At 36.3% G+C, this 72089-nt stretch overlaps 2 long non-coding RNA genes across 2 annotated transcripts; both read right to left on the bottom strand.

Moving 5' to 3' along the window:
- Nucleotides 1-34506: 34506 nt before the first annotated feature.
- Nucleotides 34507-36627, bottom strand: LOC145805984 (uncharacterized). Its single transcript, XR_014348365.1, has 2 exons — nucleotides 35092-36627; nucleotides 34507-34932 (listed from the first exon to the last, which is right to left on the bottom strand). It is a non-coding gene; the product is annotated as an uncharacterized LOC145805984 (long non-coding RNA).
- Nucleotides 36628-43311: 6684 nt separating this feature from the next.
- Nucleotides 43312-49406, bottom strand: LOC114284335 (uncharacterized). Its single transcript, XR_014349473.1, has 3 exons — nucleotides 49219-49406; nucleotides 43603-44424; nucleotides 43312-43508 (listed from the first exon to the last, which is right to left on the bottom strand). It is a non-coding gene; the product is annotated as an uncharacterized LOC114284335 (long non-coding RNA).
- Between the last annotated feature and the right edge of the window lie 22683 nt (nucleotides 49407-72089).

Genomic DNA, 72089 nt, shown 5'->3' with positions numbered 1-72089 from the left:
CTATAAGGTTTATGAATGTACAAGACATAGAGAGGAAGACTTGTAATCGTTCATTTAGATTTACCAAACTCACATGACTTGAAGAAACTTCATGAGCGTGATCTAACCCAGTCAACTTTCTTGATCTTTTATACACTATGAAGCGGTAACATGCCAGAGTTTTTGTAAAAGTAACTCAAGAAAATTCTCTAACAATGATTGAAGATATCGCTTCTAGAATTTAGAGATATTGGCTCTGTAAAACTATATTTGGGTTATTGAATAAAATATGAAGTAGTATTATTCTAACTCAAAAGTTAGATTCAGTTTTTAAAGCTAATGATATGACAATCTTTTAGAATATTCAAGACAATTTTTTATTTCATATATATTTTTTAATTATCAGCTAGTCATCTATATTACATATCATTTTCTTACAATATAATTATGTTTCACTTACTGAGAGGGTAATTTATATAAAAATTGGGCCGAGCTAGGCCGTTATGGGCCTCAATGCGAAGGGCTAAGTAAAAAGGGCATAAAGTTACTCCGTCCCAAGGAGGTTAGCTCGGTTACCATACTAAAACTTATACCGGTTATGGCGCAGTATGGTTAGCTCGGTTTAAACCTTGCTAAAAGTTAGCTCGGTTTAGACTTACCATGGTTTGTACAGGAGAAACTGAGGTAAGGGCAGTAAAAGGACGAACCGAACTAAGGATAATTCGGTCTGTTCTACGGCTAAGCATAGCCATGCGTACCTCGGCCACATTGGAGTCCGACCATGGTAAAACCATCTCACTGGTTTAAACAGTGAAGGGGGTGTTGAAGGATAAGCATTATCTTTCAGGAGTATGAATCCTAGGAAGACTCTACGTGGAGGAGTAAGAGTCCTACTTGGATTGTGCCATACGGAACCTGTAAAAGCTCACAAATATCACCTATGGAGAGGTAACACAACTTTGATTCCTGGATATACAGAGCTTTTGTCTTCTTGTCTATTTTATTGACTTAGGCATCGGAGAGGTTTCCGGCACACACCCGCCGGCTAGCTCACGTTTGTGTTTTCAGGGAGTAAAGCGACAACGTTTGGAGGAGCACAGACTTGATTAACAGGATTATACGAGAAAGTTTATTTCTTTCCCGTACAATTGGCGCCGTCTGTGGGAATATCAGACTAGAACAAAACCTCTTGATCAAGCTTTTCCTCTTTAGAAACAATGGCGCATAACGAAGATTTGTCGCAGTCCGTCATCGACGGACAAACACCAGAGGGGGGTGCAAGGTGCGAAGGCCTACCTTCTATCCCTCCCATGGCGGACTTGAAGCCTCAGCGACAAAATCCCAGGAGGGATGCAAGGGGAAGGAGGCGGACTAACAGCCCCCGTCACTCTCGTTCTCGAAGTCCTGACAGACAAAGGCGAAGGATTGATCCTCAAGTTCTGGAGGACCGCGTGAAGGAGCAAGATGAATTAATAAGGAAGATGGCGGCGAACATGGAGGCCATGAAGCACCAGATTAAGGGAAAAGGGGTGGCGACAGGAGAGGGGCGCAAAGGCAATGCGCCTCCTCGCCACTCAGAAGATCGTAGTAGACATTCCACACCATCACGAACAGAGAGTAGAAGCCTCAGGACAGGCGATACTCAATCCAGAACCTCCAGAACTCGTTACTCCAGGTCTGAGAGAACGAGATCATTGAGGTCTTACATTGAGGGAAGTACCTATCGACCCTCGCGCTCGCATCAGACATCATCCAGGTAGACGGAGTTGCCAAGATCATCCGATTTGCGGATCATGCTGGAAGAAAAGGCACGATGGAAGGAGGATACTAGGGCGCGCAACCCTCGCAGGGTATCTGCCCTTCAGCGGTTGGCTCCTTGGACGCATGGAAGCGTCGAGGTCGGAATGTCGTTACCACACCCTGCCTACGAACCAACCGACAAAGCATTAGCAAGGCTGCAGACCTCACCGTTCGTTCCGGCAATTGAAAACGCGCCCCTACCTTCAGCCCAAATTCACCACGTACGAGGGGAAGACGGACCCCTACATACACCTAAGCCACTTCCGCCAGGTTATGGCGGTATATCGGCGAAATGAGGCTTTGATGTGCATCCTCTTCCCATCAAGCCTTGGTGACCTAGGCTTGACTTGGTTCGAAAAACTTCCAGAAGGCAGCATAGCCTCCTGGGCGCAATTGGCGGAGGCGTTTGTCACAAGGTTCAGAACGAACACCAAAACCCTGGTGGAGATTGACCAGTTACTCTTCATCGATATGGGTGAAAAGGAGACACTAAGATCCTACAATAGTCGCTACTGGGAGACATTCAACCAGATTGGGGACTGCCCCACCAATCTCGCCATTGCACAATACAAAAGAGGCCTTCCAGTCGGGAACAGACTAAGGGACTCAATCACCACGACACCGCCCCTTACCATGGAGGCCTTAATGGAAAGAGTGCATCAGCACATCAGGGTGGAAGAGGATGGCGCCCGTGCCAAAACAAAATCTGGCACGACCGCAGTACCAGATAAAAAGACCGCAGCAAAGATCAACACGGTAGAACGTCCGAACAAAAACGGACGAGGCAGGCGAGACAACGGTGAGGACCAGGATAAAAGATGGCTGAGAGTCTGCACTGCCATAACCACGGTATTCAAGAAACCGATCTACCGGATTCTAAGTGAAATACGCGATGAACCTTTCGTCAGATGGCCAGCCAAGCTAGGAGAAGCACAGAAAGACTACGACGAAAGATCACGATGCACCTTCCACAAAGAAAAGGGGCATCATACTGCAAATTTCATGCCATTAAGACAGCACCTGGAGGAGTTGGTGGCAGCTGGTCACCTGGATAAATACATTGAAGGAGGGACGCAACCAGCCCCCAGGACCACAATAACCCCAATGGAATGCCAATTGACGCCCCACCTCAAGGAGTAATCAATGTGATACATGGAGTATTCGAACCTGAGCGTGTATGCGAGCTCAGAGGGTCGATCAAAAAGGCTGAGCACTTAAGGGAGGTATTAAGTACCCAACCTACCATCAAAAATGGGAGAACAGAGGCCAAGAACGTCATGTCTTTTTCAGATAAAGACTTGGAAAGAATATATTGCCCTCACAACGATGCACTGGTCGTCACCCTCCGCATCAAGGACTACGACGTCAAACGAATTCTGATAGACCAAGGTAGCTCGTGTGAGATAATGTACTACGACACCTTCAAACAACTGAAATTAGAGAACAAAGACCTGGCACCAGCTGTATCCCCCCTGATCGGATTCAACTCAATGCCAGAATGGCCAGTCGGCAAAATTATCTTGCCAGTCAGGGCAGAGAGTGTGACAAAACAAGTGGAATTTTGGGTGTTGAAGGTCCCTTCCACTTACAACATAATCTTGGGAAGAACATGGCTCCATGCCATAAAATCAGTAGCATCATCCTACCATCAAGTAATGCGGTTCCCCAACGATGCCGGGGTAATTGAAGAGGTCTTTGGAGACCAGATTATGTCCAAGCAATGCTTTGTCACGGTTAATGGTAGCCGCGCTGCCAAGGGATATGTACATTCGGTGGAAGAACCTGAGAGCAATGAACTGTTCGCAGATGTCGGCAAAGTGGCTGATCAAAAAGCGGTGGAAGACTTGGTAGAGGTAAGAATAGATGAAAAGAACCCGGATAAGTTCTTTTTGCTCGGATCGTCGTTGTCCAGCACTGAGAGATTAGAGGTCTTGGAATTCTTGACCTCTAACATCGAAGTGTTCACCTAGACACCCTACGACATGCCAGGCATTAATCCAAACTTCATCTGTCACCAACTCAATGTCCACCCATCCGCCAGACCAATCATTCAGCGCACTGGCAGATCGGCACTCCACCACGCCGAGATAGTGGCGGAAGAAGTGGGAAATCTGCTAGAGGCAAGAGCTATCAAAGAGGTGCACTACCCCAGATGGATTTCCAACACAGTCGTGGTGCCAAAAAAGAATGGAAAATAGCATATCTGCGTCGACTATAAGACAGTCAACAAAGCATGCCCAAAGGACAGCTTCCCCCTACCACGGATAGATCAATTGGTAGACCTAACGGCGGGGCACAACCGACTTAGCTTTCTGGATGCGTGCAGAGGCTACCATCAGATTTCCATGTACGAACCAGACCAGGAGGTCACGTCATTTACCACTCCAAGAGGACTGTATTGCTATAAGGTCATGCCCTTTGGCCTAAAGAACACAGGGGCAACATTCTAGAGAATGGTCACCAAGATGTTTGAGCCGTTGTTAGGCAGAACAATGGAAGCTTACATCGACGATATGGTGGTCAAAAGCAAGGATGAGAACGACCATCTAAGGGACCTAGGTGAGATGTTCCAGATTCTGAAGAGGCACAAGTTGCGCCTTAATGCATCCAAGTGCGCGTTCGGTGTAGGATCTGGCAAATTCTTGGGCTTCCTAGGGACCAACCGGGGTATTGAGGCAGACCCCTCCCAGATCAAAGCGATTCAGGATCTGGAGAGGCCTAACTCCGTAAAAGAAGTGCAGCATCTCACCGGCACGGCAGCTGCACTCAACCGATTCATTAGCCAGTCGTCAGACAGACTACGACCATTTTTCAAGCATTGAAAGCTAAGTTCGAGTGGGACGAAGAATGCAACCGCGCTCTGGAAAGCTTGAAAGAATATATGTCTTCTCCACCACTACTGGTAACCCCAATACCTGGAGAAGAACTCTTCTTGTACCTGGCAATCTCTCAGCACGCAATTAGCGCAGTGTTGGTCCGTGCGAAAGGAATCCAACATCTGCCCATCTATTATGTCAGCAAGACATTGCTGGGTGCCGAAACAAGGTACTTGCCACTGGAAAAACTGGCCTTGGCCTTGATGAGGGCCTCAAGAAAGTTATCGCACTACTTTCATGCCCACACCATAGTCGTCCTCATAGTTTTCCCATTAAAAGCTTTGTTTGAGAGGGCGAACTTTTCTGGGCGAATCTTGAAGTGGGCAGTAGAGTTGGGACAATTCGACATCAAGTTCCAACCCAGAACCACGATAAAAGGCCCAAGCTTTGGCAGACTTTGTTGCAGAATTTACCCCAGGAAGTCATCATATCTGCCTAGTTGACCTGACTAACACAACCGAACTAGGGATAGAAGTTGACGCCGGAATAGTGCAACCTCTGGTGCAGGATACTCAGTCAGACCCTATGGCAGACCAGAGTAAAGACACCAAGGAAGAAGCGAACCAAGCTACGCCGAGCCAAGACTCGCCAACAAATAAAGACTTGGTACAATCAGATAGCGAGGGGCAGACAGCAAGCATGGACTTGAAGAAAACACGAGCAAAATTCTTGACCCCACAACATCATCTGACCCATCCACTTGCTGGAAGTTGTTCGTTGGAGAGATGTGGAAGCTCTTTGTGGATGGAGCATCTAACCGGCATGGTGCAGGACTTGGCATAGTCCTCATCTCACTAGACGACCTGGTTATGAACCAAGCAATCAACCTTGGCTTCCCAGCATCAAACAATGAAGCGGAGTATGAAGCACTTCTTGCAGGACTCAAATCAGCATTCTACATGAAGGCCATCGAACTAATGGTCTACAGCGACTCACAGCTGGTGGTAAACCAAATTTCTGGCGACTATAAAGCAAAGGATAACAGGATGGCCAAGTACCAAGAACTGGTTAGAACAGAGATCAAGAAATTTGAAGTAGTAAGGATATAACAGATTGGCAGGTAGAAAAACAGCAGAACAGACGAACTAGCAGGCTTTGCGTCAATGGCAGATACATACATCCCTCACTCACTACTAATTGACTACCTACCGAGACCAAGCATTGAAGACCCCGAAGTAGAAGAGGTATGTTGCGCCGAATTAGGCCCCTCATGGATGGATCCCGTCATACTATTTTTAAAAGACGGCGTCCTACCGGAAGACAAGAAAGAAGCCAACAAAATTAGAGCAAAGTCGCAGCGATTTTGGCTCTCTCCATAGCATTGTACAAAAAGTCATTCTCTGGACCTTATTTAAAGTGTGTCCATCCCAGCAAAGTGGAAGCCTTCTTGTTCGAAATACACGAAGGAGTGTGCGGAAGCCACCAAGGTGGAAGATCATTAGCCTGCAGAGCCATTTCACAAGGATACTGGTGGCCATACATGCAAGCAGACTCAGAGAAATATGTGAAGAAGTGCAAGAAATGCCAGAAGTTCGCACACCAAATACATCAGCCGGCCAGAGAACTCCTACCATTGACTAGCCCATGGCCCTTCGCAATGTGGGGCTTGGACATAGTAGGACCACTTCCAACGGCACCCGGTAACAGGAAGTTCTTTCTCGCAACAACAGACTACTTCACAAAGTGGGTGGAAGCAGAAGCATTAGCATCAATCAAGGAAAAAGATGTAAAGAAGTTCATCTGGCAGAATATCGTCACTCGGTTCGGCATACCTAAAGGTCTAATATCAGACAATGGCACTCAGTTCGACGGTAGAATCTTTAGAAGCTTTTGTGAAGAATACAAGATAGAGTTCTACAATTCTACACCGGCATATCCTCAAGCAAATGGCCAAGCAGAAGCATCAAACAAGGTTGTCTTGGATGGACTGAAGAAAAGGTTAGAGAAGGCAAAAGACAAGTGGGCAGAGGAACTTCCTCATGTTTTATGGGCTCACCGCACCACACCTTGACGATCAACAGGAGAAACACCATTCTCCTTAGCCTACGACATGGAAGCAGTAATCCCACTGGAAGTTGGCCTCCTCACAATTAGAAACAAAAATTTTGATCCAGACTTGAATGGAGAAGCCATAGCATTGGAGCTCGTCCTCGCCGAAGAAAGAAGAGAAAGAGCACTGGTTCACATTGCCTCATACCAACAAGAGTTATCTAGGAAATACAACAAAACAGTGCATCCAAGGCAATTCAAGATCGAAGATTGGGTGCTGCGCAAAGTGATGGGAAACACCTTAGTACCAGGAGATGGCAAGTTAGGGCCTAATTGGGAAGGACCTTACAAAATGGTCGGATTAGCTGGCAAAGGGGCATACCACCTGGAAGATGAGGACGACAAAGCCATTCCTAGGCCATGGAATACTGTCAATCTCAAACTATTTTATTTTTAGTTTTTTTTTTTTTTACGAGTATGTGTAATTTTCCTTTTTCTCAAATAAAACAAAGTCGATTCTTTTCAGCATAGTTGTTTTTTAAGAGATTGTATTAGTGAGTTAGGGACATCAAAAGCAAGGTTGGCCGAAATAACCAACACCCCTCCTAAGCCTAGGATAAGGATCCAAGCTGTAGGACGTTTGGTCGGAACAACCAAACACTTTACTCTAGGATTGGCAGGAAAAACCAATCTAGAGGTTGGTTGGAAAAACCAACACCCCTCCTAAGCCCAGGATAAGGATCCAGGCTGCAGGACGTTTGGTTAGAACAACCAAACACTTTACTCTAGGTTGGCTGGAAAAACCAATCTAGAGGTTGCCTGGAAAAACCAACACCCCTCCTAAGCCCAGGATAAGGATCCAGGCTGCAGGACGTTTGGTCGGAATAACCAAACATTTTATTCTAACTTGGCAGGAATAACCAATTTAGAGGTTGGCTGGATTAAACCAACCCTTATTACTCTTTAGCCGAAGTGAGGACATCGGCTAAAGAAAGGTTGGCTGGACTAAACCAACTCTTGTACTCTTTAGCCGAAGTAAGGACATCGGCTAAAAAGTGGTTGGCTGGACTAAACCAACTCTTGATACTCTTCAGCCGAAGTAAGGACATCGACTAAAGAGCGGTTGGCTGGACTAAACCAACTCTTGATACTCTTCAGCCGAAGTAAATACATCGGTTAAAGAGTGGTTGGCTGGATTAAACCAACTCTTAGTACTCTTTAGCCGAAGTAAGGACATCGGCTAAAGAGTGGTTGGCTGGACTAAACCAACTCTTGATACTCTTCAGTCGAAGTAAGGACATCGGCTAAAGAGTGGTTGGTTGGATTAAACCAACTCTTGGTACTCTTCAGCCAAAGTAAGGACATCGGCTAAAGAGTGATTGATAGGTGTAGTTGCAAATGTTTACAAATGTTAAAGACCAATATAAAGTATCTCGGTAAGAAAATATTAGTCTGAATACAAAATAAATACAAGCATGGCAGCAGACCAAACTGAAAGTTAAAAGGCTCTTCATTCAAAATTCAAAAGTACAGAGAAAAGAGTTCATTCAAAACCAGTTCAGAAGAATGTTACTTCAGCCGGGTTATAATTGTCCAAAAAAAAATAAAAATATATCTATATATGTATATACAAAATCAGTTAAAATGATTATCTATTTCGGCGTCAAGATTAGCATCAACATCAACCCGAAGACCGGTTTCAGACGGGATCTCAGCTTCGATCGGAAGTATGGTCTCTGTTGAGAGCACGGTATCAATTGGTTGCTCAGTAGTCAGGTCTTCCACTGTAGGCTCCGCCCAAGCTAACTGATCGGTAGGATCATTGACGACCGGGGTGTCGTTAGGCTCGGTTTCATCATCATCTGAACCCTCAAGGAATTGTTGCTGAAGGGTAGCAGCGTACTCTGCTAGTGAGCTCGGTATAAAGTATGAAGGAGGATTGAATACCTCGGCTTCAGGTCCATGACCGAGCTGCACCATGGCCCCCTCCAACCGCATTTGAAGAACAAATCCTTAGCTGCCTCACATTGTTGCATGTAAAGGGCCTTCCCCTCCTTGAAACCTTCAGCATTCGCATCATCCGCCTTCTTTTTTAGCTCGGCGATCTCTGCATTTTTCTTTCCTTCGAGCTTGGCTAGCTCACGCAGGTACTTGTCCTTCATCACAGTCAGGGCCTTTTGTTTGTTAGCATTAGCTGAGGTAACTAGTCCAGTTAGACGGGTTACCTCAGCCTCTAGCTCGGCTGTCCTCTGTTGGAAGTCTTTTAGCTCGGTGGTTTTTGCTTCAACTTCGGCCATGGCTTGCCTTGCTGCTTTACGAAGCTCCAACACACGCGTGTGCGCAATTTGACTCTTTTGCATGGTTTGAAAAAGAATACAAAGAAACTAATGACAAAATCGAACAGAAAGTTGGAAAAATTAAAGAGACGAGGAGCTACTGACCAGGATCATTGATTTTGTTGCCGACCGGATGGCCTTGAGCTTGGTCAACTGCTTGTGATGCTCCATGTCAGGGGGCAGACATACGCTCTTAGCCAGGTTGAAGGCCAGCATATGGTCTTTGTCAGCCACCACAGAGTCAGTATCACAAATAGCACGGTTTTGGAAAGTCATTCTTGGAGACCATTTAGAGGAGCTAGCTCGGTCGGCACACTCCGGTTGCGGACTTGGTGGAGGGCTTGGTGGAAGACTGACTTCATCTTCATCAGCAAGGCGTTGCTCGGTTTGGGTAGTCCAGGCGCGCTTGCTTGGGCGTGATGAAGAGGGTTGTTGAGATGGGAGGGCCACTACGGTTTCCTGAATTTGGTTCGGTGGTGGTACCTCGGCTTGGTTTGTTTCGGTGAGAAGGGCCCTTATTCTGTTCCTTTTGGCCATCTCTTGTTCGGCAGTCAAAGGGACAAGATTGATCTGGGGCAAAGTGGGGTCCAGTTCAGGGACGTCCTCTAGCAAAAAGTCTGTTACTCTGGCTTTGCGTCGGCTGCTATATCGGTATGTCGGCTCAAAATCCAGAAGCTTGGCCCAACTTCTTTCAGGGTATCGTAGTGCAGCGCGAAGTGTGTCTAGGTTGGGGTAACTGTATAATGACTTAAGGTGGGCTGAATCTGCATAAAGAAGACAACTGTTAGTTCGGTTCAGAAATAGAAACCGAAATAAAAGAGAAGCAGTCAAAGAAACTGAAGTAATTATACCGGGAGTTCCTTTCTTCTAATTTATACTACGGCCAGGGATCTGGGCTTGGTGATCTTCAAAATTCCCAGATACCCAGAAGAAGTCATCGTCGTTCAAGTCTTTATCCGGTGTGTCCTTTATTATTTTCTCTCGGCGACGACGTATTCTAAGATAATAAACACAGCCATCTTCTTTCAAACCTATGGAGTATTGATGGAAGATCTCGACTAGACCGAGGTTAATGCCAGCACGGCGGTTTAGTTCGGCTATACCATTTATTATACGGTATGAGTTTGTGGAAAGCTGGGTTGGGCAAATTCTGGTTTGCCTAAGGAATTCACAAAGCAAGGGTTGAACAGGAAATCTTAGTCCGGTTTCTACTATGGACTGAAGGGTGAAGGGTACAAAACCTTGGTTCCCCCATGGAGTAATATCTTGCTTGGCTAAGGTGAGGTGGACATCGTCAGGGATGTTGTACTCCCTTCGGAATTCGGCCAAACCACCAGGTGTCTCTACTAAGAATCTATACTTCCCCATTTATGTCTTAAGTTATAAATAAATTAAAGCCGAGTGTTAGATCGGTCGAAGATTTGTGCTGAGTAGCTCGGTTGAGCGCTCAAAGGAGTGCCTGGGCAACCTAAGTCTGCAAAAGTGAAAAAAAGAGAACAAATGTGTTAAGCACAGACTGTTGGACCGTGCTAAAGAGAAATAAAGGCAAGATACATCAAGTCCTAGCCCGGCTATGTGAAATTCTACGTGTCTTAGCTCGGTTTATGCAAAGTGCTTTGTTATCCCGGTTTAGGCAAGGTACTCAATAGTTCGGTATGTTCAAAGGCATTTGCTATCTTGATTTGCGCAAGGGATTTATTATCTTGGTTTGCGCAAGGATTTGTTAGCCCGGTTGAGCCTCTAGGGATAGTGTCCTCAGTTCGGTTTGAACTAAGAATACTGGTTTAGCCCCAAGTTATAGCTCGGTCATGGACAAGGCTTTCAAGCACACTACTGTATAGACCTAGCGGCTCGATATCTCGGTTAAAAAGAAGGTTTTGTTAGACCGGTTGAGCTTTTAGGGGCAGCTTTCTTAGTTCGGTCTAAAAATTAAGAATGCTGGTTTAGCCCCGAGACATAGCTCGGTCGGAATTAAGGTTTCCCAGTACACTATTGTACAGCCCTAGTTCGGTTCATTAGCTCGGTTAAGGAGAGTATTGTACTTTGGCTTGTTGAGACTAATGGGGTAGCATGAAGTATTAGTTCGGTTTGATAGTCTGCCTAATTCAGCTTTAACTACAAACAACTTTCTAGTTCGGTTGCATCATGATTTTGGATCGAAAACCAGTGTTCTACAGGATATTACATGTATTCGAGTGTTCTATTGCTAAGTTTTTCCAGAAATATACAAATCAAGTAGAAAGAAAGTGTTTCGCAAAAACACAAACCTAAAGCTGTGGATTAAACAGATGCGAAAAATAAGGAAAGCAAGGCAGGTTTGAGTAGCTTACCATGACAAGAGAAGATGAAAGAAACAGCAGCAAAACCACGAAGCTTCTTCGAATACAGATCAAAGAACTCAGCAAGCTCAGAAGCTCAGGAACGAGAGGGAGAGAAGAGGAAATGAATAGTGCAGTGTTTGATCCAAATAAAGAGTTTTTGTTTTGATGCAAGGGACAAAGGCGGGAACTGTTCAAATTACGCGAGGTACGAAGGCGGCGTAACAGCTGCCTTTAGCCAATCAGAGCGTGCCACGTGTCATTGAAATGAGAATCGATTCAGTCGCTGTGATTGAAGGGACGTTTTGACCGGACAAGCTGAGCCCGGTCTGGAATTTAGTTTGGCTGGAAAGGCTTAAGAGTTTTAGCTCGGCTGGAAAGACTAAAGGGGTTTAGCTTGGCTGAAAAGGCTGAAACTTTTTTAGCTCGGCTGGGGACAGGTAATCCCTATCATGCTTTGCAGATGGAATTAAGGGGCAATTGAGAGGGTAATTTATATGAAAATTGGGCCGAGCTGGGCCGTTATGGGCCTCAGTGCGAAGGGCTAAGTAAAAAGGGCATAAAGTTACTCTGGTCCCAAGGAGGTTAGCTCGGTTACCATACTAAAACTTATACTGGTTATGGCACAGTATGGTTAGCCCGGTCTAAACCTTGCTAAAAGTTAGCTCGGTTTAGACTTACCACGGTTTGTACAGGAGGAACTGAGGTAAGGGCAGTAAAAGGACGAACCGAACTAAGGATACTTCGGTCTATTCTACGGCTAAGCATAGCCATGCGTACCTCGGCCACATTGGAGTCCGACCATGGTAAAACCATCTCACTTGGTTTAAACAGTGAGGGGGGTATTGAAGAATAAGCATTATCTTTCAGGAGTATGAATCGTAGGAGGACTCTACATGAAGGAGTAAGAGTCCTACTTGGATTGTGCCACACGGAACCTATAAAAGCTCACAAATATCACCTATGGAGAGGTAACACAACTTTGATTCCTGGATATACAGAGCTTTTGTCTTCTTGTCTATTTTACTGACTTAGGCATCGGAGAGGTTTCCGGCACACACCCGCCGGCTAGCTCACGTTTGTGTTTTCAGGGAGTAAAGCGACAATGTTTGGAGGAGCGCAGACTTGATCAACATGATTATACGAGAATGTTTATTTCTTTCCCGTACCAATTCACCATATTTTTTTTTTCTTTTTTAAATTTCTACCTAAATTCATAATACAAACATAACCTAAGGCCATGTTTGGTTTGGGTGGACATGAGCTTGGGATTAGACTAATAGTCTAATAAAATTATTAATCCGATGTTTGGTTAAACAATTGAAGTACAGATTAACAATCCACCAGAATATGGTACCCCACATATGATGGACTATTCAATCCCACAGAGGGGGATGAGATATAAATTGGAGAACTAAGCCAAAGTCTAGACTATTAGTTTCTCCTTATAATTCTAACTCGATCCAAACATAAGATAGGATACACAATTCAAAGATATTCATAATCCTAGGACTATTAGTCATGTGAATGTTAATCCAACTCAATCCAAACTGCCCAAACAAATATGACTTAAGTGTAATTATTGATAATCCGGAGCGCTAGATGACTTTACTTATGTAGTGGTTTAAATTAAATTAAGAGTTACAGTGAATGCCAAAAAAAAAAAAAAAAATTTATTAATAATTTTAAAAATTTAATTATAAATATATATAAAATTTCTTATTATTTTATAATTATTTTTTCAAAACCTCACTGATATGATATTTTTCCTTAAATTAATAACGTTTTACCAGGAAATTATTATTAAGACTATAAAGTTAAAAAGCAGCTAAAAATTTAAAAAATCATACAAAAAAATTTAAATTTTTTTCTCATTCTCTTTATTTTTTGCACAATTTTTTTATTGGTAATAAATTAAAAAAAATATTTTTAAACACTTTAATCTTTTTTTATCTTATATTTGAATACAAAAATAAAAAATTATTAAAATATACACTAACCAAACCATCTTTAATTTGGGAAAAACAAATTATGCAGCTTATTTACTTTTTCGAAATAAGCAAAGAGCTGCTTATTTGGTACAATTTTTTCTTTTGGGAAGACCAAACCAAAAAAGCCATGACACAAATTTACCAAACTATGCCCAGGGAAAACAACAAAATTTGCCACTAAATAAGGGATCTGAGGATTCTGCTGTCCCGGCACAGTAGGCTACTGTGCTTCTTTGTGGAGTATTATCCCAAACCGAAAAACTATACAAAATTTGTAAATGATATTATTATATTGAGACTTATCATTTTAAAATAGGGTGTGTATTAAAATGAAATTTAATTATAAAAATAATATCGTCACATTATTTTTTTTAAAAAAATCTATATAAAAATTTATATAAGAATAGTACATTCAATAAATAAAATTGTAATTTTTTTAATTTTTCAGAAAAAGCTACCATCCATATATGTTTTAACAAATAATTTATAATAAGCAAATTGAAAAAGTCCCTATAAATGTTACCTTCCTTGCATTGTATATTAAATATTAATACTGGATGGAGTATTATATTAGGAGGGAAGGCTACTGTTGCCGTGAAAGTTCTCTCCACATGTGAACTTACTATCAATTTATAACAAGAAATTGAACATAGTTAATCATTAACTGCAAGTGGGAAATTATTTATTTATTTTTTGATTTTAACCTTAATATTTAAAATGTTGTGTGAAAGAGATAAATGGGAATGCAAATTATGTACCAACAACCATGAATTTGGTGGAGAACAATCTGTTATATGTACCAACAACCATGATCTCGGAGAATGATGCCAATGACAAGAAGAACATAATTGACGTGGATAAGCCCATAAAAGTCATAGTCCACTATGAACAACCCAAGCCCATCACTTGGAGCCCAATACATAACCCAGCTGGTGAAGTCCAGAACAGCTGGAATCCAACGTGGCATAAAGAGCCAATGACATTCGGACATACGGCAGGTAAAGGATAAGCCACATCAGCAGACAAAGATCTGCAAAGTTATTGCTGCTGCACATCACCATTAATGCAGCCCATCACAACATTTATTACGACAACACCTCTCCGTCGAAACAGCACCCCCTTACCCTGAACAAGGTAAGTTACAGCATAGACTTTCGGCCAAGATGGCAGGTCGGAAGGGACAGCGAAATGATGACCAAAGGATATAAGCAAACGTTGAAGACAAGAAGAAAGTTAAGTTTTCTATCTCCAATTCATATCTCTACATTACACTTCTCTCTCTCTAATTTGCTCGTCGGACTGTTCGCTGGGGGACTCCCCGTTCCCCTGTTGAACTTGTGTGCAGATTCTCTGGTGGGCTTGAACACTCAGTTACCGGTCGAAGAAGTGTGGATTAGTCCGACCCATTCCACCTGGGACCCATTGTGTAGTAACTGTATCATCAATAATAATTTGAGTTGTTAAATCTACTATTTGTTTAGGGTGAATCTAATCCTTATAAAACTAAAAAAGAAAAATATATAATTTGACATTTCTGTGGGATCAAGTCCAGCCTATGACATGACTTCGTTTATATTTTTGTGGCAAATTATATATTTTTATGGCTGTAGATTTTACTAAACACAAATAGACTAATGATTTAGATTGAAGACAAACAAAAAGTTTAGTGTTTAAATTGAAAAAAAATACAAATTTAATGTTTATTTTGTTAAAAAGATTAAATTCTGGAATTTTTTTTTTGGTAATTTCTCTATTTTTTTTATTCATTTAATCTCAAATCTCTTGATTTAGAATTTCTATCCATCCAAACTGAGGCTAACAAAAAACTGATTTTTGGCCGATAAAAAAAAATTTTAAAAATTGAGACTTAAAAAATTGTAAATTGATGATGTCACGTAATGTCGGTCCGCTTTATTTTTGGATCGAAAGTTTGTCCTGAAAACTAGGGCTGAGCAAGGAATCCGTAAAATTCGTAATCCGATTCAGTCCAGTCCAATCCAGTAGGTTTTGATTGATTTTTTGAATCCGTGGTTCGGCTCCGGATTGAAAAATTAAAAAATCTGTAGTTCACGGATTGGTTCCGGATTGAACCCCACGGTTTCGGATTGGAACCAATCCGGACCGTATACAAATAGTCTATATTTTTATTATACACTCTCCTGCATAGTATCTTCTCTTATTTCATATAAAACTTAAATCAAAACCTAAACTTCCATAGTTTCTTCTTTTATTACTTTTGTTAGCTAGTTTTTAGTGTTAATTTGTAATGGTCTAAATACTTATGGTGGAACTAGTTTTCTTATGGTTGTTTAAATTCTAGAACAGTTTATCGTTATTACGAAAAAAACATGTTGCTATTATGAAACTAATATGATGTTATATTTATATTTTTATGAAATTAAAGTGTTATATATATATTGTTATTTAATTATATAAATCCGTGGTCCTAAATTGATCCAATCCGTGTTTAAATGGATTGATTCGGATTGATTCTATGATTTAAACAGATTAAATTAATTCTAATTTTTCAAGATTCGTAAATAACGAATTAATCCTGATTCAATCCGATCCATGCTCACCCCTACTGGAAACCAACCTTTGAAACAATTCGCATGAAGCGGTCAAAAAGCTTCTTGATATTGGGCCTTTGTATATTAATTAATTATTAATTTGTATAAAGTTTTTTGTTTGGTAATTATATTTAATAATCTATGTTTTACTGAAATCCTTGAGAGACATGCATAACATTTTTATAAATAAAAATAAATTATAAACATTATTAAACTGAATCTTACCATACTAAAATTGTCAATGCCCTCGTTTGAGAAGTTAGGTATTTTTATTTTAGTAAGATAAAATATTTGTATTTGAAAAAAGGATTGAATTTTTTTGTAACTAGATGGGATGTTTGTGAAAGAAAAATTGAAAAGAATATGAATTTAATGTAACATTTTATTTTAATTATTTTAACCTATTTTATTAAAAAAAAATCCAATTTTTAACTTCCCAAATGTGGGGCACGATGGAAAAGAAAAGAAACTGAGGGCATAAAATCAGTTGTAGAAATTTGAAAGGAAATAGCCAACGTTAGTGGACGATTCCATACTCCACCAAATCATGTTAATATATAGATTTTAGGCCTTTGACTATTAATTCTTTTTTATTATTATATTTTTTCCTTAATTTTTTTATTTATATTTTTCAAGTTATCATCTTAGTTTGAGAAAGCATGTTGGTTTGGTGGACTTATTTTGAGTGCAACAAAGATTGATCATACCTAAACGAACCATTTTGGACCCAACCGTGAGAATAGAATAGTGAAATTTTGAACAGTTTTTGAAGATAGACATGCATAACAGTTTTATAAATAAAAATAAATTACAAACATTATCAAACTGAACCTTACCATACTAAAATCTTCAATGGCCTCGTTGGAAAGTTGGTTATTTTATTAAATTATTTTAGTTTTTGGTTATTTTAATAGGTTAAAATATTTATGGATGGGAAGATGGTTGAATTTTTTTGTGATTAGATAGAATATTTGTGAGAGAATAAGTAAAATAATTATGAATTAAATATGATATTTTATCTTAATTATTTTAACTTATTTTATTTAGTAAAAAAAAACTAATTTTTGACTTCCAAATGTGGGCCACGATGAAAATAAAAAGAAAGTGAGGGCAAAAAGTCGTTTAATTTTTGACTTCCAAATGTGGGCCACGAGGGCAAAAAGTCGTTTGTAGAAATTTGGAAGGAAATAGCCATGTTAGTGGACGACTCCATGCTCCCAAATCACGTTAATATAAAGATTTTAGGTCTTTGTATACTAATTCTTTTTTTATTGGATTGAAAGTTTGTCCTGGAAACCAATCTTTGAAACAATTCGCATGAAGCGGTCAAAAAGCTTCTTGATATTGGGTCTTTGTATATTAATTAATTAATTAATTATTAATTTGTGTAAAGCTTTTTTTTTTTTTTGGTAATTATATTTAATAATCTACGTTTTACCGAAATTCTTGATAGAGATGCATAACATTTTTATAAATAAAAATAAATTATAAACATTATGAAACTGAACCTTACCATACTAAAATCGTCAATGGTCTCGTTTGAGAAATTAGTTATTTTTATTTTAGTAGGATAAAATATTTGTGTTTGGAAAGAGGGTTAAATTTTTTTGTAACTAGATGAGATGTTTGTGAGAGAAAAATTAAGAAGATTATGAATTTAATGTAACATTTTATTTTAATTATTTTAACCTATTTTATTTAAAAAAAAATCAATTTTTAACTTCCCAAACAGGGGGTACGATGAAAGAGAAAAGAAATTGAGGGCATAAAATCGGTTGTAGAAATTTGGAAAGAAATAGCCAACATTAGTGGACGAACTCCATACTCTACTAAATCATGTTAATATATAGATTTTAGGTCTTTGTATATTAATTCTTTTTTATTATTATTTTTTAACTTATTTTTTATTATTATTTAGATTTAGTTTCTTTTAAGTTGTCATCTTAGTTTGAGAAAGCGTTTTGATTTGGCAGACTTATTTTGAGTGCAATGAAGATTGATCATACCTAAACAGACAGTTCTGGACGTAACCGCAAGAATAAAATAGTGAAATTTTGAATAGTTTTCGAAGATAGACATGCATAACATTTTTGCTAGACTTATTTATTTTGATGATTTATTTAATTATGTTTTAATCTATTTGGAAGAGAAAAATAGAATCAAAATTTATTTTGATGATTTATTTGAAAGAGAAAAATAGAATCAACATTTATTTTGATGATTTATTTAATTATGTTTTAATTTATTTGAAAGAGAAAAATAGAATCAAAATTTATTTTGTCCCATTATTTCTCACCTAAACCTTTATCCTAAATGTTATTAGAATGTATTTAATATTTGATTAAATTAAGAGTTCAAATAGCCCAAAAGCTGAAATTCAAACAGCCCAACACAGCAGCAGTTCAAAAGGTTCTTCAAGTGGAAGATATTCAAATTTGTAATGATAGAGTGGAAGATATTCAAATTAGTAATGATGGAGTACAATGGCTATAAATTCAAATGAATACAACGGTAATAAACGCTATAAGTTTCATTATATATACCAAAACCTTTAATGTCAACAAGTTAGAAAAAAAAAATCAGAAAATATTCTTTGATCTATAATCATTCACATTTATTCTCCGAAAAATTTTCTGAGAAGTATTCTTCAATTTTTGTTTACATCCTCTTTCAGAAATTATACACTGAAACGTATGGCTTTAAGCACAAATTGGTCTTATTACAGTTCGGACTCCTGTCACGATTTTGAATCTAATCTCACAAATTGCAATGCGAGACTAATAAACACCAAAGAATCCAAATCTGACAATTGATTTTGGAAAATCAATTTTGAATAAAAAACGCTAAATATGGATTGCTTTGCCAAATTACCAAGTCACCACCTAAATATTTTATTTTTGAGAAATTTAGGAAACCCTAACTCGTGCCAAAGGCCACGTGTCCGTCATCACCAAAGTTGCCTCGGCTTGGGTACGAGAGGAGAAGGTCCTGAAATGAGCACCCCCGCTCGCCCGATCAAAGATCGGCCTCTACTAAACATGATATGTTGTTTTATAAACACATGTGTTCTTTTTCTAGTTATTAGCTAACTTACTATGTGATGCGCACATCATACAAGTATCGACTCAATCACGAGAATTGGAACAAAACAACTCATAGTTGTTTTCGATAATGGTTTGAAAGTGCTACTCGCAAGTAGGCTAAAGCGCGGATTTGCCACCTTCAGTGGTCTTTAAAACATGATTTGCCACTCCGCAAAGTAGGCTTAAAACTCATAATCATCGAATTATTCCAATTCAGGCAATCAAGCCTTCACCCACAGGCATTTATGCAATTAAACAATTAAGCAAATAGCCTCATGGCAAGCATGTTGTCATGGCAACACTCACACACATGCAAGTATGCTAAAGCGTAACACTTACAGTGTACTCCGAGCCAAAACATAAGAGTAGTTAGAAATAATGCATGATCTTAACTATACAAGATGCCTAATGCAACACATACAATAATACAACTAAATAGGCTCGGCTATCTAAGATGGCATATGAATGCAACAATTTGATACACGTATTCAAATAGGTATTGAAATACAATGTAGTTTGAATGATGCGCCGAGCCCAGTGCCTGCAAGACAAATGAATGGATGCAAACATGTAAAGCATAAGGTATGCTAATTGAAAATGACCCTAAACTAACCATCGAAAGCAGTTAAGTAAAAAGGAGAAAGAAGTGGGTTGGAAGACATACATACACACACGCACCCTTATTACAACATTGTGCCCTCGCGAAAGAGGGTCCGAATAAGTTAAGCTAAGCTAACTAATCTAATTAATCTAATTAGACTAATTATTATACAACAAATTGAATAACTAGCAAACTACTTACTAATTATTACAACAATTAACTAATTAACAAATTAATTAATTAAATCACAAATTCAAGCTAATTAATAAATAAAGCTTTAAACTAAGTTGCCCCAGTTCTGTTTGAATATGTTGAACATGCATGCACGCATTCAGTTTCTCGCCCCGAAAAGCCTTCCGGTTTGCTCTTTAGAGGCTCTGTTTGCAGGGGTCTTCAAGAACTTTCTGCTGAACCTTACCAAAATAGTGCTGGGGAGTGCACCTGTGGCCTGCCGGCCATGAGGAGTTGCTGCCGGCCATCTACTGGCCAAGAGTGGGCCTCTGTCGGCCAACAATGCAAGGGTGCCAGCCATCAGTGTAGCACTGCCGGCCACTGGTGTGCTGTGACACCAAACTGCAACAGAGCACAAGACAGAGAAAATGGAGGGTCTCCCTAGGGCATGTATGTATTGTGCCACTCCTTATCATTTCAAAACATCAAGGGAGAGGCACTATTGGATCCAAAACCATCAATCAAGCATGCAATGCATGATGGCCAAAGATCCAACTTGTACACATTTCAATAAATACAAGGCAAACAAGACTCTAAGACCACTACCTTATCATGGAAGATCAAAGGTAATGGAGACAAAGGGAATTGGCTCATTTTCATCACTTTGAGTATGAAATGGACCAATTCACCATGTGTTCAATATAACGTCCGATTGAACACAATGCAATGCACACATGCAACATGCTTATCTTGGCATATTTTACTTGATTCAATTCTTGTTTACACATTTTACATTACCAATTAGTCCTTTAACCGGTTAAGTCCAATGTAAAAAGTCCTCTAATTGGAAAGATGGCCTTAGCTACAAGCTCCTTAAGCATGAAAGAAGTCTCATGCTGTTGGTTAGTAGAAACCCTCAAGAGAAGGTTAAAACCATTAGGCATGAGAGCCTCAATTCCATGCCCAAGCCAACAAGGGGCTTAAGATCACTTTCAAGGCAAGTGAAAGATTGAAACCATGGAGTGCGATGACATACATTTCAGCACTGAAATGACATGCTAAATAACTTAAAACCATGCAAATAACCCATAATATGCATGTTTAAAGGTTTAAGCATCAAAGCTAGTGAAGTGATTTACATTAGACCCATGCAATACAGTGCTCACATGGCCAAGCCAGTCCTAAACAGACCTCAAACATGCCAAAACAATGATCAAAATGTGCTGAGATGGTAGCATGAAAAGCAAGAAAAATCATGTTCATGCATTGGCTCACAAACAAGGCATAAGGCTCAACACTCAAAAGCACTTAGAGAGTGAAATATGTGAGAGTGTGACAATGACATGTGCTCTGAAATTACATGTGAAATAATGCTATGCCATGCAAACATCATAAGCAAAGCATGCTAGAGACCTCAAAACACAAGGCTAGCATGGATCTTTGTACTCCAACCATGCATAACAAGTCTCATATGACCAAAACCACTCAGCACAAAGTTAAAGCATGCAAAATCAGTGGTAAAAGCATGCTGAAGTTAGACTAACACATGCTAGAAAGATGAGCTAAAACATTAAGCATACAAGGCTAGTATGCAAGATTTGTACTACAAGTGCAAGATGCAAACAAGAAGTGATCAAGCCAGCCAAAAACAGAGCTAAAACATGTTAAAAAAGTCACAAAAACATGTTTAGATCAAGTCAAGAGATGGTAAAAAAAACATGCTCATCTACTAAGCCATCAACACATGCAAAGGATAAACAAGAAGAGGGGATCACCCCCTCCTATTTTGGTCCTCAAAACCAAGTTTTTGCCACTGAAAATCCCCTGGATTTCAGTGGTTAAAAGGCCAAAAAGAGATTGTTTTAAAGGCTTTTAAACATGGCACAAAGCTTAGCAAATAAGCCATAAAAGAGAGGAGAACACCTTTAACCTCCAAAAAACCTCAAACTACCATCTCAAACTCTTGAAAATAAAGGTTTTTGTAGTTGACAACTAGGCCAAAAACAACATGCAAGGGTGGCCAACCAATGAAGCAAAACCAAGCTTAAAAGGGGATAACTTCTTACCCTTGAAGACAACAGCAAAACAACAAGCAAACAATCAAACTTTTGAGCCAAAACCACTCCAAGGAGCTCTAACAAGGCCTCCAAGAACCTTAAGGCTAAGGCTAAGGTGTTTGGCTAAGGATGCTAGTGCAAATATGCAAGAAAAGCTCACTTTCAATGCTAAAATATAGAGAGAGAGGATTCTAGAGAGAGAAAGAGAGAGAGAGAAATATCTCAGCCAAATTTTTTTAACCCTTTGCATGCAAGAGGAAGGTCTCTATATATAGGAGATACAAGGAGCCTTGAAGAGATCCAGCCATCCACGTGGGTGCAGATGGTCTATCTTGTAAACAGCTGGCTCAAAAATATCAGAAAAATATTTGTTGAAATAATGGTGGCCGGCCGGCCATCAGTGGTGGCCGGCAGGGCCTCATTGTTTGCCGGCAGGGCCTATTGGTGGCCGGCAGGAAAAAGTCCATGGCTGATAACCCTTGATCATGGCCGACAGGCCATCATGAACATCAATATGGAGGGACCAAAGCATGGTCCAAAAATGACACAGAATGGAAATAGGGTCTGGAAGGATCAAACCTGGGGTATTCCGTCGTGAAAGTTGAGCGCTCAGCGAGCAATCAAACTTGTCACCGGATGTACCTGCAAGTACATCCAAGTCTTAAGGACGGTCAATAATGAGGTGTCTACAGGCTTGTAAAGTCTGTGTAAAATCTATGGAGGATTACTCCATGTTTATGAGGTTGCTAGCACCCCTGTGAAGCTAGAAGATAGTGGAAAATCTCAAGTGAAGCTTGAGGAGTGGATGTAGGCTTGGTTAAAGCCGAACCACTATAAATCTGTTTGTTTCCTCTTCCCTAATCTCTTTACTTTTCTACTACTGCTATAGTTATCTGATATTTATGTGTTAATCATTTGATTTACCCTGTATGTTAGTTATATTTCATTGTTATTTTGCTTGATCATTTACTGCTAAGTTCATCATTGTGTTTGTTAATAATTTGTTGTACTAGTAGTTAATTTTATTGGGCTATTATTAATTGTAATTCTTGTAGAAACCTAATTCACCCCCCTCTTAGGTTGCTTTTTGGATAACAATTTTTCTAAATAAAAATAAATTATAAACGTTATCAAACTGAACCTTACTATACTAAAATTGTCAATGGCCTCGTTGGAAAGTTTGTTATTTTATTAGGCTATTTTAGTTTTTGGTTATTTTAATAGCTAAAATGTTTGTGGTTGGAAAGAGGGTTAAATTTTTTTGTAATTGGATAAAATGTTTTTGGGAGAAAAAATAAAATAATTATAGATTTAATATGATATTTTATCTTAATTATTTTAGCCTATTTCATTTAGCAAAAAAAACCAATTTTTGACTTCCAAATGTGGGCCACGATGAAAATGAAAACAAAGTGGGGGGACAAAGTCGGCTGTAGAAATTTAGAAGGAAATAGCCAACGTTGGTGGACGACCCCATACTCCACCAAATCATGTTGATAAATAGATTTTAGGTCTTTGTATACTAATTTTTTTTTTTTTATAATTATTTTTTGAACTTAATTTTTTTTATATTTAGATTTGGTTTCTCTCAAGTTATCATTTTAATTTGAGAAAACATTTTGATTTGATAGACTTATTTTGAGTGCAACGAATGTTGGTCTTAACTAAACGGACCGTTTTGGACGCAACCGCGAGATTAGAATGGTGAAATTTTGAACGATTTTCGATGATAGCCAAAACATGAGGGTTTATCATCTTTAATAATTGGTGGAATGTTGCCGGATGTTGTAAAACATTGCGGATTCACTGAGGAGATAAGAATGGGGAGATTTTAATCGGATTGAACAGATGCAGATTGAGGGATAAATTATTAGAGACCACAGAAGATCAAGCTTTATCAAGTGGCGGATCAAAGGAGATCATGATTGGTCAGAGGCGATTAGAGGATTGCATATGATTATCTCGGTATTAACAACGACGAGGAAAGTTCTATAAAAAAGGTAGCTATGTTGTCTAAGGAGACTGGTTTTTAAGCGGGACTGAAGATGACCCCACCAGTGTATCTTGGGAACTTTCCTGGTTGTTGATCGGAGTCAATCAAGAGATTTGGTTCGATCGGTGGAAAAGTCCACTCATTGACGTGATAGATGATTGGCAACCAATATAGGCTTAGGGGAATGTTGTGGCAATGCGAGCTACTGTCAAACACAATGCTAGTAGTACTGGTGGTATGTAAACGTGTAGAACAATAGTTGTAGATGAGCATACTATGCGCAAGCATAAGGGTACAAGAGCATAGATGGGTATGCATAAGTGACGTACAAGTTGTAGATATGCAGTGCGGAAGTATGCTGGAGTGTCATACAAAGGCATGGGTAGAGTGTGCAGCAACGGGTTGTGGAAAGTTCAATGGTGAAAGCTCTAAGCAAGGAAATTGAGATGAATAACACGTAAGGGTGCGCACCAAACATTGGAAGGTCTCTTTCTCTATGTGTTTCGATTCCTTGGCAGTGAAGGCATCTCTTAATGAGACAGAGCTGGTGTGGATCTCTCAAGCGAGCTCGAGCGCCGGAAAAGAGATGTAGAGTCATGATGATCACTTAGAGAGTATGGGTGCGAGCATTATGCAAAGTGTTGCATAGGTGAAGATGCTTTGGCAGGTGAAGGTACTGTCAACCATCAATTTTGGAAGTACAAGTGTGAGACGTATGCATGTAGCGTGTATTACTGAACATAAGATCAATGATTGCAAAGGCACAAACAACGAGCGTATGAGGATGCTAGGAGGTTGTTTAGAAGTGCAAAGGGCAAAGGTTGATAGTTCAGAAAAAAGCTCTGAGCATAGAAAATCTAGGAAGTTGATGAGACAAACAAAGAGTTTTCTATTGCTCCAGTGTTGACTATGTAAGGAGTTGCATGGCAAAGTGAAATGCCCGTGACAGTGAAGCATGGAAGAGATTGTGTGAGAGATTGAGCAAAGGCTCTCTTCATAAGAAAATCAAAGTGTGGTATGAGTTGAGATAGGTGATCTGCTTGTATATTTTTGTATTTTCTCTGTGTTATCTCTAGATCCTACTATGGACACTCAGAGAAAGGGTGCTAGGTATTTTTGTCAGAGGGTGCAAGTGTCTCAGTAAGGAAGGAGATGCGATTTTTCCAACAGAATTCAAAAGGAGAGATGTCATGCAACAGTAAATGTGCAAAGGGAGCTTTGTAGAGCATTCCAAGCAAACGTTGCAGTGTATCTGGTTAGGAAGTGTAGGTATGGATCACCTCACATGGGTTGATAGGGTGATTTGTTGGATATCACCCCATGTGAGGGGTGATCTTTTCTTCATGTGAAGGCAAGGTTGAGGAGTCAAGGAAGATGGCTGCCAATTGGTAAGCCAAAGAAATAGACAATGCCAAAAGGAGGCGAATGAACTGGCCATGTGCGAAGGCCAGTTCTTTCATGTGCTGTCAAGGTCCTCATTCTTCCATATGTGTATAAACAGAGAGATGCGTGAGTAAGAGAGGTGTGAGTAACTGAAAGAGAGTGAGAGATGTAAGGTAGAGAGACTGTCTCTCTTGGTGTGAGAGTAGGAGATGGGTGAGCGTGTGAGGAGGATGGTGTGAGCTCTTTCTCCATTGTATTCTTTTTGTAATCTCTCCATTGTTATAGTGATAATTGGTTTCTCTTCCGTAGACGTAGGCGTTGGACCAAACTACGTTAAATATTGTGTTTTCTTTGGCTGTGTGTATTGGTTTTCTGCTTGATATGATCACCCCATCACACATTGCTTCGCACACATGGCTCCCGAGTGGTCTTAGGCTCCGATTGTAGGGCACCTGGGCATCGCCCCTTGGGCTTTGATACCATTGTTGGGGTGTCCCACATCGCTTGAGCATGGGACTGGTGGTTAGTTTATAAGTATGAGGGAAAGCTTCATTCCTTGAGAGCTCTTTTGGGATAGAGAGATGCCCAAGACCCCCCAACAATACGATCCAGGAAAAATCACCGATTTTTTTATAGATGTGGTTTCGAAAGTTAGATTTGCATCAAACCAAACAAGATTTGCATCAATCAACGTCTTCTTGTACTTTCAATCAATTGACATTAAATGTTAGGAAATTTCATATAAGAGAATTATTTTAATTTTATGATCCCTTAAAAAAATGGCCAATATTCTTTAGGGTTTGCGATTGACTTTTTTAGTAATTTTTGTTGATTTTTTTTTTTTCATTTTTAGTGAATTTAAAAAAAATTAAAATTTTATATTTTCAGGTTCTACTAAATTAAAAGGGCCAAAAAAAAATTAAAATTTTTGACAACAAGTCCACTAAAAATAAAAACAAAATTGACTTTTGTCCTTTTTAATTTTTTCAAAATATTTACTTTTTAGATTCTATTACACTAGATAAACCAGAAATGTAAAATTGTTTTACACAAATTGAAAAAAATTATTAAAAACAAAAATAATAAAAAAAATGATTTTTTTAACTGTATGCTAAAAAGTTCAATAGATAATTCATGGATAGAGTAAGAATATGAACTCTGCAAGTGACCAATACAATTGATTAAATGAAGTAAGAGATTTTGGTGTACAGAGAAGATCTCACCCCAATGGAACACATTTAGTGTTTGGTTTGAATTTTTTGAATTAAATTTTTTGAAAATTGAGTTTTTTGGTTTTCGTATTTTTTTGTTTTTAATGAATATTTTTAAAATTTTAAACATTTTTTTTTATTTTTTAGATGCACCTTACTTAAATGTATCTAAAAAGTAAAAAATTTGTAAAAAAATATTTTTAAAAATTAATAAATACATAAAAATACAAAAAATGTACTGAATTCTCATATTTTTTTTTGTATTTTTGGTATTTAGTGAATTTTTAAAAGGTTTTTTTCAATTTTTTTTTTACTTTTTAGGTATATTTACGTTAGGTATGTCTAAAAATAAAAAAATAAAAAATTACTCAAAATATTAAAAAAATTCAGTAAAAATAAAAGAACACGGAAAATAAGAAAGTAGAATTTTTTGAAAAGTATTTTTAAAAAATGATAACCAAGCATAGTGCCGCATCGCATACTAGATTTGATGAAATAAAATGAATTGAGATGATATATTGTAAATATCTAATTATCTTCAAAATATTATTAATAATTTTTTATTTTGCAGTTGCCTAGAAGGGACAAAAGAAACATCTGTTGTTTCTTGAACAATTTCTGAGAATGACTTTTGATTCCACAACCCTTCAGGTCAAACAAATTCACTATCTTAATTAAAAATTACATCAAATAAATAAACTGTAGAATACATGATCTTGGAGAATAATGCCAATGGCAAGAAGAACATAATAATTTGAGTTGTTAAATCTGCTATTTGTTTAGGGTGAATCTAATCCTTATAAAACTAAAAAATGAAAATATACAGGGGAAGTTGACTATTTTAATAGATTATTTTAGTTTTTAATTATTTTAGTAGGCTAAAATATTTGTATTTGGAAAGAAAGTTAGTTTTTTTTTTTGTAATTAAATATGATATTTGTGAGAAAAAAATATAAAATAATTATGAATTTGATATGATATTTTATTAACTAATTTAGCCTATTTTATTTTTTTATAAATTTTAACCTGAAAAAAAACCCTAAAGTTAGCTTCCCAAACAATGCAATAATGTGAAATTTTTGTGGGATCCAGCACACACGACTTGACTTCTTTTTTTTTAAGTTGCAGCTAATTGTTGAAGTTTTTTTTGCAGAATATTGCAAATAATGTTGACCAATTCGCCTATTACAAATTCATGGTTGTTGGTACATAATTTGCATCCCCATTTATCTCTTTCACACATCATTTTAAATATTAAGATTAACATCAAAAAATAAATAAAAAATTTCTCACTTGCAGTTAATGATTAACTATGTTCAATTCTCTTATTATAAATTGATAGTTAGTTCACATGTGGAGAGACTTTCCAAGGTAACAGTTACCTTCCCTCCTGATATAATACTTCATCTAGTATTAATATTTTAATATACAGTGCACGGAAGGTGACAGTTACAGGGACTATTTCAATTTGCTAATTATAAATTCTTTGTTAATACATATATATGGAAGGTAGCTTTTTCTTAAAAGTTAAAAAAACTATAAATCTTTTTGTTGAAAATGCCCCTAATTTCATCAATCAATTTAGCCAGTAATAATTTTGAGTAATAAAATGAAATGACACGAAGCACCCCTACATTGGGATCAATGGAGAAAATTACAGAAAACACAAGAATTTCAGAAATGACGCAAAAGAATGTGAAATAAATAATCACAATGAAACATCTGTTTAACCAATTTAGGAGTTTATTCTAAACTGTAAAGAATATCATAGATGTTTAAACTAAGATTGAATCAGCCAAAATTGCCATTAGACATTACAACTCAAAGTTGACATTTCATTTCAAAAACCTTAACGCTATATTTGGTTGGAAATTTGGAAGGGGATTTGGAAAGGAAAAAAAAAAAAAATGAAAGATGATGTTATAGCGATCCCGGTTGTCCCTTTACTGTTTTGTTGTATTCCGAACTCGGTTCCGTGAAGTTGGTAGTGATATCTATCTTGTTGTTGTTGTCCTTTAATTCCACTTGATTGAGTTTTAGGATGTTGTGAGCAGGGTTGTTACAGGTTGGTTAGGCCTTGGTTTCAATTCCTTGTTGTTCAGTTTTTAGGCGATCCGCTCGAGCGGGTCTTCTTGCGCTCGAGCGGGGATTGCACACCTCCAGTATTTCGTGTTTCTGCAAAACTTCTGCAGATGTGATTTCTATGCTCGAGCGGGGTTGTTTGCGCTCGAGCAGTAGCGCTCGAGCAGGTTTGTTGGCGCTCGAGCGGGTAGTACCTTCTGGGTATAAGTTCTGGGAGGGGGAAATCTACGCTCGAACGGACTGGTTTTCGCGCTCGAGCGGAAGTGCTTTATTCTTGTGTCTTGGCGCTCGAGCGGGCCTTATTGCGCTCGAGCGTGTCCAGATTTTGTTCTTGGAGCTCGAGCATTGTGTTCTCCGCTCGAGCAGGTCATGCGTATATGAGTTATCCGCTGGGTGATTTTAAATCACTTTTTGCTTTTCTTTCTCTCTCTTACTTTTTCTAAAACCCATTTTTGAGAGCCCCTCTCTCTAGAAACTCCCTTCTCTCTAGGGTTTGATCTAGTTAGAGTGCCCTCATTCTCTTCGGCCTTTGTAAAAGTTGTGTTGATCGTCGAGGGCATCGTTTTGATCCGAAAATCTTGGTCTTTGGAACACTTTGGTTTTGGTCACTTCTCCATCCGAGCTCTAATTTCGAGGTAGGGATATCCTACTCCTCTTTATGAGTTTTGTCTTTAAATTTTGGCATTTCGATATGTTGGGGGTTGTTGGGTAATTTTGAGAGAGTTTGGGCCTTTGTGTAATTTTACAAAAGTTGGGGTTTTAAATATATAAAACCTAGATGCATGTTTGGCATGGAAAAGTGAAATTAATGTTGAAACATTAGTGATAATGGAACCTAAGGGTTGTAATGATAATTATGGAAAATGCCCTAATTACATTGGTTAATTAATTCGTATAATTAATTATGAGAAATGAGGAATTGATTTGGGAATGTATGGAAATGAAGGGTGTAGTTGGATTATTTATCACTCACCTGGTTGAAATGTTGATTATATATCCATTGTTGCATTTATTTCCTGTATAGAAATAACTGTTTTGGGCTATCGGTGGAGGATAGTCTTGATTGTTGTAGACAATGCATGATGATTAGGTAAACTGAAACTAATCACTGGAATATGTCATTTGAGTATGACGGTTGAAAGAATACATTAAATTTATGTGTTGTGTGATGATGTGTATAATTATTGTTTATATGCATTGTGTTGTGTTGGAGGAGATAAGTGATGTACTCCACGGTTTAGGGGAAGATAGGGGATGGACCTCTAAACCGGACGTTGTTGGGAGAAGATAGGGGATGGACTCCATAGATAGAGCTCATATGCTTATCTAGTAATGTGTTGACAGAGCTCATATGCTTGTCTTTGGAAGTGTGATAATACTCTTATGCATATCTATGGAAGTGATGATATAGCTTGTATGCTTATCTGTTGGTGTGTGATATAGCTAGTATGCTTATCTACTATGAAATGGGAAAGTGCTTGATATGAGTTACTGTCTCATATGAGTTGTTTGGCCAGGTTCTAAGCCATGGTTATAAATTGAGAATTGAAAAGAATTAGAAAATGGATTGTAACATGGACTTGTATGTCATGAAACTGTAAAGTGTGATAAGGGAAAGTAACGGTGTTGGCCATCTATCAACTGCTAATCTTTTAGTCATTGTTCATATTTGGTTTAGTGTATTTCTACTAGGCTGTGGCTCACCCTATATGGGAATATTATTTTCAGGTACAGGTAGCATGCCACCTCCAAGGACGTAGCTTGGGAGGCTAGAGGCGGACAGACTTTTGTTGTTTAGTTTCTTTGATGTATTACATGTATATTCAAACCAAGGGCTTAATGTGTAAATGAGTTAGCACTCTTTTGTTGTAACCAAGTGTTAACTTGGAAAGCTGTAAGCCTTTAGGGCATTTGCTTTTGTCGTTAACATGTAATACTTTTTGGTAATGAAACTCTAATGAATAGAAGAAAGTGGAACTTTTATATATCAATGCATGTCTATATTGATGGGTTTAATGTTATCTTTTAGAGGGCGTTACAGATGTTATGTGATTTGAAGATGATGTTACCTGAATGAAAGATGAAACAAAAATCCCAAAAATGTAGACAGATATAGGTGTATGTATGTATGTATAGAGAGAAGAGTAGAGAAAAACAGAGAAGGGAAGGGAGAATGGGGATATAAATATATTATTTAGATATTTGATTCTCGAATTTTAATTCTCATATATTTAAAATATTTTATGAATAATTTTACCTTTATAAATATTTTTTGAATACTTAACAATTTCGTAATGTGAATATTCATATTTGATAGTGTGAACATTCATATTGATAACATTTTCACTATCAATGTGAATATTACGCATAAAACTTATTAGAATATAAGAAAATAATTTGAATTAGGTAGAACATAACTAGATTAAGAGTGATTTATGAATAAATACCCTTTATAAAATTACTAAAATGTTTTTTTTTCTTGTTATTTTGTTTAAAAAAACTAAAAATGTACATGTAACAGTAAAGCGAGGTGCTCTGTTTTGAATTATAATATGTTGGTATATAATTATGAATGATGTTATACATACATACATACATACATACATACATACATAAATAAATAAATAAATAAATAAATAAATATATACAAGAATGGATCTAGGGGTGCGGGTAGGGGCAATCGCACCCTAAATTATGTATTATACTAATAATTAGTAAGATAATTGGAAATTGGAGTGTTTTTTTTTTTTTTGGAACAAAAACTGTAGTATTTCGCACCCTCAAAATTTCAGTGGTTCGCACCCTTCAAATTATTTACATTACAATTTTTTAAAAATAGTTTCTGAATTGAGTTTTATCAAATATTGATCTATTCTATTTGTTCTTTGTATTATTTGTTATATTTTTTATTGTTTAATGTTACTTGTATTATTTTTTTTTTGTTTCTATTTATTATTATTCTTGTTTTCTATTCATACGTCATTAATGGTTTTTTTTTTTTTTGTTTTTCTTCTTTTGTAAATCACACTTTAATTTACTTATGCATCTTACATTTCATTCATTCATTCTTGTTTGTTCATTTGAAAATAAAAATATTATCTATTTCAATATGACATTTTGAACATAAGTAAATTTTAATACACTACTAGAAAATGAGCTTTTGGTTGCGACGGCAAAAAAATCCATCACGGAATATAATTTTTTGCAACGGAAATGACCCGTCGCCAAAAAAGAAAATAAAAAATGATATTTTCTATAGCCGTCACAAAAAGACACAACATATGCGACGGTATGTTATCCCGTTGCAAAAGCTTTTCCCCTTCATGTTTTGGACTGTTTTGTGACGGATTTTATAATCGTCGCAAAAAGTTGGTCCTAATTTTTTTTGGGTAATTGGCACTAATTTCATTCCCGCTTGCCCCAATACCCTAGTTCTCTCCTCACTCTCGTTTGGGAACAGGCTAATTTAGTAACTTTTTGGCCATTTGGCTAAAAAGGTAAGTAAAAAAAACTTGTATGTTTGGGATGACTTTTTGGCTAATTACGAAAAGATGTGCAAAAGTAGAGAGAAAAGAGAATCTTTGACTTTTTGGTATGGGTTGTTGGCTTTTTGGCTAATTTAGTAACTTTTTGGCTAATTGTCTAAAATCTCTTTCGCGCAGCTCTCACTCTCCCGCAGCAGTGCCACAGATGACCGGCATGGGATGAACCCCCTCCGGCGTCTAGGTAACCCTCCTCCTCTTTTCTTTCTCCCTCTTTAGCTCTCACCGTCTCTCGATCTCCAGCTTCATGCGACTTTGCCCTATTGTTATTACCGCAGCTTTCCCTCTCTATCTTGGTGCGACTCATCTCCCATTACCGCTGGCGAGAGCTCTCCCTCTCGTCTTCCCGACTCATCTCACTCTCATTCCTTCACTACCGCTGACTGCTTTCGAAAGCTCTCAAACCACCTCCATCTTCTTCATCTACCATCACAAATCGTTTCCAAGTGTGCTACCCAATCACTCGATTTGGCACACTATTATTCACAGTCTGCTCTTCTAATCAGCTACTTACTTGTGGACTGCCCTAATTTAACCCTAAAACCCTCAGTCCGAAACCCCTCTGTTCTACCTGAAAATCTAGAACCACCATTACCATCCTTCTCAAAATTCCTCTCTACAACACCATTAGTGGTGAAGGTTTAATTGCTAACGATTAATATGAATACCATTCTGTACTGCAGGAAGATGAATTTCACAAGATTTGGATCATATTGGTTTGTTTGTGACTTAAAAATTCTGACTTTGGTATTCTAATTCATACCAAATTTGGATCTAGGTTTTTAATTTTGATTTCTCATGGTATTTACTTGGTTCATATTAATACTAAAATGAGGGTTCATATTCTATAATTATGGGACATCACACACATTATATACTGAACTAAGGGTTCATATTATAACAGGTTTGTGCTGATAGAGAGACGTTTAGCTTTTAAATAATTCAAGAACAAAGCCTGCCCTGAGATCATTAATGAGTGTCATTTCTTTGAGCCCATCAACATTGTTGAAGTTCAAGCATGCCAAATCTGTCATTACAATCGTCATTGGAGTTTTGTTAAGTTGAATCTGTCCAAAGGTTTGTCTCATAAGCTACATTGACATTGATTCTAGTTCTGAGTCTATGTGTTGAAATATCTTTGTAATTTGCGTCATACTATTATTCTTTAAAGGCTTGGTGTTTTGGTCACTAAGGGTTTGTGATTTTTTCTTCTTTGAAAACTAAGAAGATATACCTCGTATGATTGTTGTGGGCAACATCATCAATACCTACACCAATTGCTACAAAAATCAAAGTAACAGTCAATCAAAAGAAACTTGCAATTTAGAATCCTTAAAATGAGAAGTGACTATCAAAATCCAAAGATTCTTTTCATCTTCAAATTTGATCTTGATCTATCTGTCACATTTTACTAAAGGAAATTTGCTTATGCTATGAATGGTTTTCAGTACTGCAAGTTGTCATGAAAATTGATGTGGAAACTTTCTAAACCAGTCCCTTCTCCACATCTTGGTGTGGATCATGAGATGTACAAGGAAAATGAAATTATGGAGAAATCAGTTAATTATTGACATGGAGGTACTATGGGGCTAGATGATTTATGTTATTTTGGAATCTTGAAGTATGTTTTTAAGATTTAGGTTACAATATTATTTTTATATGTTTTTTGTTTCGGGGTTATTTTGGTTTACTTAACCTTGTATTTTTTTTAGTCACCAAAAGTCATATTTTAGTCGCCAAAAAGTTTTTCCGACTAAATAGTTTGGTTGCCAGCCTGGTCGTAGAAATATTGTCGGGGAAGGTATTGGCGACTAAAAAAAATTTAGTCACCGAAAGTGCTAAATTGGCTACTAAACAATTAGTCGCCAAAACTAAAGATATTGGCGACAAAAAAACTTTAGTCATTGATAGGCTAAATTGGCGACTAATCTACTAAAACATTTAGTCACCAAAACTAAAATTATTTTCCACGACTAATTTATTTAGTAGCCAAAAAGTTTTTTTTTTTTTGTTCATCTTATTTTTTTTAGCTACTAAATGTTTTAGTCGCCTAAAGTGTAATTTCTTTTAGCTACTAAAAATTTAGTCGCCTAAAGTCCATTTTTTTATTTGGCTACTAAAATTTTAGTCGCCAATTTTTTTTTTTCATTTTAGTTTTTTTAGCTACTAACTATTTAGTTTAGTCGCTAAAAATATTTACTTCATTTTTGGCTACCAATTATTTGGTGGCCAAAAACACAATATTATTAGTTTTTTAATTTGTCCACAACCTAAAACATGGTATTAAAATTATTTTTTTAATTTTTTAAATTTGGCCTAAAACATTATTATTTAATTTGTCCATAATTTGTCCAAAAAATAAAGTTCAAAACCAAATCTTCAATCATAGAAATGTGATTTTTACAAGTTCAACTTCATTTTGAATTGCTGAAAACGAATAGGTGCACCCACCAATAACATACTTAAAATCCTCTATCAGTTTCCTATACTCTAGAGCTCCTGTATCATATTGAAGAGATTTATAAAAAAGCCGTCTTCTCTGTGACATATCCTTTAGATCTACTCTTTGAAGCTCCTCAACTATTCTTAAATACCTACAAAAGATTTTTTAATTCAATAGCCACAAGTTCTTGAATATACATCCATGTTCATAAAAGCATACAAGTTAATTAAAACACCGCAATAAGTTTATCCGTATAAATCAAAGGTTCCAACAAACCTTGCAAATTCCTCACTCCCATGGATACTTTTGTAATCAAAATGTTTTCCATCTTCTGATGCATTAGCTTCAAAGATTGCATATGACAAAAATCTAAGCCTTGAAATTTCTATTATCGGCTTTGGCTTTACTTCTGTTATACCCCTTGGAATGTTGTGACATTGAGACATCACAATAGGATCATGATCCAAGAAACGGTACAAGTGATTGCCATCTTCAAATAAATTCTTGCTAAAACAATGTAAAACCAGCACAGATAATGAAAAAATATAAATTTATATCAGAAATATGAAATCATGTGTGTTTGTTTCTCTGTTTGTGTGTGTGTGTGTGTGTGAGAGAGAGAGAGAGCGAGATTAACACATTAAAAAGTTGATTTTAGTTACTCACTCAACAACATGCTGGAAGAAGAGTTTGCTTGCAAGGTTTCAACCAAAATTCTGTAGCGTATTTGCAACACAGGAACAGATAGAAAAATGGTCAGCAAGGATAAGGCAGAAAAATCATAATACTAAATGGAAAAAATGGAATACTAAGATGGTCTCAATAAACAATTAGCCAATTACATTTAACATTGATTAACATTGTTCTTTCCCAAAGTGAACTATAAACTATAGCTTTAGGACAAAGGGAACATAAAACTATCTCTGTGATCAATCTGAAGTAACTGTGGCTTTGTCTGAATGATCAAAATTGATGAAAGTTTCTTTGGTATGACTTAGCTTTAAAAAAAGGAATTCATCACTCTCCAAAAGTTCTTTGGCACAATTGGGAATACATAAATGGTAAACCCAAAAAAATGAAAGGGAAATTCCATAATTTTCTAAAGTAGGACCAAAGGCAAAATAACAAAAGATCAATCAGACTGCAGTCCCCGTAGAAAAGCCTTTAAAATCCCATTTGTGTTCAGTTGTCACAGAATCTACAAACAGTAAGAGCTAGAAACCTCATCTTCAATATAAAATGAAGTCGCATACCAGATAGAAAAATTCAAATACAATGCTTTCCACCAATCAAACAGCACAAGATGACCAAAGGAGACTGTTCTCCAGAATTATGTGGACCAAATATGCAGGAGCTAGCAGATGGATTGCAAATAGAGATGGCCATGCACATCAAGCATGAGTTCTGTGGGATCTACAATCTCATCATTTCCAAATCATTTCCAGCACAAGAACACATGTTTGGCTTGAAATCACAACCCCAAAACATCTCCACATGTTAATTTCACACAATAAAATGCAAGATGGTAAACATAGCCCCAAAGCAGAAAATGGTCTAAAATCAGCAAATCGTCTCTATTAACAACTACACCAGTCCCAAATTTGAATATACTTACAACATCTCTATTCCTTCATCAAATTCAAATTTGATGAAAAAATGACTACAAGTGTGCTCTAACTAATTCAGAACATTTTTTTTACATAAGTTTGGAATTTTTCAAAAAAAAAAAAAAAAAAAGTTTTTGCTGCAAAGGGAAAGTATGGATTGGAATGTTCCATATCATATCAATATTTTAACCAATCTTTCACTCAAATTTGATGAAAAAAAAAAAAGAAAAAAAAAAAGAGTAGATAGCAAAGATTGGAGATCCAAACACAAAGAAAACAACTCAACACACACACACACACACACACACACACACAAATCAAAACTCTGAAACAAATCCATAGAAGATCAGAGGAAAAGAAGACTCTCCAACCTGATCAGTGACAACTAGAACCCATATAAGAACCAGTCAAACCTCCATATGTGCTAATGCAAAACTCCACAATTCACTAGTGGGCAAAAAAAAAAAACAAAAAAGAAAAAGAAAAAGCAAAAAACAGAGTACATGAACCCAACTACGGTACTAAGAATTATCTGAGAATCTGAGGGACAAATCGAAGAAACACTTAACCCACCACCAATGCATATGGCAGAAACCACCCAACAACAACAGACAAAAAATCTCCCATGAGTTGTCGCTGGCTCATATTTTTTCACAAGCATTGGTGGTGGAACCATGTTTACACAAAAAGCCAAGCTTAGAATTACATGTCTGATGCTATAAAAGGCCAGCACAATGATCCGAATGAGCTATTTCTACCTAAGAAGCCTCAAATGAAGAAATCAATACACAATCATTCCTCCTAAAGTGGCTTTAGACGACCTTCACCTATTATCTGCAGTGCTTATAGGTCATGTTTGATTTACAAGACTAATAGTGAAGTATTAATAATCCTATTAAATTAGTGTGGTATTCATTATCTAATTGGATTAATATCCATTGGATTAATAATCCCACCACTACCTCATTACTAATAATCCTATGCTCTAATCCACCTAATCAAACATGCCAATAATGCATTATTTACAATTTCCCATCAATCTTAGGCTCTATTTGGTTCATTGGAATGAAAAGGAATGGAATGGAAATGTGATTTCTTAAATTTTCCTAAGGAATGATCATTCCCTTATTCATTGGCCGTTAGGGGGCTACGTTTTCATTGAATATGTTTTTTCAATGCTATACCTTGCTTGGTTCCTCTTTTCCAAAATCACTTTTTAAAAAATTCTACTATCTTATTTTCTGTATTTTTTTATTTTTACTGAATTTTTTTAATATTTTAAGTAATTTTTTTTAGTTTTTAGACATACCTAGCATAAATATAGTTAAAAAGTAAAAAATTTGTGAAAAAACCTTTTAAAAATTCACTAAATACCAAAAATATATTTTAAAAAAAAATACGAGAATTCAATATATTTTTTGTATTTTTATGTATTTATTATTTTTTTAAAATATTTTTTCACAATTTTTTTACTTTTTAGATATATCTAAGTAAGGTGCATCTAAACAAGTAAAAAAAATGTTTAAAATTTTAAAAATATTCACAAAAAAACAAAAAAACACGAAAATCAAAAAATTCAGTTTCAAAAAACTTAATCCTAAAAACTCAAACCAAACACACTGATCTATTTTGTTATTTGACTTAGTTCTGGTACATTTATTGTTTGCGATCTAGTTAGAAATTTACAATGTCATTCATGATGTGAATTCATCATGAGTCAATGACTTGGTTGTTTATTGGAATTAAGTTAACTAGCTATTAAGTTCCTAGTATTTGGAGCTGATGTATTGGGCCCAGTGGCAATATGGGAACTATTGTGGAGCGGAAGTCGGTGTTTGAATCCCCTATACTTAAAAAAATGTTACTGTTAGTACTTGAAAGCTCGATGTCTAGTTTGCATATTCTTTGCTGATTTCCTTCTCTTTGCATGCTGACTTTTTCTTTTGTCTGTTTTTGTTTTGCTAATCTTATTTTATCTTCCATTGCTGTTCTTCTATTAATAAAGGTCGAGGTGGGAAAAGGCCTGACATGGTTTGGAGAATGAATAATTTTAGAGAGATTAAAACACATAGCAACAAACAGACCATTTAAGATATTAGTTGTATTCACAGTCTATCTTATTTTTGTTGTGTACTCAAGTTGCATTGAAGACTCTAATCCTTGTACATTGTGCAATGAGGGAGGTAGATCCTACATTTCAAATGTGTCACATTTCAGGGATGATTCAAGCACAAATGGTATCATTAACCTATATATTTTTGTAAAGAATGCTTGGTTGACACTGTGTTGTTACATGATGCATATATATTATTATTCGTGTATGTTAGAAATTGGGCGCCCATGTGGCATGACCTTTAGAACCTTTTGAACCTCATCCAAATGGGTTTTGAATTCAAATTCAAACCTATTTGGATGAGCCACTCAGGATATATATCTATCATATCATGATATGGATAGATGATATAGATATCAGATATTATCTCATTTAACCAATGGATAAATGAGATAAATATAATATATATCTGATATATGGTTATGGGTAACCAAGAGAGAAACAACGTATGTTTTGTTTCTACCCATGATACTGACTCTCTCCCAAAATAACGATCAAAGCCATTTGCACTGTGGTTTGTGTGGGTGATATTCACCATTGCAATATCACCCCACTGCTGGGATTGATTGATTAGATTCTGGAAGCACGTGATTTATTCACGAGGTTTTAGATCAAAAGAGGTATGATCTAAACATTTTATTCCGCTGCATGTTTTGTGTTTTGATTTACAGTGTATATGATTTTGTGGATGTGAATGTGGAGATGTGTGGATGTGGATGTATTTTATTCTAGAAAAATATTAATAATTTGTATAGGGAATGAATTAATAAAATATATATTTATTTTATGAAAATAATTTTTTTGCAACAACAATAAATCGTTGCTAATGTTTTATTAGTTTTATTATTATTATTATTATTATTATTATTTTTGATCGGCAAAAGAAACTTTATTGATTACTTCAATGTAAAACAATGATTCAATCAATAAAGGAAAAGGTTGCAAAGAGCATCATAGCTCACAAACTAATCTCAACTAGGTTGGTACCAGAGAGAGAGCCAAAATCATATGCTAGCATACCACCAAGTTGGTAAGAAACCAACAAGAAAAGAAAGACAAAGAAAAGAAAAAAAGAAAGAACAAACAGCTAGTAGCAGAACCAACTCAAGCTTTAATAACCACCTCTGATTTGCCTCCATTTGAACACAATATCATCAACTAAGTAGGGAAAATTCTTGATTGATGCTTTGAGCCATAGAGCTGTTCTAATTTTGATGAGCTGTTCTAAAGAAATGATAAATTGTTGCTAATGTAATCATCATTTCTTTGCATTTTATTAGCGACGGATTAACCTATCACATTTTCACATTAGTTCAAATCTTTAGCGACGGTTTAACTTGTTGCGAATACGGTATTAATTTAATTCTAATATTTTGGCGACATTTCAGACCATCGCTAATAATACTTTTCACGATGTCATATACCGTCTCTAAAAAAGTTTTGGGCGATGGCAACCAAAATTGTCACTAAAAGTGAAGTTTTTCTCCCTTTTTTTGTCAGGTTAAACCGTTGCAAAAACCATTGATTTGCTATCCCTACAAGAAAAAAATGACAGTTTGTAACCATCCCAAATACCTTTTGTCACGCCACCTTCCGCCACTTCCTATTTCCCATCACTACTCCATCGCAAAAAGTCGTTTGTGACGACGGCATGTGGACCTTTTGCGACGTTTAAGACCGCCGCAAAAGTTCCAATTTTTAGTAGTGATATCACTTATTGAAACGGATTATCCTTATATTCATAAAAATACACATTTTCAATTATAAATTTTTTTCAAAAGTAAATTGCGTAATGAGATGGAAGATTATTTTGTAACAAGTTACTTAATCATATTTATTGAGAAATATATTAATTAAGATTTTGATATCGAGTTTTTAAGCCATCATTGACAGGTGGCAAGTCCACTGATATATGTAATAGACATAAGGCTACAAGTGTGAAAATAGAGGAGGAAAATATCTAGTCTGTTAGTAAGTTTGCGAGAGAGTAAAGAGAGGTTAGTCTTATCTAGTTAGTTGTAACTACCTACACTTGCATATGTATGTGGTCTGCTCATCTTTACACTCAATGAGAATCATTTCATGTCCTTACACAGAGTTTATCATAAATGTTTTTATATATATATTATAAAAAGTAATGGTTATAATATTTTCAAATAGTTAATTTTACTCTGTATCCAAAAAAAATAGTTAATTTTACTAGACGAAAACATAGTAATAGTTAATATTTTATTAAATTAATGCGGACAAGAAATATGTTCAATTATATTTTTATTCTGAATTATGTTGACAAAAAATGTATGATTAGTAGTAATATAATTTATTTTTTTGTACTAGTATAAATCAAAATTTAAAATTTTAAAATTTTTTTTTTTTGACAAAAAATTATATGTGTTTTTGCCCCTCTAAAGCTCACATCGTAAATCCGTCCCCGTATATATATATATATATATATATTTTTATATCATTAAACACAAAGGTAACATGAGAGCCACTGATTTCCATGTCATGTCTTGTTATAAAGAACGTGTTATGCATTGATCACTCCATTGCATATTCTAATTTTATATTAATTAATGATTTTGTATACATTTCTCTTACACAGATTGTGAAATCTTTACTTAATAAGAAGATCAAAATGGACAAAAAGACTAAAGTACATGAGGTTGATAGTTCAAAATGAGACTATGACAACAATTGATAACTAAAATTATATATATATATATATATATACATAAAGGTCCTGTGATGACAACCCTAAGAGCTATCAATAAAAGCATTAAATTCTAAAATATTTTAAATCTCGATATACTCTTCACATATTCCAAAATATTTTTATACATTTCAATATACTATTTGCACAATTTTTTCAACAATAACAACGACCCTAAGGGCTATTTTTAGCATTTTGCTATATATATATATATATATATACCAAAAACCTTAGCCTACATCATCTTTACAAAATTATTTTCACAAATTAATGCAAAGAAAGTTTGTGCAATATCAAAAAGATAATTGAAAACATATCTAATGTCTCTGATTTATGATTCCCTCCAAAATATTTGTAAAATAGATTCATTTGTTTGCCTAAATAAATAAATAAACGTATAGTCAAATTTTGTGCAAATGAATCCAAACTAGTTGTGCATATAATTGGAGCAAAATTTAGTATTATTAGCAATTAACCAGAATGTGTCATTGAATCATTTCATCTTTTTTTTTTTTTTTTTTTTGATCAGCAAAAGAAGCTTCATTGATGTAAAGACTAGTACAAGGTACGAAAGAAATTACACCGATAAAGATAAGAGGAGTGCATGAGCATCACTGTGGGCTAACTGATCCCAACTAGGTTGGCATCAAATAACCCAACCTATCATTTGCAAGCACCCCAAAGTTGGTGAGAAACCAACAATAAAGACAGACCAAAAACCAAACCAATGCTGCAATGTTGTTATACTTCATCTGCTAGACACTACCAGGCAGAGAACCAACCAGTCTGCACAAACCAGCAGGGCAAACAGATCAGAATGCACCACCCTTACGGATCAGAATCTGTTCTATCCAGCAGTCCAGTAGCCAACAGATTGTTTTAGCCAGCAGAGCATTAGCAAACAAACCAGTAGCAAGCAAACCAGTAGCACCGGCACAGCAGAGTTAAAATCTTGTTACATACCAGCAGGGCAACCAGCAGACCAAATAGAAGTAAACCAGTAGACCAATGCAGACCAGTAGACCAAATAGCAAGCAAACCAGTAGACCAATGCAGCCCACTACCCAAAGCCAGCACAGAGCACACCCACAGCCTAACTCCTGTTTTTTGGGCACTACAGCAATCCAGAAATATACCCAGCAGACCATCTAGAACAAGCCAACTGACAGAGCAATGCAACCCACAGCCCAAAGCCATCAGTAGACCAATGCAGGCCAGAAGTAGACCAATGCAGCCCACAACCCAAAGCCATCACAGATCACACCAGCAGCATAACTCCTGTTTTTGGGCACTACAACAATCCAATGCATACCTAAACATAATTCAGAACAATCACTATATCAGCAAGACAAAATACACAACCCACTCCAGCCCACTTCAGCCACACAAATCAGAACCAAACTCCCACCAGAGCTCCAGCAAACCAGCAGTGCAGCCTCCTACTAACTGCAGAATGAGGATTATTTAATTTCTTGGGTGATTACAGGACTGCAGCCAAACAGACGCTAAAGCAAAACAGAAACTTCAGCTGGGCATACTTCAGGCTAGAACCAAACCACCTCTACTGATCTGAACCATACCGGCCTCAACCTATTACTGCTTTGACCTCAACCTACTACTGCTTTGAACCTTACTGCCATCTGATCTGGTAGAGGTTGGACACTAAATCATGGACTGAATACTCCACCTTCAAGTGCCATTTGGACCACAAAGCTACCTGCACCTTCACTTGTTCGCAAAGAGCTTGTATATTAGGAATGGCATCCTTAAATAAGCATTGGTTTCTCAACCTCCAAACTGACCATAATACTACAGAGGGAACAATCTTCCAAACTTTGAGTACCCAGGACTTGAGATTATGTCTGCCCCCATTCCACCACTGCACCAGACCTTGTATAGAACCTGGAATTGCCCATGACTGATCCCACCACTCAACCATGTGAGACCAGCACTTCCATACGAAAGGGCACATCAGAAGCACATGTTCAACAGTTTCCACTTCCGCTTGGCAAAAAACACACAAGTTGCTAGCACCCATATGAGCAGCCCCTATTCTTTGAAGGAATGATGAAGTTTTAACTCTGCCACGCCAAGCCAACCAACAAAAAAATTGCATCTTTGGAGGGGCCAAACTCTCCCAAACCCCTGCTGGGACTACTAGATTATTCCCACTAGCTGCAGCCCTCCATCTCCATACAGAGGCAACAGTGAACTGACCCGACTTCTCTGCTAACCATCTCCATACAGAATCATTTCATCTTTAACATCTATTAGAGATTGGTCTATCAAGTTTTACAATGATAAGTATGTTTAATGAGAAATGTCCCTTGTACAAGAACAAATGTCATCGAGACACTACTTCTGAAATTGTGACATCATTAACAGAACAAGGTTTTCGAATTTCATGTGTATAGGCACCATTCAAACTCACAATTGCAAAGAAAGCAGGTTGCTTAGGAGCAGGTATAGCGACCATTTCATTGCTGGGCATAGACAAAACTGTTGAAATAGTTGGTCTATCTACTGCACTTTCTTGAACACACAAGAAACCAATTTGAATGTATCGCATAATATCACTCGTTGAACATGTTTCAACTAATGAATGATCCATTATCTCCAAACCCCTTCCATCTTTCCACAAATCCCATGCCTAAAATGAGTCATTAAAAAAGTCATAGAAGGTTAGTCATTGAAAATATATAGAGAATATATACACACACAATTAGAGACCAAATTGTAGTTACATATCCCAACAAATTTGAAGCATGATCGGGTATATAAAAATCAGTGTTTTTCTTCCCACATATGATCTCTAGCATCATGACACCAAAGCTAAAAACGTCAAACTTCATAGAAAAGCGACCGTACAAGGCATATTCAGGGGACATGTAACCACTGTTTCCATCATTTCACCAAATTATATTGTTGAAGAGAAGTAATGTGTTTGGCATGCATATACACAATTTTTTATAGTTGTATGTTCAAAAGAGTTATCTAACTTACTATGTTCCAACAATTCTTTTTGTGTTTGCCCGGGATTCATTGTCTCTAAATATTCTTGCAGTACCAAAGTCAGATATTTTTTAATTCATGTCATTATCCAATAAAATGTTGCTAGCTGTCAAATCTCTGTGAATGATTCCTACTCTAGAGTACTTGTGGAGGTATTGAAGTCCTTGAGCAATTCCTTCAATGATGTGGACACGTATTTTCCAATCAAGTAAAGCTCGTTTGATTTCATCTGTCCCAAATTTTGCATTAAACACATTATTGATACACCTGATGACACTAAGAACAAAGAAACAGAATCACAAGAACAAAATATAGATTGGTTGAAGTTAGTGAAGTAGCACACCAAAAAGAAATGAATATAGGCTTTTGTTTGGCAAGCACTCATATATTAATATCCTCTCTTCTCCTTGAGCACAACAACCCAAAATTCTAACAAGATTGCGATGTTGAAGCCTTGAAATCAATATAACCTCATTCTTGAACTCCTTTGACCCTTGTTCAGAACTTCTAGAAAGTCTTTTCACAGCAATCTTCTGCCTATTAAGTAACCGACCCTGAAATTTATATATTATGTATTAAATGTGTAATCATAAATAACACATCAAAGTAAATATTGGATGCATTCTTCAGCAAAATAGTTTTTAACAATAGTCTACTAAAAACTTCAATTATTTTTTAGGGTTAATTATACTAATAGTCCCTAATGTATACATTTCATTACAGTTTAGTCCCAAAACTTGTAATTGTTCCACTTTGATCCGGGAAGTTTTCAGTTAGTTACACTCTAGTCCTTGATGGAAGTGGCGTTCAAAATCAGTTTACATGATGATGGATATTTGAAATTTTACATGAAGCCTAAATAAAATCAAAATGACCAAAATAGATATGAATAGATATGTGATCTAAAAGTATGCAGTTTGTAACATTTTGATTCCTCAAATACACATTTGGTTTCATTGTAGTCCCTAAAGTATATATTTTCTTGCATTTTTCGTCTGTAATATTTAATTTTGTTGCATTTTTTGTTTTTTTGTAAAATTATGAAATATTCCTCTACAAATTTTTTTATTTTATTTTGAATGGTGTTGATGTTAAAGACTAAAGTAAAACAAATTGTAAACTTTAGAACCAAAGAGGAATAATAAAAAAATGGGGACTAGACACATCACATACTTTGGAAACTAGTTATGTAATTCACCCTATTTTTCAATGTGGTGATTGTAAAAATTAAGTGTGCCAATTTTTAATTGTGCACAAATTATTGTAAGATATAATTTGAAACGTATAGATGAGGCTAAAAATGAAAATCAAAAGCTACCTTATGAACATGTCCAAAACCACCTTCCCCAATCTTATTTGCAACTGAGAAGTAACTTGTAGCAATTTGTATACTAGAAAGAGTGAACAAAGGTAACACAAACATAATCCTCTTTTCCATTGTTGATTTTGTAATAATTGCTGATTCTGTTTTCAATTGACACATTACAGATTGTGTACTTTGGGTCCTCTCATTTGCACTTAATGCATTATTTCCTGGTTATTACAAAAGCAAAACTATATTTAGAGATTAGCATAGTAGTTATGTAGCTAATCTTAAATGCCAAAAATTAAACTTTGAATGCCAAAAAATACTTAATACTAATTTCGTCAATAAATGAAAAAAAAAACACCCATCATTTTTATATGATGTTATCTTTTTTGGAACAAAAATAACTTTTGAAAATTTTAAAAGTGTCTTACCTATTTTTACTCTCATCAGATTGGTTAATATATATATATACTAGCGTATGCCCGTGCCTAAAGGCACGGTGTAAATAATATTAAGATTAAAATGCAATAAATAATATTAAGATTAAAGTGCATCAAAACGTCTATTTCTCTAACCCCGGAAAAAAACAATGGTCACCACCACAGACATCAATTTCATATGGTACAGTCAAAATTTCACAGGTCATGTATCTCACCAACTTAAGGTATGACTCTACAAACCCATATCAAGTAACCTGCCCTCATTTCATTTCCAACAGTTGGAGCCTTGGGATGATTGTTTGGTAATCGATATTCATGCATAATCCAGTTGGTTTTTTCGCCTTTGGGAGTTATTCGTTTGTAGAATACTAATGCGGTTCTAAAACCAACATCGGCACCCATAAATCTCAGAGTCTTATTAGTACCGGTAACCTTCCAGTATCCATTATCTGCAGCTCGATTTGGCTGCTTCCCATTCTTATACTTGCGATCTCTTGGTGTAAAGAAATACCATTCCTTCTCTTCATATGGCTTGTAATTTTTTGTTAATTAAGACCAGACATAATATAAATAAAACTCATTGAACATGTTAGACTATTCGCTGGCCCTCATTCCTTAAAACTTCATCGAATGTTAGAATATACAATTCATAAACCAAAGAATGAATATGCATACATCAAAGGAAGAAATAAAAAGAAATCAAAATGAGTAACATTACATATGATTCCAAAATTTCAATATGAGTAACAAAACTAATGCAATATTGGGACAATCAAATCTGGAAGAACCCATTAGGTTTATCATAGCAGCCAACATCAATTTAAACCATAGAGACAAACCCGATAGAGAGAACGCAAAACAGCCCAAGAAATCGCGAGAAAGTGATAGAAAATAGTAGAAAAATAGGGATTTGATAAACGAACTCAGAACTCAGAAATCAGAAATTAACAGTAGATAGCCCAAGAAATTGCGAGAAAGTGACAGAAAATAGTAGAAAAATAGGAGGTTGTTAAAGTGGCGGAGACGGTTCATGGAAACCTTGATCCTTACATTTTCACAAATAAAAACCATGCCTGTGATCAAATGTCCTCAGACAATATAACAGGAAAACAAACTGATTGTCTACTTAAAAAACTACATATCTATCCAAACAGCATTGTTTGTTACCTAAAAAGAATTACCATACCTATGTAATGTATAAAATTGAAATAAAAATTGCATAAATAAATTCTGGCCGAAATCAACCAGAAAATTAAGAACAGTTCACTTTTTGAAAACTAAGTCCCGTGCGGATTAAGAACCAGAACTCAGAACCTTCACATGTCTCAGATCTCCTTACATTTTCACAAATAAAAACCATGCCTGTGATCAAATGTCCTAAGACAATATAACAGGAAAACAAACTGATTGTCTACTTAAAAACTACAAATCTATCCAAACAGCATTTTTGTTACCTAAAAAGAATTACCATACCTATGCAATGTATAAAATTGAAATAAAAATTGCATAAATAAATTCTGGCCGAAATCAACCAGAAATTAAGAACAGTCCACTTTTGATTTTAGTTCATGATATTTGATTTTTTTCCTCCTAAGAAAACATTTAAGGAAATACATTTACAGAAACTTTTGGAATCGCTTCGGATCACAAAATTTATAATTTTGGAACGAAAGTGTACCATGTTTCGGAACATGCATACTAATAAGTAATTCGCTAGAATATTAGTATTTTCTAGTAACATGGATGTGAACACATTTGCCATAAAAATTCAGAAAATTAAAGGTCCCTTGCCACAGTGCACAACTAACTCACTAATAACTTCTTAAAACTTCAATGATTTTAGTAATTTTCCTCTCTCTGCACTCTTCTGAACCATCATTTTCTAACTAAAACAAAACTGGTTCCAAACAACTGCAAAATAAATACAGATAAATTGCGCTCCCTGCAATGAGGTTACAGTAGAAGAAGCTAGCAATTACCCTTAGCTTTTCCTTACCAATTGATATACATACAGTTATAATAGTAGAATCCTTGCCGGAATAATGAAAAAGTAAAAAAATTGTCATCAAATTAAACCTTGAATAAATAATTCATTTCAAATTAAGTAGGAAAATTTTAAGGAAAACCAAAGGTAAAGGTTTGAAAAAAAAAACAAAATAAACTAAAAGGACCAAAATATTAACAGAAGAAAAGTACCATCTGCAAGTTTTAGCATCAATGCATCATATTAAAAAAAAAATTAAAATATATATAACATGAACAGTGTAAAAGAAAAAAAATAAACATCAATGCCCAAAACATCAAAGTACCATTTGCAGGTGGGGTTTCCAAAAGACGAATCAAAAGTAGAATCTGTCAACATCACCGATGAAAAAATGCACAAATTACAAACAAACCTTGTAGCAAAATCAACAAAAACAAAATTAAAAAGGGCAAAAAAATAAAAAATAAAAAACTACAGATCTCCATTTTTAGCACCAGGCAGAAAATTGTAAAATAATATCATGTGAAGAAAAAAAAAATGAATCGAACCTGAGTGAGTGAGAAAACAGAGGAGAAGGATCGATGAATCCAGCATCGATTAAGAGAGTAAGAAGCGTTTCTGGGCTCTGAAGAGAGTAAGAAGCGTTTCTGGGCTCTTGATATTGGCTCTGAAGTAGCTCCGATTAAGAACCGCGATACCTTTCTGAACCCTGATTGGGGAGACGGGGAGAGGCACTCTGCGAAAGCCCATTGTTTCAGGTGGAAATTTCAAATAGAGTAAGAAGCGTTTCTGGGCTCTTGATATTGGCTCTGAAGTAGCTCCGATTAAGAACCACGATACCTTTCTGAACCCCGATTGGGGAGACGGGGAGAGGCACTCTGCGAAAGGAGGGAGAGGGGGAGAGGCAGCGAGTGGGAGGGTGGGGCGAGAGGCAGAGATCGGGTGAGAGAGAAGGAGAGAGGTAGCGTCTCTGATAAAGAAGAGAAACAAAGAGGGAGATAGAGATAAGGAGGGAATGGGAGGAGAAGTGCAATAGAGAAGAGATAAAGATGGAACGGGGGAGGAGACGTGGGTAGGTGGGAGAGAGCTCCGAGTCTTTGGGCGGGAATTGAAGCAAAATCTCAACCATTGATGTGTATCACAATTGATCTGAGCCCTTGAAATGAAGTGTATCTCTGATACATTTTATATATTTTTAAAATCCGTCCTGTTTTATTATATAGATATATAAACTAAAAATAAAGGAAATTTACAATAAAAATAAAATAGGCTTGACACTTATAACAAAATGAATCTTGAGATTTTAATTTTTACAATTTAAACTCTAATTTTTTTTATTTGTTTTCAATTTAAACCATTTACTTATTTTTATTAAGTAAAACTGATGAAAAAAGTTTATATTTTAATCATTACACTCAATAGAAAATGGTATTTTAAACATTGTATGTACACCTATGTTGAGTATAATGACTAAAATACTATTTTTCTGTCAATTTTACTTGACGAAAATAGATGAATTGTTTAAATTGAAAATGAATAAAAAAAATTACTATAACATATAAAATAAAAAACAGAAACACATTTCGAAAACAAAAGCAAATAGATCGAAAAATACCTCTAAAGCAGCGTGTTCTCCATAGATATATAGCAGAGTACTAATATAGGAACAAGAACAACCACAATATCTATTGTAGCCCCCATGGTTATCCACTGTTCCTTCTTCATCGAATTACTTGGATTCTTCTTGGTCACCAATTAGGTGGATGCTTCAGGGCCATTTATATGAGAGGGTACGAGGGAAAATTATTTGGACGATATGTCATTAAGTGGAGAATATTAAAAAAAAAAAGAAAAAAAAGAAAAAAAAGAAAAAAAGTATCACTCCTTGTGCAAGCCATCGTAGAAATTATGATAACAGGAACATTCCATTGAATTTAAGGTCAACTAAAGAATAATAACTCGTAGATTAGGTTTATTTACACTTTGCATCTTTGTATTTTCACAAATTTTATTGTGACTCCTCCATTATTAATTGTGACAATTAATACTTTGCGAAAGATTATGGTACAGACCCTTTAAAATGTGTGTATCATACGTACATTATAACTAAAGAAAAAAAAATTGACATAATTTCATACTTTTTGAATCATAAATAAAACATAAAATATTTAAAAAAATCATAACCGAATAACACATGAGGTATAATCAAAGATCTTATGAGTCATAACTAAAATAAAATTATGGGTAAATTATAGTTTGCCCCTATATGTTTAGCCACTTTCTCATTTTGATCTTTAAAGTTTATTTTTTCTTACTTTGGCATTTCATCAAGCTTTTCTCAATTTACTCTTAAAATTAATTTATGTTCAAAATTAAATAGAAAATATCACAATAACTGTCGCATAAAAAAATATATGTATTATTTTATTAGAGTTTGAGTTTGTATAAATGTGTAAATTATATATAATAAAATATTTTTATGTCACGTGATTGTCAACGTATCATTTTCTGTCTACTTTTTAACAGAAGTTAGCTTTGAGAGTAAACTGAGAAAAACTTGAAACATGAAAGGTCAAAATGAGAAAAAATAAACTTTATGGGCCAAAATAAGAAAGGGGCCAAACATAAAGAGAGAAAGTGTAATTTACCTTAAGATCATAGTTAAAGAAGAAAATGACATAATTTAGGGTTGCATATGGTAAAGAATGTGTATAGTAGAATTTTTCTAATTTATTTATACTTTAAGTTAAGTTATAATGTTAATTTTTTTTATTTATTTGGAGGTAATAAGGTTGCTGAATTTATCATGTAACATGTACATAATATTTTTCTTACCTCATTATTGTTTTTATATTTTTATTAAAATCTCACTTCAACCCTTAAACTTTTAAACTTTTAAACTTTATGTTTATTTAGAATTAATATGGCTGTTGTATCATGTAAGATGTATATGATATTTTTCTCCCCTCATATTTTTATATGTTTATTAAAATTTGCCTTTAATTCTTAGACTTTTAAAAAATTCTGTCCAAATCTGTCCACCACCAATAAAAGCACATGCAAGACCTTTCAAAGCTCAATTTATTATATTACTATTAGAAAAGTCGTGCAGTCACTGTGGACCCTAAATACCAAAAAGAGAGCTGCTACGTAACTTGAATGGTTTGAATTCAAAATGTTTTTTTTTTTTTTCTTCCTTCCTTTTGTTCATCTCTTTTTCTCCCTCTGTTCACAATCACCAAACTGAAATCAAAATAATTTTTTTTTTCTTTCTTCCAGCCGGCATCATCATCATCATCAACACATCATCTGTTCTTGCTCTGTTTTTTTTTTCTTTTCTTCTTCCATAACTCATAATAGAGAAAGAGAGAGAGAGAGAGAAAGAGAAAGAGATACACAGAGAGATACACAGATCTATACAAATCTGTGTATACACACAGAAGATGGCGGTACTAGTGATGGTGCCCGTGATGGTGGCGCCAGTGATGGGTGCTCTTTCTCTTCTCCCTCCTTCTCTCTTTCTCTCTCTTCTCTCTATTTCTATTTCTCTTTCTCTTCTTCTCTCTTTGTTCCTTCATCTGTTTCAGAGATATAAGAGGGAAAGAAAGAGGGAGAAAAAAAAAACTGTCCAAAACGACATCGTTTTGGGCAATCGAGCCATTCAGAGCAAAATAATTTCAAGCTACGAAGGATAATTCTACGACAAATTTACAACTCTACTATGTTTGAATAATCGAAAATTTTATACTACACACATTTTTTTAGTTTGCATTTAGTTATTATTTTTGTGGTATTTGATTATAATATATTAGAGTGTTAATTATAAATTGATTATCACTTATTGTTATATTCATTATGACTCGTTGTCATTAGGGGTTGTCAAATGGTCTACGAACAAAAAAAATCTAGTATTACCCAACCTATTCCATGACCCATCCCAGCCCGCTTGACTACCTAGGTCGTCCGATCTCATAGAAGATGATTTAGGATTTTGGACAAAGGTTTGAAACCCAAACCGTCCATGAACTTAGCCTGCATGGATAAATCTAGCCCGACCATCCCATCAGTCTCAAACTGTCTCATTCAAAAATAAAATTAATATTTTCGAAAAAAATAACACTATTAAATTCAATTTTAATCTATTAAAATTAATACTGTTCCATTTAAAAATAAATAAAAATTGACAGTCCATATTATCCACGTAAAGTGTACTTTAAAAACAACAATACACAAAATACAATTTGTGAAAATTGAATTTGATAGTGACCAATGATATCTTCCTAAATCTCAACTTTTTACATATATTATTGTCATAATTCATTAATTTAGTGAATTTTTACTTTAATTTGATTGTTTTAATAGTATTAATTAATTTGATCATTTGAATTATTAAAAAAAAATAGTAAATGTGTAGAACTTAATAATATAACCTAATGAAAATTGTGTAACCCGGTTTAGTTTGATTTTAGCTCGTAAAATTTGAGCTTACGGGTGGGTCGTGGTTCTAATTTTTTTAAATAAATTCGGCCCATACCGTTCGTTGATTGGTCAAAACCCGAAAAACCCATTAATATATAGGATGTAGACACAATAGTTACGGGCCAGGTAAGCCTGACCCGTCCTATTGATAACCCCTAGTTGTTATGTTGGTTATGACCTATTGTAATTATTATTTTGTTTATAATCAAAACATTATTATTTGATTATACTTTATGTAGTATTTAGTTATGACTCATTATGTGTTTTTTTTAATTATAAGTGAAAGTGATTTATTTATGACATTTGGGATAACCACATCACAAATGTCCTAACTTTCCTATAGTAAACCTACTTTGAAGATTGCGTATTCTAGAATGATCCATCAAGGATAGAAATATTGAAGCATAATAGGAATTCGATTACAACTAAAGAAATTACTTGCGATAAATTTTTTGTATCATTCCTATTCAACCTTTTAGTTTTGTTAGAAATTCTCAACAGAAAAATAATAAAATTTTAAATATTATTGATCCAATGAATTTTTGTTTTACTATTAAATGGTTTACATTCTTCCAGGAATGTGAGATTCCTACATGGAAGTGGAGAAATCGGATACCTATTTTGTTTTTTTTTTTTAATTTTATTTTGTCAATTGATAGGAGAATAATTAGAAATATTAAAAAATATTTATATCATCAAACAAACTACTAACTCACAATAGGTAAAAGTCAACAAAACCTAACACAACCAAAATATCAAGCCTGCCAAGTCCAAGCCGAAGCTCAAAAACGACATAAATAATTAAGAGTCCTTTCTGCCACTGCCTATAGGGCTAAAAATAAGCTGAGTCAAACTGGGTAATAGATTGTTCAAGCTGGTTTGATAACTTAACGAGCTTAAAAAATTGTTTAAGCTTGGCTTGTTTACATAACGATGAGTAGATTTCAAATGAGTTTTTAACAAGCCAAACACAAGTCGATCTCGAATGTCTTGATTTTTTTATAGTGCATTAAGCTGAAAAGTAGGTGGTTCATGATTTGTTTAAAAACTTAACGACTTTAAAATTGTATTCAAACTGGACTTGTTTACATAAGAAATCGATCTCAAATGATTTTTTAACAAGCCGAACAAAAGTTAAGTCCGAGTAGCTTAGTTCGTTTAACACCTCTATTGTTGCCTACAATCACCTCATTTTCCCGTCTGCTTCTTCTCTTCTTTTCTTCTTCTTCTTCTCCTTACTCTTCTTCTTTTCTTCTTCCTCCTCCTCCTCCTCTCCAAACCCTAGAATTGAAAACCCTAAACTTACAACATAGTTGCTAACGCACTCCCAGCACATTCCCTTATTTCCATGTGTAACCATTTAAGAAAATGTTTTTATTTAGCCTCTTACATTTATATTTCATTTACTTAAGTTTACCTGTAAATAAGGAAATACCCCCCATTTGGATTCTAAAAAAAAAAAAAATCAAAATCTAATTAAATCAAAAAGTGACTCCCCTAGTTTTAGTACAAAAATAATTTTTCGACTGAAATTTCTAAGTTAGATGTTGAAGTAAAGTGATTAATACCTAGTAAAAAACCCCATAAAATCAAATTAGACTATTTAATCTATAAGGAATAATTACAGCCAAAAATTATTTTCAAATTCGTAAGTTTTGAAAAATCTGATTTTTACACTTAGAAAATTTTCAGACTAAGTCCAATTTTTAACAGAAAACTTGGATCTCGACCCGAACCGTTACATTCTCCCCCTCTTAGAAAATTTCGTCCCCGAAATTAAAGATGTACCCAACTTGGATGGAGAAAACAACAAAAGAACTGCACCTATAATCAAGGCCTAACTCCAAATCCCGAACCACCCTCTCAGATTCCTAAACCAACACCATGGTACCTTCTTGACCCCGAGTGAATAGATCACAAATTAATGAATATGAGTCAATCCCGACTCACCGACTATGAGAAATGGGCAATTGGTCAAACAAAAACGGAATCCCCCACAATACACAACTTTAGGAACCCCAATTCTAATAAAGGTTACGATCACCCCCACGAACCAAATAGCTTACCAAGATTCACATAACTAAAACCCATCAGAAGAACGTCCACACTCGTAAGACACGTCACCCCCACTTCAACAGTATACTCCATATCTAATAAACATTGGACAATTAACACCCTGGATTTCAAGAACAATAACGCACTACAATTTAGAAGCTCTCCTAAAAAAATTAGTGTTCACCAAGGAATACCTGATTCAATAGCTTTAACAATGTTAACCCACCCAAAACAAAGCACAAAACATTTCAAATAATTGACACTTCAAAACTCAAGGCTAAACTTACAGTCACGACAAAACTCTTATTCAATTCTTCCAATAGAAAGGAGCTTGCCCTGGAAACTTAACCCACAAGTTGTACAGCAACATTACATGTTTAAACAATACTAGCCCATCAAAACAATACGTTCAATCACCCATTATCAATTCGTGCTCAATTCATTACTTAGGCCAATTCTACAACATTAAAGAATTTAATTACGCCTCATGATAAGGCTGTACCTTTGTTTTGAAAACACTTCCTTGAGTACTACATATTGCAATTAAAATAAGTAAGTTAACAAATAAATAAAACAAAATGTTTCAACCTACACCATATTTCATAAACAATTTTTTTTTTTTTTTTTTTAATATCTAGTTTTAAAGTTTACTAGTTTGTTAAACATTTTCTAAGGACCAAAAGTAAAATTACCACAACAATGTTCTCAATTCCAACACCATCTGAAGTCATAATATCGAGAACTTCATTTCTGTACCCCTTTTCGACATCACTACCAGTGACTCCCAACCGTCACCCAAGACCACCAATCACAACTCATATGATTTCAACAATTAATCTTATTATCAATCAAAACAACAGTTCATAAAAGCAACAAACACATTGAAAGACAACAACGCACAAGCACACTTCCAAATCTTTGTAATCTCCTGTCATTACATTTGTTATCACCAATTAACAATCACACATTATCATGTCACACTTCACATTTCCAAAATCTCATCTCTTATTCGAATCAAAGGTTTCACACATACCCACACTAAATACCGCATCCATGCAATCATGTTTTGACACTTTAAGTGTATTCCCAAACATTTCTTAACTATACAATTTCTTTTTTAAAACGAAAACAACTTACAAGGTAACTGCTTGTCAACCTCTTTCTACCACAAGACAACTGACACCATTAACCCTCGACACTTGGCACTCAAACACCAATGAGTTCCCAACATAGATTACCCCTACACGGGGTTCAACACGCACATACTTACACATTACTTGAGTCTAGGTCGGACTCCCAAAAACTATTTACAACATGACTACCCTCTCTGCTTATTTCTCTGTTGAGAATATACCACCCAACCTCTTCTCCCAATCAACCTCTAATAACTTTTATACCTATATGACAATTAGACATTTCACACCACTTCCAGTGACGGTTAGGGTCACTAACAAAACCTCTACTCACACCAACTCAAACACATTCCATGATTAACTCTATCATCATTCTCAATATCCAACTAAGAAATTCTCACAACCTCTATAAGACTTTTACACCTCCGTTAACGCGACTCAGTTCCCAAAGCCCCATGAACTTACTTCGCACCAATACACAATTATTATTCTTAATAACAACTCTTAATCAAGAAAGACTCACAAGTCTTTACATACATCAACTTATGAAACAATAACACATTAGCAAGGATACTAATATTTACCAGTCCCAGCAATAACTTCTCAATTTAAGTAAATTCACAAACATCATAAGTCAAGTTTACTACATTTAAGCCAACAAAATACATGAATACATCAACAACAGGCACAAGGCCCTACATTTAATTACATAGCATTACAATACCAAGACAACCCAAAACACTCCACCAATCTTCAACAGAATGACAACTCCAAATCTACACTACCGAGATTGGTTCTGACCACGTTGAGGGCAACGACGTCTAATATGACCCAACTAATCACACTTGAAACAAAATGGTGGTCCTCTATTCTGTGACTGATTCGAGGAAACTTGATTCTGATTAGACCTCCCAAAGGATGAATCCGAAGAAACAAGAGAAGACAGAGAATGAAACTATGCTTGTGATTAGGATTATACTTTTCTTTGCCTCCTACTAGGCCTAGTGTAAACCATAGGACCCATTAATATGGCCTATTCCCCTCCATCCGAGCCGACCTCAAGACTGGTGGCTTCCATGTGAGCCGTCGCTTCTACTAGTATGTGATAATTCCTATGCATGCACCCAACAACCTTCCATTGAATATCATCACATAACCTCTCTTCAAACTCAATGCAATGATGCTTCTATGTTGCTACCAACTCTATAGCAAACCTAGACAAACTGATAAATCTCGCCTCAAACTGTGCTAAAGGAGTAGTACCTTGGTGCAACTCCACAAATTGTTTCCTCAATCTTTCTCGAGCGGAAGGAGGAGAAAGCACTTGGCCAAAAAGACCTCAGTGAATGTAGCCCAGGTGGTACCTATGCTAGGGCTTACATACTTCCAACAATACCTAGCATCTCCCTTTAGTAGAAAACTCACTAATGCCACTCTCAACCACTCATCTGTGACTCTAAGCATATCAAGAGTCTTGGTGATCTGCTCTAACCAATTCTCTACCTCTAACGATTTAGGTCCTCCTATGAACTTCGGTGGGTTAAAACGAAAGAACTCCTTAGTGACCTTTAGGGCACGAGAATCTTCCCTCTCGTCACGATTAAAGCCTCTCTTACAGTCTCACATGCAATCTCCTCGCCTATAACCGGTGTTGCAGGTGCAGGTACTACTAGAACTGTTGTGCCCTTATCAGCACTACTAGTCCCAACATGACCTCTACCAGCTTGCCCTAACATCCTATCAATGACAACTTCAAGTTTAGTGAACGAAACTCTAATCTTTCCCAAAACACTTCCTCAACACAAACTAAGTTACAAAACCTGCCTAGCATATAGTCACATAGCACATAAACAATTTAAGCACTTAATCACATAATCGAGTTAAGTCTGCAAGAATGACCACTTGTCCCGGAACTCTCAAGGAACTCTCACCAGAAACCATGCCTACACAAATGCAACACATAATTTCCTACACCTCATACTATCTACATGCAAATATCCTTAACAAACGAAGTGAAACCCATTGCAGTAAAACCCACCTCCCATGAGCTCAAGGTTTTCAAAGCCAGTTAGCTCTTATACCAAGTTGTCATGCCCCCAATTTCATTGCTTGGATAATTTACCAAATTTCCTTATAAAAGTACATTTCCAAAAATAGTTATAGAGGTAACACAAGCTAAATAGAATAAAAGTGGTTCACTCTCTCATAAATACAATGATACTAAAAATGTTCACAGCAGTATTCACAGTACATGCCAAAAAGGCTTACATAAAAGATTTCAAAATAAGTAATTACATAGAAAGAACCACCTCAACACAACTATCCTTTAATCTTTCATTCACAATTTACATAAGATAGACTCATAATATAATAAGTAAATTCTTGATCTTCCAACTGTTGTACCCGACTCCGTCCCTGAAAAATGGTTAAACAACATGGGATGAACACGAGGTCTAGTAGGGAACTATAGTGATTCTCAACAATAATAATCAATAGATAAATGTAATCATGAATGCTATCAAATGATACTTATACAAATAATGTGTCCTTTTATATGCAAAATAGATTTCATATACAGACATATTTTTTTTCACAAAATCCCACTTGACATTTCATAGACACCTCCTTTGTTAACTCCTTATCTCATCAAAATCCATTCGAATAATTTCCTTAAACCACATTTTCTTTGATAAAGATTTAGGTTGACTAATCATTTACTACTTCTAATTCATATTTTACACTCATTAATTACGCCACAACTCATCACCTTACCAATACACACAAAACACCAAACACATACACACCACGACAAATTTCGCAAAATTGGACTACAAGAGTCAACTCATTACCAACATATTCTACATTACACGCTTCAAATTTACATCAAATAGTTTTCATAATTACATAACAGAATCATCACAAAATTCTCAATGAGCATCGACATGCCAATAACCAGCTTCACCAAGCCATACCAGCAAACCACACACTTTTCGGGACACTACTCCAAAAGGAAAGAAGAACCTCTATCAAGCACCATGCTTTACCAGTCATAAGCCGGTAGGAACGCGGAACCTCAACATATCTCAACAGACCACACGCTTTTCCAGGCACTACTCCGAAAGGAATACGGAACCTTTGTTAACCACCATGCTTTACCGGTCACAAGATGGAAGGAAACAGACCCTTATTCCAACATCACAACCCATCAGTTCATCATGTCTCTCATTAGTACAACTCATAAATTAAACCAACAACATAATTCCATGACAAGGGTAAAAGTTCATCTTTAGAAATAATTACAGTTTCTTTCCCACGACATTCTTTACTTCTCAGCATTAACACCAACTCCTTATATTCAATTATACTACACAATTGGTATCATACACTTCTCAAAATTTATTAATTTAATTTCTATTATTAATTCCTCCAACACAACCCTTATATACCATAATCATTCTAACAACAATTAATTATCATCATTTGTACTCATCTTAACCAATCATAAACTTAATTTCAAGAATTTATGGCCAATGGAAATAATTCATTATTTTAAAGATAAAATCCATAACTAGGGTTTGACAAAAAATTAGGGCCTTTTACTTTAAGGCTCAAAATCATGTTCCAATTGTTCAAAACTTCCTTCAGTCCCATAAATCATAAAGTTAACTCCCTTGATTTGGAAACCCTTACTTCATCTATATGTTTTTAAGAAAATCCCTCAATATGAGGTTTTTATGCAATACCAATATACCACTTATCTATCTATAAGAAAATATTGAAGAGAAGCAGAACCCCGAAATTCCAACATCGATAAAAACATGAGCCACTTAGATTGATAGGAAGCCCCCGTCGTGCTCTTCATTTTTATATAAGGAACATGGGTGAGAATCTTACTCAAAGGAGATGAAATCCAAGCATTTGTGAGCTTAGAACTCAATAATGGCTGGAATGAGAGAGATGAGAGAGAAGAATCTGATAATAATGAAGAAAAGTGACTGAAAAGTAACTTTTAAAGACGTTGATCCCGAACAAACCGCTCAAGCGAACATTTCACCATTCGAGCGGTGAATGCAAACTCTGAGAAGTTTTGCATGTGTACAGTGAAAATACTGGGAGCCTCGCATCTCTGCTCAAGCGACCATTTGACCGCTCGAGCGATCACCCCAAACACAACTAATCACACTATATAGTTCCTAATGCACTCCCTGCACATCACCCTTATTTCCATACGTAACCATTTAAGTAAATGCTTTAATTTAGCCTCTTACATTTATATTTCATTTACTTAAGTTTACAATGTGAATAAGGAAATACTTCCCATTTGGATACAAAGAAAAATACAAAAGAAAAAAAAATTTAAAATCCAATTAAATCAAAAAGTGACTCCCCCAATTTTAGTACAAAAATAATTTTCCAACTGAAATTTCTAAGTTTGACATTGAGGTAAAGTGATTAATACCTCGTAGAAAAATCTCATAAAATCAAATTAGACTATTTAGTGTATAAGGAATAATTACCGCCAAAAATTATTTTCAAAATCGTAAGTTTTGAAAAATCCAATATTTACACTTAGAAAATTTTCAGAATAAGTCCAATTTTTAATAGAAAGCTTGGATCTCAACCTGAATCGTTACAATAACCATTAATTATCCATATTTAAGACAATTCAGTATAAATAGTTTTGACATATTAGAGCAGTAGGTTGCTTGCAAAAAACATGTTATGTCATTGCTTGTACGGCTATTTTTGATTCAATATATGTATATGCGTTTTGAGGCATATTTCATGTTGATCATTCAAATTGAGATTGTATTTATTTTTTGACACATGACATGATATAAATTTCTACATTATTAATTTGATATCATTATGAAAGGTTCACACCCTGTCTTATCTTTAAATCCCTACCCCATGGATGTAAAGATGGTTTAAAGTATTATTATAACACAATGTGAGCATAATGTGAAAGTCGTGGCTTATGTTGTTTAACAAGGTGTCAATACGGTTGTTTGTGTATGGAAATGTGAATATTCACGTCATGTATTTTAATAATTTGAATATTGCAATTTGACAGGTTTGAATATGACAGTTGTTAACGAATATGACAATATTCACATAATCTATTTTGATGATGTGAATGTTAGCATGGGTGTTAATATTCACACCATGTTGATGTATGCATCATAATATACACAACAACATCTCATTTTGCTAACCAAACACACTCACAATGTCACTGTTTTAGTTATTACAAACCAAGAAGATAACCAAATTAATACTATGAAAATCAGAAGAAACACAGTATTATGTTTGGCAAATACATGAACGTTATTGAAACACATTTCATACTCGTTGCTACACACAATGTAATCTTATTCCAAACATGAACTTATCACATCTCCCGCATCTTATTTGTTTCAATTTCTCTCCCCTTGATGGAATCCTATTCTTCTTCAGCCTACCAAGTGATCTTTTCACAATTGGTAGGTATATAGTGAAGTCTATGGGATCGAAGTGCGGTTTCTCCACCGATGATATAGGGAATATGGCACCCGAATATGTTGCAGGATACGTCTACATGAAAGTAATGTTCAACACAATCATTGAGATTGTACCGACTCTTCTGAATTGCATTAACAGCAAGGTCATATGGGAAGCCATTGATCTGCCATTCAAACAAGAACATCTATGCCTCGCAATATCAACCATGACGGATGGTATTGAATGAATCTTGAATACAACCTCATTGACCTTGCTAACCTGCCAAGACCTACTGTCATTGAACGAATCAAGAAGCATGGTTTCAAATGTAGGACAAATAGCCTCATTCCACTTGTCTTCTTGGTCTCGCCACACCGATATTTGCCGCATGAACTGAGTACGAATAGTGTCCACCATTCAAGTGATAGGAAGATTACGTACTTTTTTTATCCAATTATTGAACGACTCTGCTGCATTGGATGTCATGTCCCTATAACGCATGCCCCTACAAAATATAACAATATTTCACAATAATTAAAATTAAATTTATTCACCTGAATATGAAATTTCACATCAGGAATACATCAGCTATCTAAACCTACCTGGAATATGAATTCGCCCAGTGCTCAGGTGCTAACTCCTTGAAGAAATTGTGTGCACGTTGCTTACCCTCCTCTTTTAATTTCAAGCTTTTCATGAAAACCCACCACAGTCAGCTCGTATGCACAATCACCTAAACTACTAACCAAGTTGTCCCTAAATCCATTATCAATCCCTTTCATCCAGTCCCTTAAATTGTTCTTCAAGTGCTGTAAGCAATAACCGTGGTGAACTGTTAGGAACACCTCCAATATCGCTTCTAACAACCTAAGATTACGATTAGAAATGAACGTAATTTGTCGCCCACTGTCAATAACCTTCCCAAGCTTGTGCAAGAACCACGACCAATTGGTTGTGGTCTCTGAATCAATAATCGCAAATGCTACAAGAAATAAACCTACAACAAATACAACACAACAACATCGAACAAATGAACACAATATTCCAATTTGAATATTAACATGAATGTGTTAAGTAAAAACTGTAAAGCACACAGGGGTTGTGAACATTCACACTGTCAAATGCCAACCCATACACAGCACCCCCCATAAATGTGAACAACCACATTCCAACACACACAAAAGCCAAAAAATACTAACCATTATTGCCATCTTTCATCATTGCGGCAAGTAGTTGACCTATATACCTTCTTTTCAAAAACGTCCCATCAAGGAATAACAACGGCTGACAAAAATTGAACTCCGAAATATACGCAGCAAATGATACAAAAAAAATGGCTAAACTTTTGAGTGCTCGAGTCGTAGTCAATATTAACATCACTTCCTGGATTGTAACGCATCACGGCATCCGAATACCATCTCAACTCTTCAAAAGAAAATGAATGATCCCCGTGAATGACTCCTCTTGCTTTCTCTACGCCTAACCACACAACATGGTAACTTACATCCAACTCATAGTCCCACTTCAAAATACCGACCACCTCACACGAGCGAGTTAATGGCTTATCCCGAACAATTTCAGAGATAATAGTTGATACCAAGTCAGAACTGACTCTCAGATTCATCGACATCCGGACATCCATACCACAACTATGCACGTTACTCAATCTCTTAATATAGAAAAATCCATTTGCTCGTTGTGCTCTACAATGTATAGCCCACAAGTAACCCCTATCCTCGCACATCGCACATACCACGGTAACCCTCGCTTTTTCATTCTTGACATACTTAAATTGGAACCCACATTTGATTGCATAAAACATCACGAAATTCTTCAGCACCTCCTAAAAAACACTATCCCACATGTGTAATACCATCGGCCCAAGGGACTAACAACAATTTCTTCTCCTTATGGTGGCAAAATTTCTGGAGTGCATCCATTTCTTCCCCACCCCCTAACTTCGCTTTTCAATTCAACAACAACCTCTCCATGTTAAAGCCCCACTGATTTGGCAAGTAAGAACATACTTTTAAACTCATCATCATTGTCCAAATTACAACTATTAATCCAAGGTAGCCGATAGAACAATGAAACACAATCCGCAGAAAATTCTCCATTTTTCACACACACACACACACACACACACACACACACTCCACGAAACATGAATAAGACAGTGCTCGCACCACATTTATTATAGTAGTACTGTACGCATATGAGCACACCAACAATATGAAGGTATCCATCTGCTGCAAAAACACAAAAACAAAGAAGAGAACAACCACATTATAAACACACAAATACCACAAAAAAGCTTATAACGAATGATATATAAACATTCACATCATGCAAAAAAATGGTTGTCCATATTTTGCATTGCTAATGCCAAAACCGAACACTTTATTGTGAAAACTACTCATCATTATAGATTATACAAGTCCAAATTCACATCACCAAAAATAATGACAATAAACAACATCCAAACATCTCCCTATAATGATATAACCAATAATATGTGAACGTTCAAATTGTTCACACAATGTGTACATTCACCATAACACAAAAAACAGAGCCATATTTGAACACATTAACAGACAAACCAACCAAAACTTGCATCTCCATCTAATCTAGATAATCAAAAAACAGAGCACACAATCTCATATATACATTCACATTGTTCATGAGATGTGAATATTCACCACATCTAAAAAAACAAAGCAATATTTGAATCACATGACCAGCCAAAACGCATAACCCTATACAACCGACCAAAACTTGCTTGTCCATCAATTCTAGAAAATGAAGTTGGAAACAAAAAACAAAGCATACAATCCATTATATAAATCCAAACACAACTGAATATGCATCCATTATATACTAACCTTAAGACAACTACTCGTTGTCTACTCTGATCAATGTCTGACTTCGCAACAATGTAAACAAACAAAGTTTTCACTCTTTGTCTTCCTCAAACATCAACAAAACCCTAACATGACCAAGAATCACACAATGCAGCAACTTACAACGATATAGAAACTGGATGACAATTAACATTCTGAATCATGGGAACTACCAAACCATAACGATAGTCAATATGGAAACGTCTATATCCACTTTTTGTGTGTAATATATATAAATATATATATATATATATATATAAACGTTAAATATAAAGGTATAAGAGTCTAATAAAATTGTAATGGCCTGAAATAAATAACATTAATCCATCTCATAATAGTGTTACAATTGATCAACAATGTCATAACTACTATTCATTATCTCTTTGATCATTACAAAAGATGATATATGCAATATCTATTCACCAATCCTAGATTTTGAATATATAGCATATGGCATGGATACAAGAGTAAAAATGTAAGTACAACCAAATAATGAAATGTCCTAATGGCTATAAATTTCCAAGACGGTGCTTGGGTATAACAAAATGAGTTTAAACTCAATACAAGTAAAGCCCTGGGCTTAAACAAAATAATTACATCAAGAAACCAAATATGAAGCCTTAAGCTCCAAGTCCTCCCAAGCTACGTACTTGGTAGAGGCATATCATCAGCACCTGAAAGTTGTTTTCCACATAGGGTGAGCCACTGCCCAGTAGAAATACTCAAACATAGTATATGAATCTAAGCAAAATTATAAGGTGAATGCATGTGCATGCCATTTGTTAGAAAACCGGGCAGTAGATACAGCACAATGGGAATCTTTAGGTACGTGTCTGCTAGTAGGCTATACAAGCACTACCAAAGCCATTTTACTGGTACTAACTGGAAGGATCAACACCTAACTGCACGGGTTTCTAGACTTTCACTAAGGACACACGGGCTTACATAATAAAACCACAACCACACCCCCTAATCAAATTCACTATGGTATTCACCTATTTTTCTCAAAAATCAATACATTTACAATGTTCAATATGAAATTATGCTCAATGCACAATGTATGAGAAATTAGTTTCAATTTAAACTAATCCTCACGCAATGTCTACGACAATCAAGATTATCCTCCACCGATAGCCCAAAACAGATATTTTTATACAAAGATAGTTTCCAATCATAATATACAATTCCATTCTTTCACAACGGGAGTGATATTACATATCCAACCCCACCATCATCATCAGCATAATCATCATTCCAATCTTACAAAAACCCACAACATTTTCCATTTCCTTACAAAATTTCAAATATCCGAAATTTAGGGAAAAACCCACTTTATTTTACAAAATCAATTTCAAGAAGAAATATTCACCATTTTAACATATTTAAACCATAAACTCGTTCCCATAACCATTTTCAAGAACCAATTTGGAAAACCCTTCTTTTGATTTTAAATCCAAACCCTAGGTATTTCCCAAAATCTCCTAAATCAATACCCTTTTCAAAAAAACAAATAACTAAGCGAAAAATCATATAAAAGAGTCAAAGAAATCCCTACCTCAAAGTAGAAAGCAAAGAGTAGAACTTGACGGAGCCAAAAACACAAACTTCACCGATTAGAACGAAGCCCTCGACATGATCAATTTTCTACTCCAAAGGACTAGGGTGAGGAAACCAACGGATTTGGAGTATTTGGAGCTAGAGTCCAAGAACCAAAGAGAGAAGGTAAAGATTTTAGGGTTTTGAAATGTTTAGAGAGAGAGATGAAAAAGTGTTCCAAAAAGTTTTCTTGTTGGATTGATATACGCACAGACCATTCGAGCGCAAGAATAGTTGCTCGAGCGACAAACACAATAAGTGACACCGTTCGAGCGCATAATGACCCCATCCCAATAGTTCAGACTTGTAAAAGATCGCTCGAGTGCAAGAAAGACCACTCAAGCGAAGATATCAAACTCTCAATAGTTTTGCAAACTGTAATAGACCGCTCGAGCGCAGGAATGGTCACTCAAGCGAACAAACTAAAATCTGGGCAATAACTTTTAGAAAAACTAACCTCCCAACTTGTTTCAAACACAAGCAAAACTCTCAATAGCCAAACTTAACAAGTAACAAGATGAAAATGAGTTGAACAACAGTTAAATACATGGATTCTCAGATGCGAAAGCAACAAATGGGTCAAGTCTAAACAAGAATCATTATAATCTCCCCCCTTAAGGAATTTCATCCACGAAATTTAAAATCAACAACAAACCTTGAAATAAAATCAACCATATGCATCCAAACTTGTAACAAGGATACACCGAGTGTTTCAACATTAATAATTACCATTCAAATCTTTGAAACATATACAGTGTTCGATATATATATTACAACATACGTGAAATTTCTGACATAAGTCTCAAATATCAACAACTTGGATACTTCTCACAAACTTTCGCCTCACTTTCCCAAGTCGCTTCCTCAACCCCATGGTATCGCCACAACACCTTAACAAATGGAATAGTCTTACCTTGCAAAACTTGGTCCCGTGAGTCTAAAACTCGTATTGGTCTCTCCTTATACGAGGCATCCTTATTTACCTCCAACTCGGTCCAATCTAACACATAAAAAGGATCCGACTCGTACTTCCAGAGTATACAAATATGAAACATGTCATGAAGCCCAGAAAGTTAGGGTGACAAGGCCAAACGATAAGTTACCTTCCCAATCTGCTCTAGAATCTCAAAAGGCCTAAGAAATCTAGAGGACAACTTCTTGCTCTTCCCAAATCTCATTGCACCCCATATCGGTGATATCTTCAGGAACACGTGGTCTTCTATCTCAGAAGACAAAGGTCTCCTCCTACGGTCAGCATAGCTCTTCTGCCGACTTTGAGCCGAAGCCAACCTCTTTCGGATTAATGCGACCTTCTTAGTCATTTTTTGGACTAGCTCAAGACCTAACATAGGTGCATCACCCACCTCGGCCTAATACACTAGTAATCTATACGGTCGGTCATTTAAGGCCTCAAATGGTGCCATACCAATACTCGTTTAAAAACTGTTATTATAGGCAAACTCCACTAAAGGTAAGTGTCTCTCCCATGGCCCCTTAAAATCAAGAACACAACCCCAAAGCATGTCCTCTAAGATCTAAATGGTTCATTCGGACTGCCCATCAGTCTAAGGATGATAAGCAGTGCTAAATGTCAATCTAATGCCCAAGGCATTCTGTAGGCTCTACCACAACCAAGCCGTGAAATGAGGATCTTTATCCGAAATGATAGTCATATGGACCCCATGAAGTCGAACTATGTCCCTCACATAAAGGTAGACAAGATAATCTACTAAGCCACTCGTGCGCATAGGTACAAAGTGTGTTGCCTTGGTTAATCTGTCGACTATCACCCACATGGCGTCACTACCCCATTGAGTCCTCGGAAAACCCACAACAAAATCCATCGTGACTTCCCACTACCACTCAACTATAGGTAAGGGTTGTAACAAACCTGCTGGTTGCTGGTGCTCTGCCTTCACTTGTTGACAAGTAAGGCACCTTGAAACAAATAAGGCTATGTCTCTCTTCATCTCTCCACCAAAACTGACGGCTAAGGTCGTGGTACATCTTCATGCCTCTTGGGTGTACCGCAAGGCGTGAATGGTGAAACTCTCAGAGTATCTCCTCTCTACAAGATTTTAGCACGAAAAGACAGTCCAAATACCTCACACTAGAGTCAGAATACACGTTCAAGCCTTTTTCTACTTTTCTATTGGATATCTTTCCTCAGGTAGCCTCTACCTTGAGATCACCCCTCTGTGCTTCTATAACTCGGCTTACAAGTATAGGTTGTACAACTACAGTAAACAAAATAGCCAACCCAACGGACTCACCCAGATACAAATCAAACTCGCCAAGAGCACCCAATATCTCCCATTCCCGAATGGTAATACTAACTACACTACTTACAGATTTCCTACTCAAAGCATCGACCACTACATTGGCCTTCCCCGAATGATAGTACAACTCAAAATCATAATCTTCTATAAACTCCATCCATCTCCTTTGTCTCAAATTCAAATATTTTTGTGAGAATAAATACTTCAAACTCTTATGATCGGAGAACACCTTGCTATATAAGTAATGCCTCCCAATTTTTAAGGCAAAAATCGTTGCCGCTAGTTCTAGGTCGCGAGTAAGGTAATTTCTCTCATGAGTTTTCAACTGCCACAAACTGTATGCTACCACCTTCCCTTCTTGCATCAACATGCAACCTAACCCTTCTCGAGATGTATCATAATAAACTAAATAACCCAAACCCCTCTCCAAAATAATCAACATTGGAGCAGTGGTGAGTCTAATCTTAAGCTCTTGGAATTTTCACAAGTTTCACTCCATACAAACTTCACCTCTTTCCTCGTCAATCTAGTCAATGGTAAGGCCAACCTAGAAAAGTCTTTCACAAAATGTTAATAATACCCTGCTAAGCCCAAGAAACTCTGGATCTCAAAGGCATTCTTAGGTTGTTCCTAATCTTGCACTGCCTCTATCTTAGAAGAGTCTACCATCACTTCTTCCCCGGATGGCCTAGGAACTTAACTTTTTTCAACCAAAACTCGCACTTCCTAAACTTAGCATTTAAATGGTGGGTTCTAAGCAACTCAAGTACAATCCATAGGTGTTCTTCATACTCCTCCTCAATGGGTGAGTAGATCAAGATGTCGTCAACAAAGAAAACCACAAAACGATCTAAGAACTCACGAAAAATTTGATTTATCAAATCCATGAACGAAGCCGGTGCGTTGGTTAGCCCAAAAGGCATCACTAAGAACTTATATTGGCCATACCGCGTACAGAATGCCATTTTCTGAATATCGTCATCCTTCACCCTTAACTAGTGATAACCCGATCTTAATTTAATCTTAGAAAAGCAACGAGGCCCCTTCAACTGATCAAACATATCATCTTTACTAGGTAATGGGTACTTGTTCTTAATAGTCACCCAGTTTAGCTTCCGGTAATCAATACACAAACACAAGGTGCCATCCTTCTTCTTAGCAAAGAGAGTCGGTACTCCCCAAGGTGATGTACTAGGGTGAATGAAGCCCTTATCTAATAATTCTAGGAGTTAAATCTTCAACTCATACAACTCAACAGGTGCAAATCTATACAATGCCATAGAAATTGGTGTCATGCCAGGCACTAAATCAATTGAGAACTCGAACCACATCACTTTCACTACCCAAGAAAGCTACAAGAAGACAACTAAACTCGCCTCTACCATGAGGGTCATAGACTGGCAATAAGACCCTATCAGCTCACTCCCTTAGAAAAAAAAAAAATCACCACTCGAGGTGTACAACGCAACTCTCTAATGGTAACAATCTATAACAGCTCAATACAAGGATAACCAATCCATATCCAAAATGACATTTAAACTCGACATGTCTTGCAATACAAAAGCAAAAAGAAGTCAACAACTGGCAACCTCAATCTCACAACTGCGACATCCGCAATCCAAGTCAACCTTACCCCCAACTGGAGACTTTACCCTGAGTGAATATGCTAACTAAGCCACTTCTAATCCCAAAACTGATGTAAATACAGATAAAATAAAAGAATGAGATGCACCAGTATCAATCATCACATTGGCAATAAAATTAAACAACAAGAAGTTACCTCTCAAAATAGAGGGCGCTGCCAACTGATCTGGCATGGTAACATCATACACGTGCCCTGTAGGTCTTTGTTCCACCTGCTCATCCCTCGGAGCATAAGACTAATGACTTGATTAAGCCGAAGAGGCTCCCTGAACGGTCCTTGAGACTTATACTGACTAAGTAGACTGATAGCTCTGTCTCTGCCTCGAACTAGACACATCGAATGTGCCACCTATCTGAGGACGAAACCTCATCAAGTGCCCCGACTGCCCACACTGATAATAGGTGGGCGGTTGCCTTCTCCCTTGACTCTGGCTCTGTGAACAAGTCGCAGACCATGCAAACTGTTGCCCTACTCCTCTCTGCCTGCAAACTAGAGACTTATGGCCCAGCTGACCACACTTAAAGCAAGTGATCCCACCTTGACTACTCCTCCCTGAACTAGAACTCGGTACAAGAAAAGTGGATCTGAACTATGCTGTCTAGGACTGATGTCTAGGACTGCTGTGGGATAGAACCCCTTTGCCTTTTATTGTCCCTTATCTCTCTTTAAACCTTTTGACTCTTCTACTTGGAGCCCTTCATCCTCTCCTCCTCCTCCATCTGAATCACAGTCTCTACATGAGTCGGTGCCTCCACAAGACGACCGTAATCCCTAATCATGGATACGGCCACCTTGAAAATGAGTCCAATCCTCAGTCGCTTCTTGAACTCAACACAATGACGATCCTTCGTCGCCACAAGCTCTGGTGTAAATCCAGAGAGTCTAGTAAAAGTTGCCTCAAACTCTGCTATAGGTGTGTTCAGTTGCTTGAGCTTCAAGAACTGATCCCTCAACTTCTCCCTAGTAGGTAAGAACTTGTCCTGGAAGGCTTTGATAAAGGCCTCCTAAGTCACCCCAATGCGTCTACGCTCATACTTTCACCATTGACCCGCATCTCCCTTCAACTGGAAGGATGCTAAGGTCACTCTCAAACCGTCATCCTCGATGCCAAGCATCTCGAACGTCTTCACCATCTGTTCTAGCCACTCATCTACCTTCAGTGGCTCTTCGGATCCCTCAAAAACTCATCCAAATTCGACAAGAAGAACTCCCTCTTCAGAAAAGATGGCCCCGCCTCAACTGCATGGGCCTGGACTTGATTATTAGCCCTGAGAATGTCCATAAACTCCTGCAAAGTACTAGCCATTTCCCGTGCCAAAAAGCCCATGGCTTACTGACCTACTGGCTTGGCCATGTTAGCCTGACTAACTCCTTCCTCCTGCACCGAAATATCATCTAGTAACGGCACCTCATGCTGCCAAGGCCTACCACCACTACGTCCAAATCCTGATAGCCTAATAAAGGTAACACAACAGGTTAGCACATTTACAAATGTGCTGAAGCTAATTCCCTCATGTCCTAATGCGATGGATAACAAATAATTCACTCCACATGAGCACCTAATCACATAAACGCAAACGAACTTCCTTTCTTGATAGTGATCGTCCCATGACATTGCTAGAGTTCCAATTAGAAATAGCAGTGATCAAGTGCTCTTCTAACAGGACTTCTAAAAACTCGTGGACCCAATCAATATCTAAGAAATTAAATCCCATACTCATTTAGTCACATAAGCATGTTATCACATAGCATACCAGGTCTATTCCTAATATTGTCTAGCAAAAGAACCCATTGTGGTAATAACCACTTCCCACGATCCCAAAACACTCAAACTTGGTAGCTCTGGTACCAAGTCATAGCGCCTCGAAATAAATAACATTAATCCATCTCATAACAGTGCTACAATTGATCAACAATGTCATAACTACTATTCATTACCTCTTTGATCCTTACAAAAGATGACATATGCAGCATATATTCACCAATCTTAGATTTTGAATCTATATCATTTGGGATTGATACAAGAGTAAAAATGTAAGTACAACCATGTAATGAAATGCCCTAATGGCTACAACTTTCCAGGACCGTGCCTGGGTACAACAAAATGAGTTTAAACTCAAAACAAGTAAAGCCCTGGGCTTAAACAAAATAATTACATCAAGAAATGAAAAATGAAGCCTTAAGCTCCAAGTCCTCCCAAGAAACGTCCTTGGTAGAGGGATATCATCAGCACCTGAAAGTTGTTTTCCACATAGGGTAAGCCACAACCCAGTAGAGATACTCTAACACAGTATATGAATCTTAATAAAATCATAAGGTGAATGCATGTGCATTCCATTTGTCAAATATTCCTCATTTTCCATCTCAAAGCAATGCAATGCTAGATTATAAATCAATTCATAAAAATAATCCTTTTATATCAGAAAACAGGACAATGGATACAATACACTAGGAATCTTTAGGTACGTGTCGGCCAGTAGGCTATACAAGCACTACCAAAGCCATTTTACCAGTACTAATCGGAAGGATCAGCACCTAAACGCTTGGGTTTCTGAACTTTCACTAAGGACACACAAGCCAAAATAATAAAACGACAACCACACCCCCTAACCATATTCACCACGGTATTCACCCTTTTTCCTCAAAAATCAATACATTTCCAATGTTCAATATGAAATTATGCTGAATGCACAATGTATGAGAAATTAGTTTCAATTTAACCTAATCCTTATGCAATGTCTGCAACAATCAAGACTATCCTCCACCGATAGCCCAAAACAGATATTTCTATAGAAAAATAGTTTCCAATCCTAATATACAATTCCATCATTTCACAATATGAGTGATATTACATTTACAACCCCACCATCATCATAAACATAATCATCGTTCCAATTTTACAAAAACCCACAACATTT

The sequence above is a fragment of the Camellia sinensis genome, chromosome 13, assembly GCF_055761805.1.
Source record: "Camellia sinensis isolate YWXY chromosome 13, ASM5576180v1, whole genome shotgun sequence".
Classification (NCBI taxonomy): domain Eukaryota; kingdom Viridiplantae; phylum Streptophyta; class Magnoliopsida; order Ericales; family Theaceae; genus Camellia; species Camellia sinensis.
Note: the sequence above shows the minus strand (reverse complement) of the source record. Positions and strands in the feature narration are given on the sequence as shown.